Genomic DNA, 72,089 nt, shown 5'->3' on the forward strand with positions numbered 1-72,089 from the left:
GTCTTCTTCCCAATCGGTTTGGTGAGAACCGCCCCGACGGTGGTGGTGGGGCGTAGTCATACGGAGCCAGTGTTCGGGAATAGTTACGTGCACTCTTACTTCCTCCCTCTTCTATTTTAAGGACTCACTTCCAGTTACAATAAGATGCCAAGCTAATTTACTGTATAAGTGCAAAATTTTCTTTTACCCTTATATTTTTATATTTATATAAAATCATCTTTAAAAAATCATTTTAAGACAATACAAAATATCTCTCCTACTCAAGGCAGCCCTACACACACACAGACACACAGAGCCCTTTCCAAAATAAATCTTTTGTTCTAATTTCTTTTTTTTAAGATTTATTTATTTGAGAGAGAGAGGAGAGAGAGAGAAAGAGAGAGAGAGACAGCAGTGGGGAGGGGCAGAGGGGAAAGAATCTCAAGCAGACTCCCCACTAAGCCCAGAGCCCAAAGCAGGGCTCGATCTCACAACCCTGAGATCATGACCCGAGCAAAATCAAGAGTAGCTGCTCAAATTACTGAACCACCCAGGTGCCCCATCACTCTAATTTCTCTAAGGAAATTATTTACAGTAGAGTGATAAGCTTATAGCTTTGGTTAGGGTTTTCTTAGATCAGTAGAATCAGGCCATAGTCAACATTCCCTACTTTTTTTTTTTAGAAGTTTAGAAAATAGAGAATTAAAAATACAAAGCAAAAACTGAGTAATGCCTAAAGACAGAGAGTTGAAGCCTTTATGAGAATAACTCAATCAAAACTATCTCTTGCGAGAGATGGTCCTGCTCTTGTGAAGGCTGCAGCAGAATGCCCTGTAGTTCTGCTAAATTCACCCGAGAGAGATCTTAAAGAAACAGATTGCTAACTTACTACCATCGCCAATTCCGATTCAAAGGGAACTGAATTTAAGAATAAAATTCTCTAATGACTCTGGTGATTGGACAAGCCTGACAGCCAGTGAACTGGACAAGCTTCTGAGGAGGCCATGAGACCATGTCCACACTCATGGAGGGCTTGCCATTTTGTTTCTGATAAAGTAGAATGCAAGTCTGAATTATGAAATGTTGGGTATTTCTGAATCTGAGATACCTTAGAGACCATAAACACCAACAGACCAATGGTTTTCAAACCACACCTAACTCCAGAGAACAGGACCCAGGGTAAGGTGAGTGGAGGTGAGAGAAGCCACCAAGAAAGATTGTCCACAAGCCACAGAAAAAGAGCACCCCCCCCAGTGACTTATTTAATAGCATCCTTTCACCCGGATTTCCTCTAAATAAAAGGTTTCCCTACTTTAAAAGATGTTGGGGAGCAATGATAGTCTAGACCAGTGTTTCTCAAATCATGTTAAAATGCAGATTCTGATTCAGTGGGTCTCAGGTTAGCTGGATATCCTGAATTTCTCACATGCTCTCAGGTAAGGTTGTTGCCTCTAAGCAAGTATCACATTTCTGAAGAGCTAGGGTCTAGACCAGCGGTCCGTTGGATTTTACAGACCAGTGCTGTATAACGTAGGCCTTGTGTGTGGTTTTAAATACGTTAGTAGTCCCAATTAAAAAAAAAAAAAAAAAGTGAAATTATTTTAATGGACTTCATGCAATCCAATAGAGCTAGCATATTATCAATTAAGTATGCAATCATTATAAAAATATACCAATTAGATATTTTGCTTTCTTTTTGTGTATGTCGAGTCTCCGGAATTTGGCAGGTATTTCACAGCTGGGGCGCACCTCGGTTCGGACTGGCCCCATCCCCAGTGTTTGGTGCCACAGCTTCTACCATGTTGGAAAACACAGATCTAGATGAAGGACCGAGCCAGTGATGAAATGATTTTCAAGAACCTTCCAGCAAGGGAGCCTCAGCAATTCCCAAACATTTCACATACCAGGAAGCCGCTGCCTTTGAAAGTTGTCAACTTATCTTCAGTCAGTTCTATTCATTTTTTCCCTGTCTAGGCCAAAATTGCTCTGCGTGGCGCCCAGTGGTGGCCTCTGGCACTAACTCTTGGCACGGCCCAGAACCAAGCTGATCTATTTTTGACACAACCTGTTTCAGATATGGGGGTCATTTTCTGTGTTTTGTTTTTCCAGAGTTTTACCAAATCTTTCCCTCTCTGAAGACACACAGGCCTGATTTCTTCTGACCTGTTTTTGAGTTCTTTTACCCATTCTTCTCTTCCCTGGATAGGATTCATCTTTGCTCCTCTTAAAGTCAGAGCATGGGACCCAGCACAGCCTTGCAGCTCTGACCTGGGCAGTGAGCCCTGGCTTTAGCACGTACTCAGTTCATGAAGTCTGGGGCAGCTCAGCTTTCTCAGAGCAGTGACCTTGGGAAGGACCTTCATCCCAGGCCCAGGAGCTGTCTGAGCACTGCTAACCTATGGGCCACTGGGATCCTATGGGCTGCATCTACTCCTGGCAGTTGCCATTGTGTTCAATGTAGCTCATTGTCTAAGCTGTAGAGATGTTTTGGATATTCTACCATGCAGCAAAATTATTATTACTTCAAGATTTATGCCATGCAGAAAATTTGGGTGGCTTGACCTCAGTGTCCACAGCATCATGATGGGAAATGGTAGCATGGCCTAGAACCAATAAACCACATCTTGGGAAATTGTCTTTGAACTAGTGAGCAATCTAAAGTGCATTAACATGCTATCTATTTTTCTCCCTGTGTCCAGAAGAAAAGAACATAATACTTTCAATTGTTTTGCTGATGTCTACACTCAGCTATGTCTATGTTACGTTCCTCATCTAGAAATCCATTACTTTTGTCCCCAAAGAAGATGAAGTTTACCTGACTTACACCTTGGTGAGCCTGGGTTGACTCTAGGGACTCCCTGTCCTCGTGCTCCCGGGCCGTCCCCAGGTCCACCTCTGACCCAGCACAGATGTCCTGCTCTCTGAACTACAGCTAACAAGTCTGCTTTCCTCTCGTGTAGAATTGAGAATGTGCCTCCTCCTCTGAAGTCTCCCCCTGCCTTCTGCCACCCTGTGGCTGCTCAAGATCTTTTGCACTACACAAATTATGCCCTTCCTACCTTCTTTCAGTATCCCAGGATGAAATGAGTCTGGGCCCAAAGGTGAGATCTCATTTACAGTTGGGAAGGCATCTTCTTTCAATCTATTTATCTAATTTGGACTTTAATTTCTGTTCCGATACTTACTTGATTTATGTCTTCCAACCCCAAATATCGTTGGCCTCAACAAAGAGTGGCAGCGGAAGAGCAGCTGGGAATTGGGGGCTCCCCCTCAGTTATAGGAAGAATGCCATCAGCTCCAAGCAACCAGTGGAAGCTGGTTCCTTCCTTCCTTCTTCCAGCTCCATGGAGTCATTTGATAGCCATCTTACCGGGTGGCTCCTGTGTGTGAGGAGGGCTGTCCCAGGCATGGGGGACCGTCTCTGGCCTCCAGAACTTAGATCCCAGGGAATTGTCAGCCACGTGGAAGCTGAAGCCGGGCTCCTGGGGGTGTCAGCGTCGGGTCAAAGACTTGGCATGATGGGTAATTACTACAGAAGCCAGGGGCTTTGTATATTCCTGGGAGGCATGCACGGAAGGAAAACATTGCTACTCATTTGTCGTTTTATTTCTCTTGGTTTATGAGATCCTAGGCTCCTTTAGATCTAGGACATAGACTGTAATTCTGTGTAGTCTATGTCAGAATCTCAGAATTACGAGTTTCATGATTTTAGCCTTTAACCCTGGCATCCAGTATAAGCACCTTGGTCGAGTTTTAAATTTGGTATTTAAAGATGGTTATTGTGTTATTTTTCAGACAATACATGTAATGAAATCATATTTTATGCATTTGTTTCCAAGTCACATTTGAGATCCTCAGCAAAATGGGATATAAGGTCAAAGAATGATGCAGTAGCTAACAGTATCCCTTGTGACCATCGGTACTCCTTCCTGATGGTATTTTAGCATTTATACAATAAGCATTCTTTTAATAGGGTTGAAAGCATAGAATTTTTATATTCTCAACATAGCTAATTTTGCTGGTTTGCTTTTTCATTAAAACATTAATATTTCCTGAAAACTTTGTGACTGCATAACTTCAAGTTATGTACCAGTGTGTAGTTTTATTATTCAATGTCAAAGAACGAAAATCTTGCTCTGTCTCATAATTTAATGAAACATAATGTTATATGATTCAAGAGATCAGAAAATCCCTCGATCAATAATTAATAGGCTGCTATTAATCCCACAATAATAGTACCCATGTGCCTTTGTCCCTCATGTTACAGTTGAGACAAGCATGCGGTATGCTAATATTACCCCATAGGGTATTAGGAAATGTGAAATAAATGTAAGAGAAGAGAAAGGCCAATGATTACCCTTAAAAATAATTCTCTTGCATCTGAAATGCTTGAAATGTTTTACTTTTTTAAAAAGTTGGGTATTCCAAAAAATGCAGAGTGTTTTCTATCACGGTTATCACACAAGAGAAGAAATGTTACATGGCTCTACATAAATATTTTAATATTCAGTTTCTATGTAGTGTTGTGATCCTAAACTGAACTCAATCTCCTTGTTCATTCACTGGGGGCTGCATAGGGGCCCAAGGAGGAGCAGGGGGCCCCTGACCCTGCCAGAGAGCCCCAGCAACCCCAACCCCGGGGCCAGACGACCACACAGACTGAGGTGTATACTAAGGATCTGGCCACTGTTCTGTCTTTTGTGACGAGAGCCCAGCAGCAAGCCCTCCTTTTGGCTGCAGATGATGTTGGGGATAACATGGAGAAAATGTAAGGAAAAAATACCCAAATTTAGAATGTAAGCAAATTTAAAAGAAGTCCATAGTTCCAGACTTAACTAACATAAATGAGATCCCATGTAACCATGATGTCTGTACAATTTGTAAATTCTTTAAACTACAAGCACGGGGGTGTGTAGATTGGAGATGCGGATGCACTCCTCATTGCCTGATGTCCAGTATATGCTCTAACATGCTTGTTTGCTATGAGACCTTGATGGAAACCATGCCGTTCCTTCCAGAACATAGGGTTTCTGTGGTCTCTGCAGAAAACAGCTCTACTGTTGGTCTGTGGGACTGGCTATTCTTCAAGTGTCTCTTGCCTTCCTGTGAAAATGTGCCAGCTCGGGGCGACCAGGGAGAGGGAGGGAGAGAGGGAGGGAGAGGAAAGAGAGAGTGGGGGGCTGGTTAACTTCACCTTCAGGGTGTTTATAGCATATTTATTCAACTCCAATATTAGCTGATGTCGTTAAGGGTAAGAATCTAAGTACACGGCACATACTGCTGTCACCAATTGTGTGAAATCCAGTTTGGGTGGAGTCTTCTCGGCCAGGTGTGGGGAGCAGCGGGGCAGTGAGGGGCGGTGTGCAGTGGGCAGGGCTGGCTGCCCGCAGCTCCATCTTCACCGGATGAATCCAGCTGTTGTTCTCAGCGAGGCCCGAGGAGTGTGTGTTCCTGAGCACGGTTTATAAATACTCTTTCAAATTTGTGGAACACGTTCAAAGGCATTTTTAGTACTGTTTTCATTTAATTTTGGCACGGAGAAATGTGTCTGCAAAATAGTTTCTCCTAAATCCATGTTAGTAGCTTCTTACGCACAAGGGGCAGAGACAGGAAAATGTCAGTTATACCTTTCCTATCCCAGCATGAGAGCAGGTAGAGATTTGGAGCAATGGTAAAGAGGTGTGGACAAAGACCCACATACCACATGCATTAGGGATCAGAGGTACACCATTCGATGCACAATTCAATCCAACATGCCAAAAAATTAATGACTTATTTTGTTGTTCCTGCTACTTGATGAACCAGAATCAACTAAACAGCCGTTCGTGAATAAAGGTCAGGCTGATTTGATGACGACACCAATCCCCTCTCTCCACTGGTCTGGCCCTGGGGACCCTCCCACCTGCTTCTTGCCATCAGACCAGACGACTTGGTGCAGTGGGTAGACTGTATCCCTGGGTCAGTGGGGAAAGTCAGCGTCCTGGGGAATGAGAATCCCACCCCCTGGTCCCTGCTCAGCTCTTGTCCCCTGGCACCTGCTTGCCTTGGGCTGATGTCATTCCTGATTGGGTCTCTGTAGCTCCCACATGGGCAGAGCCCAGGGCACTTCCTCCTTGGCCATGCCCCTCTGAGGGACCCTCCACAGGCTGCAGTGACATCTAGGACCTAGGTGGGGGCGGCAGTCTGCCCTCTTCTTCCTCACCCTGTGCCAGCAAACTTCTGTCCTGCTCCCAGCAAGCTCAGTGACTTTGGTCCCTGTCTACACCTGGCAGAGCCCAGGAAGGTGCAGGAGACATCGACTGAGGGCCTCCCCAGTTCCTTGAAGTTGCAGTGCCAGGTGGCTGGGGTGGCCTGGGATAGTCCCCTCACAGAGTCGCAAGAGGAACAAGAGGGACTCCATGCTCCGTTCTGCCTTTGGAATCCTCTTCAATTAAGGCTTAGATTCCCCTCCAGGCTGAGGTCCTAAGAGAGGGACCTGAGGGGCCCATCACCTTCGAGTTCATGCCACAGTGTCCCTCTAGCTAGGGGATGGGCTTGTCACCCGCTCCCTGCCAGGGACCCTGTCTTGAGGCTCCTTCAGGCCTGGAGAGTGGAGGAGGCTGGATGAATGGCTCGGGACACCTCAAGGCAAAAGCTGGGCTTGCTGAGCTAACTTTGGCCACAAGAACCCCTTTGGATCACCAACAGGTGCCTATCACCAGGAACTTGTTCTCTGTGTTCCTCTGTGACAAACACAAGCCTCTCCCCGGGGATGCCCACAGTGTAGGGGAAGGTGCATGAAGGCCTGTCTCACAAAGACCAAAAACAAAAGACATTTGTAATTTGACAGGTGAGTATGGGTGCAACCCCATCATTCAGTGGGGGTTTGCAGAGTAACTCCCAGGGGAGAAGCCTGTTGGGTACTTTGTAAAAGACAAGGTTGGGAAGAGTAGCAAACTCTGTTGAGTTGAAGGATAACATCCATGGGGAGGCAGATAAACCCCTCCCCCAGTATAAGCTAATGAGTGATCTGTAGAGACAGGTGTCACAAATATTAATCGGAAATGTCCTAAACTTCAAAGCCATTCAAAAATATCCCTCCAGAAGTTAGCCTGCGGTGGTCCAGTACATCACAAGGGCAGATACTGAGACAAAGGAACAAGTACCTCATCTGTGGACATTGGTCAAGTACATCACAAGGGTGGGTACTGAGACAAAGGAACAAGTACCTCATCTGTGGACATTGGTCAAGTACATCACAAGGGCGGGTACTGAGACAAAGGAACAAGTACCTCATCTGTGGACATTGGTCAAGTACATCACAAGGGTGGGTACTGAGACAAAGGAACAAGTACCTCATCTGTGGACATTGGTCGAGTACATCACAAGGGTGGGTACTGAGACAAAGGAACAAGTACCTCATCTGTGGACATTGGTCGAGTACATCACAAGGGCGGGTACTGAGAAAAAGGAACAAGTACCTCATCTGTACACATTGGTCAAGTACATCACAAGGGTGGGTACTGAGGAAAAGGAACAAGTACCTCATCTGTGGACATTGGTCAAGTACATCACAAGGGCGGGTACTGAGACGAAGGAACAAGTACCTCATCTGTGGACATTGGTCAAGTACATCACAAGGGCGGGTACTGAGATGAAGGAACAAGTACCTCATCTGTACACATTGGTCAAGTACATCACAAGGGCGGGTACTGAGAAAAAGGAACAAGTACCTCATCTGTGGACATTCTCAATTTAATCTGAAATAGGAAGTATAACTTAAGGTCATCCTTTTTGGGGGAAAATCATGGCTGTGGGTCCAGGAACAGTCCAAAATACGACTGCCTGCATGGATCTGTGCCTCTTGGTTTTTGGTGACTTGACCTTGAAAGTCTATCCCCTTTCCCCACAGAGCATCAGAGGTTGGGCCCTCTGACATGACCTCTAAGCCGTTGCCCGGACATAAGAGTGTGTGCGTGTGTGCTTTGGGGGTCATTCCGTGCATCCTAACTCATTCCAGCCAGCTGGGATTTAGATATGCCCACCGGCCCAGCCTGCTTTTTGCTCACACTCAATCTACCGTCCTTACGAAATTACGTATTACCAGCAGCTCTGCCGAGCTTGCTGTCTGCAGAGAACACTGGCCCCCTGGAGCCTCGTGATCCATCCCGAGCAGGGCAGGCCATGGCTCTAGACAGCCCAGGACCTCCTGCCGCTCCCACTGGCAGAGATACACCTCGGAGAAACGAAGGTTGTGGTGAGCAATAGGACGGAAAAATACTTTGAGTCAGGAGGCAGGACTCTGGCTATCAAGTTCATAATTAAGCAATAATCCCAAGAAACGCGGTCATTACCAGCAGTTAATGACGACTTTGTTGGTTAACAGCTCGACCTGAAGCTGAGGATTGTTAACACTCCATCAAACTCCTTGTTAAGAGCACTGAGTTTTTATGGAAACACACTTGGGTCGCAGCTGGAGAGTGGTGAGGGCATCGGGCATCCCCCAGTGGCTAGTGACCGGGTGTTTTCCATCAGTCAGAACACCGGGCGCATTCCATTCTGTTTATATAATAGTTGTTAACTGCCGAGGACTGGTGCCACCGCGTTTGGTGACTTGCAGTGACACCAGGTTCACCTCCTCCCCCCACTCTTCTCGTCAAAGGCGTGTTTTTTGGTAGTGATTGTTACTGTCCTTTGTCATCGGCCTGGCCAACATTTCAACCTCTGCGATTCCCCTAAGCCTTATTCCAGCCTAGAATGGGCGAGATGGCAATGCAGAGGCGACAGTGTCCGCTGGACTGGGCCAGGCCGTCCGCGTGTCCACTTGCTGAGTGGGTCGCTCACATTCCCTACTTGGGAATTCCGCATGTCGGCACCTCCCGGAGCTTCCGGCCTCCCCCGGGGGGGCGCTGACCATCTCTGCCATTGTGACCAGAGACACAGTTTGTAGTTCATGCCAAGGAGGAAACTGCCAAGAAGGATGCTGGCTTTGGGGGCCTTCTCCTCCCGAGCCCACCGGGATGCTCTCTCTCCTCCTCTGACGGAATCGGGAGGTGTGTGCTTGAGCAGCGAGGCCCGCCGGTAGCCGCCCCAGCTGCGTGGGGAGCACAGGGCGTGACTCTGCTGCCCAGAAGGGCATCTTGACCTCCGTGGTGAGCAGCTATGCGCCGAGCAGCCTCGCGGTGAGCACGGGACTTCTCTCCCGACCCAGAACCACAGGAACTCTGACTTCCTCACCCTTCCTGGAAGGAAAGAGTCAAGCCAGGGGAGCCCGCCTGGGCCCTCGGTGGGTCCAGACTGTCCACACGGAGCCCACACAACGCTGTGTCCCCAGATCTGCTAAGTTACCTTCCGGAGCACCCGGCCCTTTGTTGTGTCTGTCAGAGGCATCCAGAATTCATTACCATACTAATGTCAGGGCCAGGCTCCTCCGGACCTGGGAGTTTTGTCTGCGCGGGGCTCCCCGGGGCGCGGGGGGAGGAGCTGAGCCTCTGGAACAGGAGGCACGCGGAGCGCCGGTGCAGATGGGCCGGGGCCCTTTGTTCCGCTCGCCCGGGAGGCTGTTATGGGAAGCAGCCAACCTGCGTCTGTCACGGTGAACATGGTCGCGCCATTGTGTGCTTTTAATTGTTACTATGTACATGGAATCCGAGAGGTCGCTCTGGATATTGAGTACAAGTGCAGGGAGCCCTTGGCCAGACCAGACAGATGTCCTGTGGCGCTCCCACCGCCAGCCACAGTCACCTCTTGCTCAAAGAAGGACCCTTCTGACAGAGCAATTAAAAAGTATGATTTATTTACAAAACCGTCTCTAACGAAGCCCCGGAATGATCTGTCTCTGCACTTTCCCATGTGGCTGCCTTAGCAGGTCCCTCCACAATGAAGCAATTACGTCTGCCCCTGTGATAGGAAGGCGGTGGACCACTAATTAAAAAGCTGACCACCGCACCACGCGGAGCGAGAGAACAAGCGGCAAAGCTGTGTTTCCGATGTGTGGAGCGTCAGTCTGGGCCCCGGCCTCAAGAGTGAGCCTGGGCTCCCCAGCGGGTGCTGCCGGTGCCCGCCACGCCCTCGGAAGGCAGGGACCCTGCATGCACTCCTTTATTTTCATGACTTCAGTAACAAGGGGGATGAGCAGAAGGTAAATTTTTACTTTGCTTCATGGTTTATAATTATTTTTTTTTTAAAGAAGAGCGAGTTTAAAGTTTGTTTGTTTGTTTTTAAGTCAACCAACGTCAAGACCTGGTGGTCTTAGGCCCAAGGTCAAGACAAGGCGCACCCCACCCTCCGGTCACCCTTCAGACCCACCTCCACCTCCCTTCCTCTGTCCAGTTCTGTCAGTGCTGCTCATAGGGCGTGACTTGCCTGGAGTCCCAGAAAGTCCCTCAGCCATCTTCCCTGGTTCTTCTCCATGGCCTCATTCTAGTCCTGCTGTGTGTCCGTCCTTGCGAAGGAGCCTGCCTGACTCCGCGCATGGCCTCCCCACCAGTCCCTTCATATAGGAGCTTTCCAGGCTTGGTGGTCAGGTGGATCACTGCGCTAAGAATCTGCCTCGCTTCCCGTGTTGATTCCTGGAAACTGACTTCCCATCCCTTCAGGAAAGGACTCAGAGGCAAGAAGAGCAACTCCCCTCTCCACTGTGGTCACCGGACCCTGTGAGCCCGCATGCGGCAGACGTCTGCACACTGGCCACGCATGAGTGCCACCACACGGTTCCCTCAGCCAGGCTGGGCGTTAGCTGGGACTGTCTTACCTCTGAAACCCTCATCACCTGAAATTCTGCTCTCTGGACACAACCTTGCACTTTCCCATTTTCTTTGCAAAACACCATAAACAAAAGATGTGGACATAAAATATCCTTCTCACATTCCAGAGGGGTCCATTGACCGTCAGATAAGCAGATGGACCTGCAATGCCCTTAGACTCCAGGTTGGTCTAGAGATTCCTGTTTTTTACTTCATTCTACATTGTTGGAAATCTCAGATTACTCACAGTCCCGGGAGAGAAACCCGAAGGGCACAACCATAGTCCCTGGTTTTTTGGAGGGATGTGGGATCCTGCTCCAGGTAGAGCCGGCCCACACATGCATGTGCTTAGCGACCCTCCCTCTCACCCTCTGAGCCCTCCCCTGACTCCAGCTCAGTCTCCGCCACCCTGCCTACGCTTCACTCCATGTGCAAGCTGCCTCCTCTCGGCTTGTACCTCAGGGAGGGGGAGATCCTTTTCTCAGCGTCCCTTGGTGGCCAGGCATCTAAATGTGCCCCCAGTGGTCCCCCTGATGTTCACTTCTGCCCTCCCTCCTCCCTAAGTCCTTTGCCAGAGTGTCCCCAAGGTCCAGATGCATGGTCCTCCTCATCTTCTAGCCCGAGGTTTTGAAATGGACTGACCAGGACTGCCCAGCTTCCTGCCAGGTTTTCAAATCAGGCGTGTTCACCAGAAGGCATTTTCCCTTCCTTTCCAGGTGGCCGTTGACAGCAGGACACCCCACCTCCCCCGAGAGAGGACCCTTCCACCTCCTACCCACCCCTGCTGGCCCTCCTGTCAACCCTGTCTCTGACTCTTCCTCTCTCCCTGCCCTGTGTCCCCAGGGGTGTCGTCCGCCCCACCTCCCGCCAGCATCTCTGTGGCAGGACCTGCAAGTGATGGATTCTGATGTTAAACGCGTGGATCCCACGTGCCCATCGGACCTCTGAGTCTCACAACCTCAAGGGAATGCATCAAAAACTTCCTGATAACTCCTCTTCAGGACTCTGCTCTTTCTTCTGACTCTTCATTTCTGTTAACGATGCTTCTTCATTCCTCACTTGACTGAAAGCAAAATCTTGGTGTCACCTTTGGTTTTCCCTCCTTTCTTCAGAGAGCTGCTGAGTCACCAGGCTAATTCTGCTGCCATGACTTTTTTCCCCACACTCTTCTGCTTCTGCTCTTTCTCATAGAATTCACCATCTCTCGCCTGGACAAGAGCAATGACCTCCCACAGGGCTGCCCCCACTGCCTCACATCTGTCTCATGCATCTGCACCTGCATTCCACTGTCAACACTTCCGCACCTGCTGACGGGGGTGTGGTGGTGCGGAGCGGGGGGGTGGTGGGGCAGTGGGTTCCCGCTCTGCTCTCCCCCTCCTGCCTACTGTCATTTATTTGTTCAACAATTTCCACCAGTCGGTGCCATTTGCCAGGGACATAAGAAAATCAGAAGAGAAACAGGCCCTACCCTCATGGAGCTTGGGCTCCAGTTTGGGAAGCCAACACAAAAGGCAAATAATCAGAAGTGAGGACATATTCAGAATAAGTCATACCTCCCACGATGAAGAAGCGTGTAGTGTTGTGAAAACATATCAGGAGCAGTGTGATGTGGTTTGGGACAATGACATGTCAGGAAAACCATTCCTGAGGAAGGAGTTTTGAATTGAGGTCTGAAGGATGATCATTTGTTAGCCAAAGAAGGAAGTGGGTGGCTGGATTCCCAAAATGTGTGTGAACAAGTCCTGGAAGGGGGGCGTGGCTTCGCCCACACCTGCCAAGGCAGGTGGAGCCCGGGCAGGAGAATGGAGAGCCCCTGAGAAGGGCTGAAATCAGCCTGGGCAGCAATCCTGCAGGAACCTGGTCGATCTGGTTAGGCTTTTGGTCTTTATCCCAACCGCCCTCATCCTATTGACCTCGCTGTGCTTTATCCTCCAGGATGAGGGGTTTGTGCAGAGAATAGTAAGATCACACTTGCAGCCTTGGAAGACCACTGGCTAGGAGGGGAAGATGAGTCCTGGCAGGGTGGGACTGGAGGGGGAAGAGACGATGCTGGGTGGTGATTTAGGGGGCTGCGCTCTCAAGCTGGAGCAGATAAGCAAAATCTCCTCTGCTCTATCAAATTTATGTAACACCAATCATGCAGTTATAAGGATGAATCAGACCTAGGTTACCTCTAGTACTGAGAATATCCACGCAAAAGTTTACAGAATAATTGTACCATTTCTCTCCAGGAAGTTAAAATAGTTTCTTCACCCTGTTACCATGTTCCCCTCCCTAAGACAGTAAAAAAGATAATGGCAGGTTTAGAGACCCTTGGACTGGCAGGGTTGGTGCGTGAGTGGATGTGCTGTGCACACAACAGGGGCTCTGGGAATGAGGAGCAGGGCCACGTGCGCTGCTGGATCTTTGTCTGATACCCTAGGACTGGCCTTCTCTTCTTAGGGGACACCGAGCCCTCCACACTAGAGACTAATATGTAAGTGGGCAACTTCATTCTCCCCAGAAACCAAATTACAATACATAGTTTCCACCAAGAGCACTAATTCCATTCGTGAGGCTCCACCCTCATGACCTAAACTCCTCCCAGAGCCCATCTCCAAACACCATCCCTCGGGGGTTAGGATTTCAGTATTTGAATTCTGAGGATATGAGAACGTTTAGTCTATAGTGCCATATTTTTTTCCTGATATTTAGTTACACAATTGAGTTTGTAGCTCACTACTAAATATTTCTAGTGTAATCCTCATTATGAACCAGATGGCTAGAACAAGGGTAAACCTGGATAGAAACTGGAAAACCATGGGGTAGATATGATGAGGTAATCTGGTTATGTGATTATCCTGGAGGAATCTCAACGTTCAACCATGGAGGATGGTTATCACCATGGACTTACTCGATCAGTCATGTGAAATCTTTTACCAGGGATAATTTGTTTCCTTATGCTACCAGAACATTTTTATTTTAAATACATCTCAAAGATATTTTAAAAGTTTTAAAAATGTGCTTGAGGGGCACCTGGGTGGCTCAGTTGGTTAAGAGTCCGACTCTTAGTTTTGGCTCAGGTCCTGATCTCAGGGTTTTGAGATCAAGCCCCACATGGGGCTCTAAGATCAGCAAGGAGTCTGCTAAAGTTTCTCTCTCCCTCTCCCTCTGCTCCTCCCTGTGCTCCCTCCCTCCCTCTATCTCTCTCAAATAAATAAATAAATATTTAAAATATAAAATAAAATAAAAATATGCATGATACTTTAATACTTGTATGGCTTAGTGTAATAATCCTTTATCTCATTGACTGATAAGATTCTGAACCATCTCAGTAAGATAGATAAAAAAGCTTGACACTAAACAAGAAAATTCACGTGAAAATACACAAAGTTCAAATGAGTGACTCTTGGTTCTCTCATTATGAAAACTGCAGTTTTACTAGTTAAGTGACTCATTACTTAACTGGGAATTAGAACTCCTGTCCTACACTAATTCTTTCTTGTAGAGGGATATAAACCAGTCTCAGACACAAGTTCACTTTTTAAAAAATAATTCAACACTAGGAAAAGATCATTTTTTTAAAAGAAAATTGCTTTCCTTACTAGTTTTACGGTCCATTCCAAGCCTTTTGTTTGGAATGCCAGGTTGTCTTGTTTGTTTTGTTTTCAGGGTAAATAAGCAGAGCTGGAACTACAAGGAAGTGACCTCCTTGCATCCATCCCTCACCATGCAGGAAGGACCTGAGCACCTGTCAGGGCACTGGGGATGGGAACCCTGGGCTGCTCCCCCCGCTGCTGCCCCCAGACTGGCCGTCCTGCCCTGGTTTCTCTCTTCTCTCAACCGTGTCCCCTGATATGTCTTGGAATATAAGCTACCCAACTATGTGTTGATGTAAACACTCTGTCCACTTCTAGACCAGGGAATTGAAAAGTGAATGTCTTACTATTTTTCTTAAGATAGATGCTGGCAGAGTAAATTAAATGTAATCAACATAGGAAAACGAAGGAGCCCAACTCCTCAACCCAAATGTGGGGCTTCCTTTGTTCAGCAATGATACACAGTTCCTATGAGACAAAAATGTCTAAGAAAAAGAAATCTAAGTAGTCAACTCTGTTATTAGCATTTAATTCCAAATCAGATTTCTAGGGGAAAGAATCAGTGATTCAAAGTGCAAATGTCTTCCAGCTAGAATTTAATAATCTCTGAATTATGCATTAATATTACAGACACAGAAATTATTGTCATGCTGGTCTCATTATTAACCACACCAACTTCTTCCTGTGTTTTCAGCGTGCAGGTGATCTCTGCTCCCATCTACCCACCCTTCCAGTCAGACAGGAACCTATCACCACCCTACCATCTTACCCAAGTCCTCTTGGTTTTGTGCTCACTTATGCAGCCTTCATGGATTGTCTCTCTGGGCATAACCAACACATTCTATCAAAAACAGAGGACGTCTGCAGTGGGCAGAATGTATCAGTTAAAAGAGAGAGTTGTAGAAAAGGCTTTCATGTGCCTGCGTGTCCCTGAGCCAGGTTAGCGTAGCTGGGAGCAGGCTGGTCCGCTGAGCTCGCGGCCCGGGGAAGTCCGTAGGCAACGGGCGTGCACAACCAGCACACGGAGACACTCCAGCCGGGGCTGCGTTCACGGCCACAACACACCTGCTGGAAGCTGACTGAATGCCAAGCTGGCCGGAGTTCAAAGGAACAGGGTGAGGATCCCACGGCGTGGATCAAGGACACAGCCACCGGGTGGCGGCCGCCTTTAGTCCAGGGCTGCCTCGTGGGGACAGCGCCTGGCCCGGCTCCAGTGCGGGGGTTCCTCATGGCGTGTTGCCCTTTTCTGTAGAATCAGGACCAAATAGTAGCAGGTTGAAAAGATATGTCAGGTCCAATTCAGACATACTGAACAGCAGAGTCAGAGCCAGAACACGGGAAGGGCATCATTGCCTCAGGACAATCCAATGGCCCTATTTTCGTGGTCTCCCCTCCTTTCTGCCCTGCCTGGAGGCACCTAGACAGCCCATTCCATAGCGGGTCCGTGAAAGAGAGACATGCCCCCAGGGGCCTGCTCAGAGTGCCGCTGGGCACTGTGATGAAGGAGTTCTTTTTGCAAGATTTGCGTGAAGGGACAGAATTAAACTTCTATTGCACTTTATAGCACCGCCTGGCCCACCGTGGCAGCATCACGAAATCTCTATGATCAAGTCTTGACAGTGTTCATGGAGAGAGTAGACATATACCTTGCAACGAAAGGAGAAACTTTATTTAAATTTCCATTTAAGGGGCGCCTGGATGGCTCAGTCGGTGAAGCGTCTGCCTTTGGCTCAGGTCGTGATCTCAGGGTCCTGGGATCGAGCCCCACATCGGGTTCCCTGATCAGCGAGGAGCCTGCTTCTCCCTCTGCCTCTGCTGCTCCCCCTGCTTGTGCTCTCTCTCGCTGATAAATAAATGAATAAAATCTTTATAAATAAGTAAGTAAATAAGTAAATAAATAAATTTCCATTTAAATGCTGGAGAGGTGGCACCAGGAAGCAAGGAAAGGTGAAGGGGTGGGTAAAAGTCCCAACAAGACAGCAAAGAAGGAAGGCCCCCACAGGGAGACTGGGCTGATTTTGCAATTTTGCCCAGTATTGGCCCTGGCCTCTTTCCTTTCCCTGTGGAGATAGGTCTCGGCTCCTGAACTGGCCTCTGGAGGGAAATAGATGTGGGGGGTGGTGGGCAGGGAGCTCAGTCTCCTCACTGCACCCCCCAGGAGACCTGGATGGGGTGTGTTCACATTCTCCAGAGAAACAAAACCCAAAGGAGGTATTTATACATACAGATTCACATGATTCATGATAAGGAACAGGCTTATGTGATTCTGGAACTAGCAAGTCCCGAGGTCCGCAGGGAGACTGGGGGGACCCAGAGGAGCCGGGGCTGGAGCTCCCGCCCCCCTCAGCAAAAGAACCACCAGGCTCCTAGTCAGGCAGGCGGACAGTCCTTCAGTGGATTGGATGGCACCCACCCACATGGGCTAGGTCAATCTGTTTGACTCCATCTACCAAGTCAAATGCCAGTCTCATCCAGAAGCAACCTCACAGACCCACCCAGGCTCGTGTTTGTCCAGGTGTTTGGGCACCCCTTGTCTCAGCCAAGGTGACATATACTACTAACCATCACAGGGGGTAAACAAGACATGAGAGGGGTCACGCCTGCACATGGTGCTGCCAGAGCGTCCCTCCGCAAGGGCACACAGGTCCTCACCAGAGTGGGTTTCTTGAGCCAGCAGGGCAGGACCACTCCCAAAGGGAGATGCAGTAGGAAGAAGGGGATCCTCCCTGCACTTGAGGCGGGAGCTCCTCACAGTCCCTGGATGAAGACATTGGCCAGTATGCGGCTTAGGCCCCAGTCTAAGGAATCAAGCAACAATTTTCTTTCTTTTTTTTTTTTTTTTTAAAGATTTTATTTATTTATTTGAGAGACAGAGAATGAGAGACAGAGAGCACAAGAGGGAAGAGGGTCAGAGGGAGAAACAGACCCCCCGCTGAGCAGGGAGCCCGATGTGGGACTCGATCCAGGGACTCCAGAATCACGACCTGAGCCGAAGGCAGTCGCTTAACCAACTGAGCCACCTACGCACCCTCAAGCAACAATTTTCTTTTGGAATTAAAGTAAAACAAATCAAAACAGAAACTCCCTTGAAGAACAGGCATGTTGCCCTCTATCGGACAATGGGAAATAATGACGTATATCCTTCTTTGCCGTGATGGCCAAGAAAAGTAAAATTAAATGCACTGTAACTAAATTACAACAGATGTTTTTGATATTTTCTTCTCTTTTTGTATTTTAAAGTATTTTTTAATTTGCACTTAAAGATCTTTCTTTGCATGTGTGTGCACATGCGTGTTTCTCTCTCTCTTGCAAACATTATCACATCCTTGAAGAAAATGAGGATATGAATTATACAAACTCTTAATATTTTCATGTATGTCTGCACCCAAAACTTGTGCTCTCGTTGAAAGGTCCGTGTGTCTTCATAAGGTAAGTTGGAAGGGCAAGCATCAGAGTGGGTCTCTGTGCTCACATTCTTCCCACCTGAGCTACGGTTTCTTTGTGTAAGATCATGAATGTAAAGTTATCAGGACATGGTGGGCTCTTTATAAAGGGACCTTTAAAAGGACTTAATAAAGGACTCTTGAAAATAAACATCTAGCATCCCTCCCACCTCCAACCTCATTCTTTATTAAACATAAATGTATTTTTCATGATTTCCATATATTCTGGTTAAACCTTCTGAGCTCTTCATTTGACTTCCTCAGAACAATCCAACAATGTTATGTCCCTGTTTCTTCAGAACAAAGGCACTGATGAAGTCTGCAGGGTTCAGATCATTCTCAACACTGCCTAGACGGCTGGAGGTCCCTGGTGCCAGTTCCAGTGACAGGGGACTGCATGCGCAGGGAAGCCTGGATGCTCAGGCTGTTCTGCATGGCCCGGCATCCTGTGAACTTGGACAAGTCTGCTGACTTTGCGACTTCTGTGTCCTCTTCTGTAAAGTGAGGGGTCTGGAGTAAATACTCCTATGTGCTCTTCGCACCTTTCACAGAATTTAGAATTCAATGCCATTTGAGCAAAAAAGAGAGAAACTTAAAAATCAGGAACCTTGATAGCAAAAAGAATATGCAGAGATTCTGATTTGAGAAATCCAGTCAATTTTGGTGGTCAAAACTATAAAACAAGCATCATTTTTGTCAAGCAAAGCCATCTGCCCAGCCTGGCAGAGGAAGCCCTGTGCCGCTCAATGCCAGGATGCCCACGGATCAGAATGCCCACTCCTACACCGCTTGGTCTTGGCCTGTCATCCAAACATCATGTCTTTGCTTAAAATTCTGACAGCTCTCAAAATGCAAATATCCCTGGGGTAAGATTGTGGCATCTTAGCAAAAATGAGCAATCTATTAAGTTTAATAAAGACTGGCTTGAAGGTGAAGGTAGAGGGGGAACGTGGGCATGAGCGCCCTATCTCCTGACAGCGGAGTGGGGAGAGGGCGAGGTTGGGCGCACAGAGGAAGGGATCCGGACACCCATCTGCTTAGCAGTGTGCGTGGGAGGAACCCTACCACCTCTAGACAGACCTTCCTAGGTCTCTAGTTTAACAAGTACAATTCAACAATTTCAAAATAAATTATTCTTTTCCTCAACGAATGCATGATCCTTGCATGCCTAAATATTTTGTCAACTCATCTGGCAAAAGATGGCTGCATATTAAGCCAATTTGTCCCTCTCACTTGAAAATAAATTCTGGATTCAGACCATTAGAGCTGCTCTTGGGAGAATATGATAATAAAGGATTTTCTGCTCATGGAAAAAATTCTCTCCCGCTATAACATCGAGACATGGATTGTGGAAAACAGTCCTTTATTTTCATACTGGATGCCTTGTGATCCATATTAATGTTTTTCTGTGTGAGCCTTTTTTTTTTTTAAAGGTGATAAAACAAGGGCTTCAGCATTCATGTCTTCCCTGGGTGTGAGGAACCAGGCACGCAAAGTGAAAATTGAGAACAAGTAAATCGCATGATTATTCCAACTTACAGACTTTTAAAGGTGAAATTCCAATTTGCTTTTCCCAGCTTTCTGAGAATGGGGATTAATTTTCTTTCTTAAAACACATTTGTTTTTTTTTTTGAAAATCTTATATTTCTTCTTAAAAAAGTTTTATTTTGAAATTTCTAAAGACAGTACACCCACAGGATGCATACAAATCCAAACAGATAATTTTAGCTGAAAAATAAGCAGGAGATGATCTTGCCCAGTCTAAGGCCTCTGTGTGTACAAGTGTGTGAGTGTGTTTGCATGTGCACAGTGTGTGCTGTGTGTGTGTATGTGTGTGCAGTTCATGTGCCTGTGTGTGTCCGTGTGCGTGTGCATGTGTGTATCCATGTGTGTGTGCATGTGTGTGTACAGTGTGTATGTGTGTGTGCTGTGTGTGTCCATGTGCATGTGTGCGTCCATGTGCATGTGTGTGCAGTGTGTATGTGTGTGTGCAGTGTGTGCCTGTGTGTGTCCATGTGCATGTGTGTGTGCATGTGTATGTGTGTGTGCAGTGTGTGCCTGTGTGTGTCCATGTGCATGTGTGTGTGCATGTGTATGTGTGTGTGCAGTGTGTGCCTGTGTGTGCCCATGTGCATGTGTGTGTGCAGTGTGTCCATGTGCATGTGTGTGTGCACAGTATGTGTGTGCAGTGTGTGCCTGTGTGTGTCCATGTGCATGTGTGTGCACAGTGTGTATGTGTGTGTGCAGTGTGTGCCTGTGTGTGCCCATGTGCATGTGTGTGTGCAGTGTGTCCATGTGCATGTGTGTGTGTACAGTGCATATATGTGTGCAGTGTGTGTGCCTGTGTGTGTCCATGTACATGCGTGTGTACAGTGTGTATGTGTGTGTGCAGTGTGTGCCTGTGTGTGCCCATGTGCATGTGTGTGTGCAGTGTGTCCATGTGCATGCATGTGTGCACAGTGTGTATGTGTGTGCAGTGTGTGCCTGTGTGTGTCCATGTGCATGTGTGTGTGCAGTGTATGCCTGTGTGTGTCCATGTGCATGTGTGTGCACAGTGTGTATGTGTGTGTGCAGTGTGTGCCTGTGTGTGCCCATGTGCATGTGTGTGTGCAGTGTGTCCATGTGCATGTATGTGTGTACAGTGTGTATATGTGTGCAGTGTGTGTGCCTGTGTGTGTCCATGTACATGTGTGTGTGTGCAGTGTGTGTCCATGTGTGTGTGCATGTGTGTACAGTGTGTATGTGTGTGTGCCTGTGTGTGTGTCCATGTGCATGTGCGTGTGTGGATGTGTGTGTGTACTGTGCATCACCATTATGTGATACCCTGCACTGATGTCAAGGACAGACACCTGCCATATCCTCTTTGGGAAGTACACAAAGAGACACCTACTCCAAATTTTCCTTCAAAAAAATCCCTGATGTGACGAAAACTGGTGTGGCTGGGAAGCTGGAGCAGCGGGTCCTCGTGTCAGAGCAGTGACTCATGAGCTACGGAAATCCTGCAGTGATGTTACCTCTCCTACGCCCACTGTCTTCACCTGCAAAATGGTGGAGCTGAACTAGATGGCCCTAGCAGAGGACGTGGAGAGGTCAGTGATTCCATGCCATGTGGAAAGATTAAGGAACGATCACAACAACCTGAGTCACAGTGGCCAGCTCATCTGCAGGGCTCTGGGGGAAGCCTCTCAGCTTCTGGCTAGATGTTTGCATCGACCAGCTCCAGCTGGGAGGAGAAGGAAGAGGAGAGCAGCCTGGAAGCCATGAGGGGAAGAAGCAGTAAAGACTCCCCCACGCTCTGTTGGCTAGCCTGCTTTGGAGGGAGGGGAGATAGATGCCACCTTCCAATAAGAGGCTGGCAACATCACGTGGCCAAAAGGATGGGCAGGGAGGGGTGGGCTGAGCCAGTTAGAGGTCAACACGCCCATCTGTGATCCCAACGTTCCACGTTGCTGGTCAGTCATGATGGCAGGTGTGGGTGGTAAGTACATACCCCTGGGTGGTGCTTGTGGAGAGTGGTTCCCAAATTGTGGTTCTCTCTCTAGAAAACATGCCCTCTCCCACTTTTGGATAGTACACCGAGGTAGTGCGACAATCACAGCATTTGCAACCTTGGGACTGATGCTCTACTGGAGGACTTCAGTGCAAAGGTTCATGGTACTGAAAAACATGTCAGACGAAACACGGAGATCTTCCCATAAATGTCACTCTGCCACGGACCATACATACATACAAATCTGCTGATGTGTTTGTAAATATTGTATTACTACTTTTCTGCCATTTAATGTGGCTCTTTTGAAAGGAGGAGAAAAGTTGCAGTAGAGTATTTACCGTGACTTAGGTCTGAGTTGTAGCTTCTTCAAGATTGTTATGTAATACAGTGTTATTAAATTTTCTGCATTTTAGTTTAGTAAAAGGTCAAATAAGCCTTAGAAGCCATCCCACAATCCATGCTGATAGGAGGGGGGCAGAGGAATCCACGGGACAGGTGCTCCTGCCTCTGCAGGGGTGTGGACATCATGCAGTCTGCCCCCCACGCGGGGAGGAGAGTGCGGATGCTGTGGATGCTGCGGATGCTGCGGGGCCACGGTGGGCGCCCCAGCCTGTGCTCCCTTCTGGGCCTCTGGTGCCCTCTCCCAGCTCACCCCCAGCTTCCAGCCTGGCCTGAACCACTTTCACATTTTAAAACTGGGGCTCTGCTTTGTTTTTAGGCCCTTAAAAATAGGGAGACAACATTTCGAAGAGGTGTTGGGAGACAGAATTCTAAATCTTCAGAGCCTGCAGACAATGGAGCAAACACAGGTGTCTCAAATATCTTCAGAAATAAGTTAACTCTCTTGTCAGTGCGGACTGACAGCTCTAATAAATTCCTACATTTTCAGCAAACTTACATTTCATATGCACTTGCTCTCCTCTTCTGAGCAGAGTGGGGCATCTATTGTCAAATGCATAAAATAACATTAGAAATGCAAACCTGATGTAGCCAATGGTAATGTGTTATTTAAAACTTATGAACCCAAATGAGGGCTTATTTTCTCCAAATTGAAATTTATAGTTTCATTTTAGAGTGCTAACCTGCATATTGATGGGGCCGAAGTGTGCGATTATATATAAAATGGGAAAGGAAAACAAAGCAGGTAAGCACCAGGCGCTGGGGGGCGATTATGGAAATGCATGGACTTTAGGTGAAAAATTGGATCCTGTTACTTGTACTGATGGCTACAAACTTAGAGCAGATTTTGTGTAGACCCGGGCTTGCTAGCATTTTATTTGCTTTTATGCCATGTGATTTAAATGAAAAACAACTTCAAGGAAATCGTCACTGTCCTTCACATCTTCCAGGTCATTAAACAGATCATAAGAACCGGGAGCATAAGCTCTTCGATCTGATGGCCCCTCCATTAGATCCGCGTGTGACTGAGAGCACCGTCACCCTGGCAAAGTTATTACAATATTTTACTTTATTCCCACTGAAAGTCAAGTCAATTTACCAATGAAACATTAAAGGTCAGAGATTCAAATCAAGCAGGATAACCTGTCTTCAGGACGCCTGTAATCCAAGCAAGGATTCAGCTTTCTGCATACTTTCAAGTGTCACAGTGAAGCCCACATGACATTTTAAAAATATATATAAAAAAATAAAATAATAAACACAGTAAACAACAAAAAGTAAAATACATGATAAACAAATAAAAGAAATGAGAATGCAAGATAAATTCAATAAAATAAAACTATGTAGTAATGGCAATCTGAAAGACAGGGGGAATAGAAAGGATGATTACATTAAATTTGGCAAAATAATAATGTAAGAATTCCTGAGTATTTAAAATATCCTAACTCCTATTACCTAGAGAAGTCTCCCAGGCCTTGCCATGGACACAGAGAGCCACCCTCCAAGGTCCCTGTGTGAGCAAGACACCATTTGTGGTCTGCATTCTGCTTCTGAGACTGTTCTGGAGGCGCGGGGACCCCCGGGTCCATATTCCTCTGTCTAGTTCCAGGTGCTTCTCTGACTAACTGGGATCCCAGCCTGCTCGTGGCCTTGGTAGAGGCAGCAGTCCTAGAGATGTGGGAATAAAGTGCTTCCCAGCTTTCTTTGGGATCAGTGGCCTCCCACGCCCCCTCGCCGTGGAAGGTGAGGCTACAGACGCAGAGCGTGGCTCAGAGCAAACTGCCCTGTGAATCCATTCCAGAAGGGGTGATGGCATGGGAACTGGGAAGAGGAGAGGAAGGAAACGGGGGGCTGCAGAGCTGGCGATGGGCTGCTCTCCCCATGCAACATGCACACACACACCCCAGCATGAAGAAGAACAGCCATATCAGAATCAGAAGGAAAAGAGCAAGCCCAGCCTCAGGATTGTCATCGGAACAGGACGGGGTGAGACACAGCCCGTCAGTGCCAGGGAGTGCCTGCACCGGCCACTGTGGGCTCTGACCCGTGGTGGCTCCTGAATCCCTCCTGAGCAAAGTGACTGTCTTCAGGAGTCAGGAAAACCATGCCAGTGTAGGCCGGTAGGGTGATTGTCACCCCTGGGACAGCTCTAATAAGCCTGATGCCAGGCTTATGATAACATGTAAACACAATAATTAATGGCCTTTGCTTAAGACTACGGCCAAATTGTCAAAAAGACAGAAGAGAGTTGACAGGAGCTTGTTGAAAAATCAAGACGCTTGTCCATCCTGGTGGGGAGACGCCACGGGGGCCCTGGTGATGTGTTGACCAGCTGGGATAGTTCTCCATTCACGCGCTCCTTCCTGGGGAGCCGGGTGGCCAGACCGGTCCTTCACCCCCCCGGATCCTTTCTTCTGCCATCAGTTCGTGTTCTTTGCTCTTCTCCGCTGAACCAAGAAGCACTGGGTAGCGCCTTAGAGTGTGACCATGTCAATTCATCATTCCCTTATGTGGGGGAGTCAGAGTAGCTCAGGGTGTGGCTGAGTTCCAGCCAGCAAATGTCAGCACTGGGACGTGCTCAATGACAGGTGGGGTCCAAAGGCCGGGAACATCCTGGACACAGTCACTCTGTCCATGGCCTGCCCCTCTGCCTTGGTGTGGGGAGCTCAGGGCAGAGGCACCGGATTTCTTCTTCCTCCTGTCTTTTCTTTATGCAGAAGGTCACAGGCAAGAATGTTTTCAACTGCTTCCTTCTTCTCTACCTTCTTACAGTATGTTTTTTCTTTAAGCTCTTTAATGCTTCTCTGTGTGTTAAGATAACCTTGGGAATCTACAAATGTGACACAAAGTAGGACCCTCTGGACACAGCATAGCAAAATAAACACTATTTTGACGTGCCTACAGTTACACACGCATACCCACAAATACCCAAGTTTAATTCCGAAGTTTGCCATGATAGAGCGCTAGACAGCCGTGTGGTTTTGGAAACTTCCTTACCTTCCATGTGCCATTTTTTTCCTGCTATCTGGTGATAATAATGGTATTTTTTGCATTGACTGTGCTGCTTGGTAAGTGCATACTCAGGACGTTGGCATATATCTTGTTTTGTACTTAAAGACTATTGGCCATAATTACTAGTATAAATATTTGTATTACTGGCTTTGTGAACTTTCCAAAACAAGTCACTAAACAACCATAAAATTCATACACATCTTTAGTGCAATAAACTTACTTCAGTCAGCATTTCAGCATATTTTGAAAGTGGGAATCATATAATTCCTTGCTCTTATAGTCCTTACAGGTGGAAATATAATGCTTTCCTGGGGTCACTATGCTCTTGTAGTCTCTGTCTGTTAAAAAGTATAATATCAACATCAAATGCATAAAATTTCATTAAGACAGAAGATCTCAGGTGGATTCCAATAAATTATGTGTTCTTATTTGTTCCATTAAAACTCTAAGCTCTGTTACAAATTCCTTTTGATCACTTTTATACATGTGTCCCAAGAATAGCATGTAGGTTGAACGATAAGAAACTGCCTTCTTATATGTCAAAAATGGTCAAATATTGGCAAATTCATATGGCTTAACCTGATATCTAATTTGTGAAATAAACACAGGTAGATCTGTTTGTTAATTTTATCATCTAAATATCCAAATTAATATTTTGCAGACAGTTTAAAAGTTTGTATGTTCTAAATGAAGTGCAAACAATCCCACCATATATACATCATCATTGTGAATTGAGTAGCTGCCTCGTTTAGGGCTGAATAAAATATTTATGGTAGACCAAATAAAGAAGCCATGTAATGGCAAATTCCTATATCTGGGGACATCGCTGTCACTGTGGGCACCAGTGAAATCGCTGTGGCCTAATTTCATCTGACTTTGGATGTGTGCAAATCACAGGGAAATGTGAATTGACTACAGACTGAGAAAATCAGCAAAGACAGAAAATCATTGCAAATCAGAACCTTATCAATATTTCACTAAGCTAAGACTAAACTTCTTACTCCTCCAGAAACGGAAAGCTATTTTCTTAAAACCTTAACACTAGGACATAAAAGTTCATCACAATACTGTTAAATGCCAAGAATTTAGGTTAGACCTCAGAATCCATTGTTTGTCTCTATCTACATTGCATGAAAGGGAAATTTACAAGTCTGAGGTCAGAATCCATGGATAATTGGGATTCTTATAGTTTATTCTAATTGGTAAACCATTAATTAGTCTGTGCTCTAATAATAATAATAATAATATATTATTAGAGAGTTGCCTCAGAGTCTGTTGGAATCCATTTGCATCCATTTCAACCACGGTGACCTGACCTAGAGCCCACCCAACAATGCCATGATACCTTCTCCATCCTTCCTGAGACCAGAAGGAAAAGTGTGTTTCTTCATGGCCTTCTTCAATGTTCTTCCTAGCATCCCCACTGTGACAGCTTAAAAATATAAAAACACATAGGGACCTCCAAACTAGACCCTAATCAGACTGGATTCTCAATTTGATCAGCCTGGGGCTTTTACCAAGGAATATCCTCAACTGCGTAAAGCTTTTGAGATATAAGTCTTTGCTCTGTGATAAATTCCCCTTGGATGGAGGCAAATAAACTAAGAAAAATAAACAAAACATACCAATTAAGGTTCAAGTTAATACTTCACTAAACTGAGAGAACATTGATAAATTTAGCCACTCACTGCATTTGGAAGGCTTATATTTTGCCTTGTCATTTGAGTTTTTGCCTTGAGGAAGAACAACAACAACAAAATGCTGCCAGTGTTTATAAAAGGAGGAGCTCTGCAGAGGGAAATGTCTTAGAAACATCAGAAGTTTTGCTAAAATTAAAATGTTCTAGGCAGAAAAGAATGGTCAATTGAGGGAACTTAAAAATGCAAAAAAATAAATAAAATTACCCATGACACTGGATCTTCTCTCTCTCTCTCACACACACACACACACACACACACACACACAGTTGGCTTCCTTCCCTCCAGCCTCAGAGCACACCAATATGACTCAGATTCTACTCGTTCCCTCCTCATCCTTTCTTATTCAAGCCTCCCCAGATGCATCCAGATTTCCCACCCCGCCCCCAGCTCCCATGCATCCCTGACCTCCACCGAGCCCACCAGGCAACGAGAATGGATCCAGTGAAGGATACCACCTCTTCTTCCTTAGATTGAAAGGTCACATTTTACCCCTTATCTCACCAAACACCTTCTTCCGAATTTCATGCCCTTTTGCATCCTCTCTTTTGTGACATGCTCTGACATGCTCAACCCCCATGGCGTCCTGGCACCCACCTCCAGGCACACCGAGTCTCTGGTCCCCTTTCCTGTCTCCACCTGCCATGAGTGTCTTCACTCCCCCAGTGTTGGTCTTCTGTTTTCCCCACTGCACACTGGCCATGGGAGCAGAACCCACACCCACGGTGTTTCCCATCATCGACAAGCTCATGATTCACCAATAGCTACTTTTAACCCCATCTTTTCTCTGTGATTTTTGAGTTGTATACTTAGATACCTGATAATATGGTAGACATTAATTCTGCAAGCTAAGCGATTCCAAGAAGTTGCAGTCATCTATATTCCCAGGACCTCTTTTAACTTGCAGACCCCAAAATGAAAATGCATGATTCCTTGTTAAAAATATTAAGAATTTCAAGGTGACAATGGTAGAGCAAACTCAACCACTGGGTCCCGAGCCCAAGATCCTTTACAGAGCCAAAGCCTCTGTTCTTTAGTTGTGGTCAGTGTTGTTGCTTGCTGGTGACTCAGCGGATTCCCTCTCCAGGAACTGCACTCTGTCAAGGGACACTGCCTAGCAACGAGTTCTGAGCCTTCCCCTGAACAGCATAAGATGGCAAGTCCATGAGGAAGTACAAAAGCTTGGTGCTCTGCCCCAACTGGGACAACTTTGAAGAACCATACCAGCATAAGGAACCCCCTAGAATGAATAGAGACCTCTTCGGGGTTTATTTTGTGTTTGCCTTCCATCGTTACTCAGTCCTGCTCCCCTCACCCCCACACCTGTTGTTCCTAACAGTGCTTCCCAATTCACTGCCTGAATCCACAGCTCAGCCTCAGAAACTCTCCCTAGGAGCCTGACCTTTGACACCTCCCGTCATTTCTTCCAGACCAAGAACTATATTCGTGTCAGCACAGGTGATCAGAGAATTATGTTTCCTGCTCTGGAAGAAGATAAGCTACTAACCAGAAGAATTGTAGGTTTCTTCTAGAGTGTTTGAGGCAGACCTGAGAGAACACGCAGGAATGGACCTCAAAGGTTTTGGATGAGGGAGGTCAGAATGTCAGTCTGGATGTGGAGTTCACTGGCACAGGAAATGTTCTTGTTACTTGGGCTTTACAACTGTGATAAGGCCAGAATGAAGAATCTTAGTACGCTCCCACCTGGCTTCTTTAGTCTTGGGCCTGTCGGTGGGTTGGAATAAATAGTGTAGAGAAGCTGCATCTGTCCTACCAGGCAAGGGACAGGAGGCTCAGATACATGGGGCTGGCAGGTAGGGTTACTACATGAGACCAAACACAGGCCATCTGATGGGGGGGCTCTCCTTACCTATACGATGAGGATCTTTGGGAAGCTCGATGGTGGCTCTTGTCCACGGGACGGCTTGCCCATAGGAGATGCTGACATGGAATGGGAATCTCAAGCACCTATGGGAATGATAGAATTTTCCAAAACAGAGCTTAACCATCAGTGGTATTCTGCAGTAGACAACAAGGCACAGTGGCAAGCAGAGTGCCTTGACCTGGAAGGGTCAGGAAAGATGCTAATAGACCATGGCACTCCTAGGGCTGAGACATATGGGCAGTCAACCAGAGTATTATCTGATTTGTAGAATCAAAAATGAAAAAAAGTAACAGAGAGAGACAGACAGGCAGATAGAGGGAGGGAACTGTGAGCAGAAGGCCAGGGTCAGCTCTGCATCGTGCCCATTTTAGAGTCGGTCAATAGGTCCAGGTGCCCACCTTGCTTTCTTTATCTGGTCCCAATGGACTTGTCCAGAGCTCCATTATTTTCCTGGATCCTGTTCTCCTCACCCTAACTGGACAGCCATGATGGCATATGGTTACCCTGCAAGTAGTGAGAACCTACTCTGTCATGAGTTCTTGGACTGTGTTATGTCACATAATAAAATCCTCACCACAACCTTCTGCAGAGGACATCATTATAACTGTTCACCAGTGAGAGGTGCCCACGGTCAGGCATCCTCCAATGGCTGACATGACATCTACGCTCTTCTTGTATATGACTCTGAATGATTTTCAGTCAATGCTGCTTATATTGAACTTAAATTCATTTTTTTCAGACTAGGATTTGCCTATTTGTTTTAGATTTGTGGTTTTATTTGCAATGACTTAAACACTGCAGCATCTCTCTGATCCTTTGGCAACTGTAATGGTCGGTTTGTCTCATCCTCTGCCCTGCCGTACGTGCGTTGTTACATCACATTTCCTCCTTGTAGAGGTGAACCGTAGTGTTTTCCACCTATATTTAAATTGTGCCAAAAACATGCGGTTACATATATTTGCTTCAAAGCTATAGTTAATATTTCTTTTGTGTTGTTTTATTTGCTGTTCACTGCTGGGATTATTAACGGCAGCTCTGTGAGTGAAACGTTGCAGCTGAAACCCTGGCGGAGTGACGACTTCCAAAAGAGAACCCTCATGCAAGGCCTTCCCACAATTTGTCTGCCTTACTCTTCTCAATTGCCCCACACCAGAGTGCAGCACCCACTGCTAGAAATGGCCTCTTTGGAAAAAAAAAAAAAAAAGCGCACGTCCACAAGTGATAGGAAGCAACTACGTCCACTTTGCCTCAGCAACTCATTCTCTTTTTTTCCTAAATCGCTACTCCCCTTGGCAGCCTGCCCATGTTCCATGTTGATGTGTTCAGCTTATTCTGTCTGCACTGCCTAATAAAGACAGCACACAGATGAGCGCCCCCAGTAACACCCTTTACAGCTACCTGGCCCATGCTGGTGAGAAGTGGACCTACCTCTGGGTCACAACTTTGGGGCGTCACATACTGAGCTTTAGGGAGCTGAATGCGATGATTCTTTCTGGGTTAACCTTTCAAAGCTTTCTTTTTATGAAGTGAATATATAAATACAAAGGGCAAAAAATACACCAGCAAACAGGAAAGGGGGAGAGGGTTCTGTGACCGCAATGGAGCTGCCCCGTCCGTGGCTAATGGAAAGGTTATGGGATACTGTAATCCCTTCACTGAGCTCCTTTACTGCAGTCATGATGACTAAATTTCTTGTGTCTTATCACACTGTCACAGGCTGGAAGCAGGAGAAGGGGCTCTGAAGAAAACACAGCATGAAAACGAGAGAGACGGTGATCAGATTACCAGCCCCGGATCTGTGAGCTCGTCCCAATCTGACCAGAGCAGGCTCCATTCCAGACCCACGGGGGACTGAAGCCCCCAACCTCGCCTCCATCGGCCCATGCTCATCCCTCTTTTTCCAATCATCATGATGTTGTTTTCCTTTCCCCCTTGTCTCTCCATTATAAATCTTCTAGTGAGAGAGAGCAACACTTCTGGAACATTAGGGGTGGAAAATCAGATGCACTGATGGATTTCAGGTTAGAAATCCTCCCCAGAAGACTGAATATCCAAAGAGCCGGAGAGGTGGAAATGAAAGCACTTTGCCCCTTCAAGAAGTATGTGTGTCTCACGCAGGCTTTTCCACAGCAGACACAGGTGGGTTCTTCAAGACACACAACATGCCCTCACGGCTTCCAAGAGCCTGAACCATCACCATAGCTCTGGAGGGAGACACCAGACTCAGCTATATGCTCAGTATCTCTGTTTCGTAGAGGGTTGCCTGTATTGCATTTGGAAGGAAAAAGACTTATTTTGCTGATCGAGGTAGTAAAAAAATTGCCTGATGCCTGATTCTCGTTGTGCTTATACCAACCATGGTAGCATTTGTTTTCAATAATATGAATATATCTGCATTACTTTTATGATCTAGGGCTGTGTCAGGAATGGGGTGGAGGTAGCCCATTGGGTGTAATCTCTACCTCAAGTGTCACAAGGAGCCATTTTCAGCATCATGAAGAACCAAGATAACACACCTCCTACCTGCCATGTTCCTCACCCAGGTACTATCAATCACTTTGAGGCAATCTTTCATAAGCTTGGGGAAGATGCTAGATGCATCCAGGTGAGGAACCCCTGTTCCTTGGTCATCAGGCTTTTATAATGGACCACAAGATCAATGCACCTAAAACAGGTTACTTTAAAAAAAAAAAAAAAGTTATGGAAAGATAACCATGTACAAGGGCTAGAAAAAGAAGATGCTGAGGAAGAAATCATGCACTGGGCAAGCAAGCCAGCTGAGCTGTAGAAAGAGATACAGATTGAGATGTGGCAGAGAACCTTGAAGAAGCAGCAAGGATGCTGAGAAGTCCTTTTAAAAATGGCTACCCAGGAGCCTGTTCAAGAAAAAGATGAATGATGCCAGTGGCACACACGCTGGAGGCAGTGTTGGGAGGACAGGGGCTCGCACAGGAAGCCAGGAGAAGTCTCAGCTTTGTGGAAAACAAGATGAAGGGCATCACTGAGAAGAACAAGAGGGCTTTCATTCTGTGAGGCATGTGGCAGGGAAAAAGACCTGCAAGGGCAAGAGCACAAACATGAACTGGGACCACTGTTTGCTTCTCAAGCATCACTTTTACCCTGTTGTGTTTTCAAGGTGAGAGGAGAAAACCATCGAGGACGGAACAACTTACTGAAATCCACAGGAAAAGCTGCAAGAGCGAAATAATGGGATGGGTGTTTCACAAATGGGAATGAGGGATGGGAAAATGTAACAAAATACTTATTTTAGCATTTTAGGGCCCAGATCTTACAGATTCTGATGAATTATGTACATTCTAGTTGTCATAAAAGAACTAGAACTTACTGTATACCTAGGAAAGCTATTGTCCTTCAAGGGAAATTTTACTCATTGGTGAAATGATAATGAATTTAATTAATATGATACAACATAATATATATTAAACATTACATTCAGTTTTGGGGGACTGATATTGTTTACCCTATTAACAAACATTGTCCTTGAAATAATACATAGATCAGCCCTGTGTAAAGAATAGTTTACATGTTCCAGTATACAGCATTAGTACTTGGGAAAATACCAAACATAGTTTACTTGGTGGTTGCCAAACAGACCTAGAGAGACTTTGGAACTTGCCATGTTTTGTAACACTTTTTAAAAATATTATCTTGACATAGAACTAAAAAAAAAAATTGTCAGATTTGCAAACCTAGGGAAAAGTCATTAGAGTTAGGGGAAGGAAAAGAAAAGAACATATATGCATATGGACAATGTTGGTAAATGAATGCCAAATTCTTTTGCAAAATATAAAGTTAAATAAGGTAAATATATTTTAGATTAATAATACAATACAAAATGTTGAGCTTTTAAAGCTTTTCTTATGAAATTAAATAATATCTATTGCAGGTAATACATTTTATATATGCTGAGGGCAGGCAGGCAGATTGGAAAGGCACTAACTCTGTCATCAATGCCCCAGCTTAAAGCTCAGCTCGCGTGCTCCCAGCTGAGGTATTGGCATGAGTGGTTTGCTGAATGTCTCCATTGCTGCATTTCATCATCTGTAGAAGGGGAGTTATATTGCTTTTCAAAGGATTGGTTGAAAAACAAACAAACAAACAACAACAATGAAAAACATGGAAAAGAGTAAAATATCCATGAATATTGGCTACCATTACTAATGATGGATTGTGTGTGTGTGTGGGGGGGGGATATTAAAGAAAACCTTATTGTAGACACATAGATAATTGAATAATTGCTCTTTCTCTATAGATGTGTTTCCTTGGAGCCACAGATTCAAAGTGTTGTGTGAGAGAATGTGCATGCTATTGGTTTGTCAAGACAAAAACGGTTCTTCCAGCAGGTTTGCATTTATATAGACCTCGGTTTCTCAGTCTCAGTGCTATTGATGTTTTGGACCAGATACTTCTTTGTTGTGGGGCATGTTCTGTACATTGTGAGGTGTTTAGCAGCATCCCTGGCCTCTATCTTTAGGTGTCAGTAGCAGACTGCACCCCAGTTGTGACTATCAAAACTGCCTCCAGACATTGCCAAGTATCCCCAGCAAGGCAAGATGGCTCACAGTTGAGAACCGCTGATACAGATCCTCAGACAAGCTGCAAGAGGTTGAGAGCAAGGCGTTGCCAGGCTTCAGTGTCCAGTCCTTAGCCATTAAGCATGCAAGCAGATTGGCTCAGAGAACAGCTCTGGCTAGCAATGTGTCCTGAATAGAAAGGGTCCTCTGGTGCAGTTGCAGCATGCTGCACAGTTTAGACCTTACCTGTCTTCACATGCCACAGGTAGATGGGGACTACACAGTGGCATCCAGTAGGCTGGCTTCAGGGGCCAGCCTTCTGTTTTAAGGTAGAACAAAAACATAACTGGTCTATTTTCATGGCTTCAAAAACATTGCTTCCACCTTTTTTTTTTCTTTTAGACAACTCTGAGTCTGTGAAATAGTGTTTCTAAAAGGAGAATATGGTGTGCTCTCGTAACGAAGGGTAGGGCAATATGGATGTGAAGCCTCTAAATCTCCAGGAGAAAGCAGAAGAGGAAGGACATCCTGGTGGAGGTGCAGTGACATCGGTCTGCATGTGAGTCCCTTTGCTCGTCTCTGGAGGTTCTGGGCTGCAAGAGGCACAGCTCCAGTCTTCAAGAAAATCACGTGGGATCATTTAGTTGTCCAGATACTTAAGAACCAAACACATGCTTTGAAAGAGTGAATAAAACTTAGATCGATTTGGTACCTGCCTTCTATAAGCAAACTTTCTTTAAATTCTTTCATTCCCATTGACAAACCCAGCTTCACTGCACAGACTGCTAGAACATGACCCAGCCAACCTGTAAGATGGTTGGAATCTTGGAGTTGAACTGGCCCAGAAATTTTAAAAATATTTTTAAAGGTTAGATTTTATGCATAATGCAATTTATTCTATAAATTGATTTAAGATCAAAATATTCTTTAAAAATGAAAGACGATAGTAGCTAAATTGCAAAGAAAAAGATTATCGAACTTGATTTGTGACCATTTTCTAATGAGCTAGTCTTGTGTGTATGCTAATATTTTAAATCTGGTCATAGCAAAGATGAAAATGTAAACCTATCAGGGCACCTGGGTGGCTCAGTCGTTAAGCGTCTGCCTTCGGCTCAGGTCATGATCCCAGGGTCCTGGGATGGAGCCCCACATTGGGCTCCCTGCTCCCTGCTTCTCCCTCTCCCGCTCCCCCTGCTTGTGTTCCCTCTCTCGCTGTGTGTCTCTCTCTCTGTCAAATAAATAAATAAAATCTTAAAAAAAGAAAAGAAAAGAAAATGTAAACCTGTTACATATTATTTGTTTGACAAGAGAAATAAATGGGGAAACTGCAATTTAGAAGATTTAAAGTATTGGTGGATTTAGTTTGTAATGAAGCCTCCAAGAAAGTCAAGGAAACAATTCAGGGGGAAAAGTTTATTCTTCTCAATTATCTCAGAATATGGAAAAACAGAAGCAAATGTTTTGGATAAAAATATAATCTTTCACACAATGTTGTACATTCAGAGAAATATGTTTTTCATTTAAACAATTTGATACCCTTATTTCTAAGTAATATCTGTGAAAAAACAATTTTTTAAAGGATGAAACTTGCTGGAAGCTCTATGCTTTTGCTAATGAATACAGTGAAAATATTTTATGTTGCTTTTATGTTAATAGGATTCCACTGTAATGCATAATCTTGTTTATAGTTTTACCTTAAAACTAATTTTTTAATTGATTTAAAAATGACTTATTTTGTAAAAAAATCTTGAAAGAAGACTTTAGTTGTATGGTTCTGTTTATGATAGTTAATGCATTTTTATTATTTGTTTTCTTTAATAATGAAAAGAGGTAACATTTAAAGAGTGCTTGGAGTATCTTGTGGATTAAATTCTTTGCACATATCATCTCATTTAACATATACAATGATTCTCTGAGGTAGGAAATATCAGTAAAATATCATATGAATGTATGTTTCTACATATTTACTGAAATTCTCATCAAAATGTATAAATGAATTCATACCTTGTATTTTAAACTTAGTGTGTGATGTTGACTCTTAAATATATTTTATTTATTTTATATTATTTGACTTATAAATTTATCTATTTTATATTACTTTACTATTTGAATGGACTTTCTTTAGCTAATCTCTACTACTGGACATTATTAACAGTTTTCCTCAATATGTAATTCTATAAGAGTTTCCAGCATAAATCTTCTTTGGTTATTTCAACCTAGAATTCTATCTCATACAAAAAATAGCCTATTGGGGCATCTGGGTGGCTCAGTCGTTGGGCGTCTGCCTTCGGCTCGGGTCATGATCCCGGGGTCCCGGAATCGAGCCCCGCATCGGGCTCCCTGCTCCGTGGGAGGCCTGCTTCTCCCTCTCCCACTCCCCCTGCTTGTGTTCCCTCTCTAGCTGTGTCTCTCTCTGTCAAATAAATAAATAAAATCTTTAAAAAAATAGCCTATTAATGTTTGTATCAGCCGTATTCATAATTACCAAAAACTGATAGCAATTAAGATGTCTTTCAATAAAATGGATCAACAAATTTGTGGTATTTCCATTTAGTAAAATACTCAGTTATAAAAAGAAATGAGCTAACAATCCTCACAAAGAATGGATAAGTCTTAAATGTGTATTGCTAGGTGAAAGATACCAATCAGAAAAGCCTAAAAACTGTATGATTATATTTGTAGAACATTCTAGAAGAGGCATAGCTATAGAGATGGTATAGAGATTAAGAGGGTTTAGAAGTTCCAGGGGTTGAATAAGTAAAGCGAAGGGGATATTTTAGGGATGTGAAATCATTCTGTATGAAATTGTAAGGGTGGATACATTACACTATTCGTTTGTCAAAATCCATAGAACTCTACATCACAGCAAGTAAACATTAATGTATGCAAAATTTAAAAGTTCACTTAGGAGGTTGAGAAATCTTTTGTTTGAATGCACAATGTTACCAGAATCTGACTGTATTATCAATGTACGAACCTCACTGGGGAGGGATAGTGGAAAGATGCTGACCTGTGTCTCTCTGGAAATGAGTGGGGTTTGTAAAGCAAAACACAAAAAGGAACGTTGTGTCAGCACTATACTGTGGTCGATAAAGTTCTTTTCCACAGTGATGTATGTTAACAATTCTGAAAAAATATACATGTACACTGGTATGGAACAGTTACCTAAATGGGTGGTAGACAGTGGGGACCAGGTTTCTCAGTGTTGGGGTGGGAAACAAGCAAGGGGAGGAGGCTAAAATTATCTATATGGTAATGGATGAGGATTGAAGATGTCAGTAGAAACCCACAAATAACAGTATGTAGATAGGGTCACATACAGAAATACATATAAATAAGTCTACATACATGGGTTGGTATATGTTCATACATTTCTTAGCTGAGAGGGACTAGAAGCAATGACACTGAAGTAGCCACAAGAACGACTGACACCTGAATTTTTTTTTCTAAGACCATTCTCCAGTACAAAGAATCAGACACATTTGTTAAATAGTTGGTTCTGGGACTAGGGCAGGAATAGACAAGATGAGCCTAGATTATCTTACATCTTGTTGTGCCAGAAAAATTAGGAAGTGCTCAAAGGAAAAAAAAAAATAGGAATCTACACTGATAGACGTTTGTCAAAGGGACCCAGAACCCACTGCTAACACCAATAATTAAAGCTGGAGCAGCTTGAGTAATCAAATAAATAAAGTGGTAGTGGATCGTAATCCAAAGTATAAAATAAATAGCCATGTGTTCAAACTGATATAAATGAATAAATACATAAATAAATGAATAACCAAATTAATAAATAAATGAGAAATAATAGAAAAATCTTCTGTGCAGAAAAATTCCAAATAATGTATGTAAATATTTTATCTTAAAGAAGGTGGAGCATAACTTTTCACATGTTAAGTAGGAGATGCACATGATGATATTCCAAAGAGTATGATTAAAAAATGGAGAGGGAAAAAAGTCACTTTACAATGGAGAAATCTGAGAAATACTAGTTCATCAAGATGAGCAAGGTTAACAATAACAATTTTAAGTCATGTTGATACTATTCACCCTTGATATGATGCCAATTCACCTCTATTGTATTCCTCCCTAGAACCTATAGCCCGTCTAACCCTGAGAAGAGTCAGACAAATACCAGTTGAATATTATTCCACAATATACCTGACCAGTGCTTTTCCAAAACTCTCAAGGTCATCAAAAACAAGGGAAGTCTGGGAAATCGTCACTACTGTAGGAGACGCAGCAACTAAATGTAAAGTGACATCTTGAATGGGATGCTGGAGCAGGACAAACAAAGCCATCTGATAAAAACTGAGGAAATTTGAATAAAATATGGTCTTTAATTAATAATAACACATTAATATTGATTTGTTAATTGTAGTAAATTAATGTAAGAGGTTACTAATAGGGGGCCTGGGTGTGAGGTATAAGGGGATTCTCTGTTATTTTTCAGTAAAAGTAAAGCTGTTATAAAACTTAACATTTGTTTAAATAACTCACTGGATGGACTTAACCGAATATTGGAGTCTACATTTGAAAGTGTCATAAATTTAAATATAGACCAATAGAAATTTTCTCACATGAAGAGCAGAAGGAAGAAATACTGAAAAGAAATAAACAGATCCTCAGTGACTTGTGGAGAAAATATTTTTCTAAAATATGTGTAATTTTAGACCCAGAGAGAGAAGAAAGAAATTGGAACAAAAACAAATAAAAACATAATGATTAAATATTCCCCAAATTTGGTGGAAAATATCAAACCAGGCAACCAAGAAATATATGAACCCCAAGAAGAAGGATAAATACAAATAAAACTAAACTGAGGTATAAAATACTCAAACTACTCCGTACCAAAGATAAAGTGACCAGCTGAAACACAGCCAGAGAAAAGAAAAGACACATTATCTTCAGGGGCATAATAAAACAAGTGATGGCTGACTTGTCACCAAAAACAACAGACATCAGATTTATACAATAAATTTTAAAAGTGATGAAAAAAATTCCATCAAAACCTCATCATAAATAGAGGTAAAAGTTTTTCACGCAAGCAATAGCTGAGCGATTATGTCGACAGCAGATCTGCTTTGTTTTAAAGGAAATTCTTCATGCTAAAGGATAATGAAAACAGAATAGAGCACAATAAATGATCATTTTGTGGACAAACATAAAAAACTATCTTTTTAAAAATATTTAAAGAAAAAATTTAATACAAAAATAACATTTTTAGTGGATACATATAAAACAGCATGAGCACAAAGGACAAGAATAAAATTTATATTACACTTGCAAATTTTTTATATTGTACTTGAATTGGTACATATCATCTTTATGTAGAATGTGGTTAATTCAGAACATATACGGTAATTTTAAAAGTAATCAGACAATGTGGGGTTCTATAGCGGCGTATCCAATAGAGAAATTAAAATAGAATACTTATAAATATTACAATAATCCAAGAGAATCCTGAAATGAGGGGAAAAAAGAAAACATATGAGACAACTAGAAAGTCAATAGCAAGATAATCAACATAAAATGAATCATATTGATAATTACATTAATTATAAAAAGAATACATATTGCTATTAATGACAGAGATTATCAAATATGGCTAAAAAATAGCAGAATCCAATAGTTTGGTGCCTAAAAGAGATGTACTTTAAATGCAATGGCTGAAATGCCTTTAAAATATTAGGATTAAATATTTTAAAAAACATACCTTGCAAGTTGTGAGCATAAGGATGCCATGGTAGATATATTTAATACCAGGAAAATTGGACTTGAGGACAAGATGTATTACCAGAAGTAAAGAGGGGAATTCTACAATAAATGCATGGATTTATTATACTGTCATAACAATTGTAAATATGGTGTGTACCCAATAGCAACATGTCCGTGTACATGAAGCAAACAGTAACAGAACTAAAAGGGACTATAGTTAATTCACAATCATAGTTGGATATTAATTCAGCATTTCATAGAACCACTAGACAAACTCTCTGTAAGCATATAGATACTGAACAACACTGTCAGCTACCTATCCTTCAGTGACAGACTTAAGACATTATACCCAACAATGGCAGAATGCACATTCTTCTCAAATATACATGAAATGTCATTAAGACAAACCATATATTGGGCCATAACAATTCATTTTCAAGTAACTTTAATGTCCATTCCTTAAGATTTTTTATAATTTCCACAATCATATTTTCTACTTATAGAGTCTTATTTTTTTTCTATTTAATCTGTATTGGTAACAACCCTTTTAGTTCCATGCCAAAAAAAGAAAAAAAAGAAAAAGTAATATTTGTGTTATATCTAGATATTAATAAAATATCTAAAATATTCTCCATAACACATTAGACAAAGAAGAAATCACAGAAGAAATCAAGAAATATTTCAATCTAAATCATAATGAAAATACAACTTATCAAAATTTGTGGGGTTTAGCTAGAGTAGTGCTTAGAGAAGAATCCATATATTAAAATGCCTGTGTTAGAGAAGAAGAAATGTTTGTTATGCTTATTTTTGAAAAGATGAAAAAGTAAATCAAAAAGTGAATTAAAAAGAGCAAAAATTCATTAAAATAAACATTTAAAAAAGGAAAACAATTTCAAAGGCAAAAATTGTTTTTTTTGAAATCATCCCTGGGCGTCTGGGTGGCTCAGTTGGTTAAGCGACTGCCTTCGGCTCAGGTCATGATCCTGGAGTCCCTGGATCGAGTCCCGCATCGGGCTCCCTGCCGAGCAGGGAGCCTGCTTCTCCCTCTGACCCTCCCCCCTCCCACGTGCTCTCTCTCTCTCATTCTCTCTGTCTCAAATAAATAAATAAAATCTTTAAAAAAAAAAAAAAAAGAAATCATCCCTAAAATAATACACATTTAGCAAAACATATATATGGAGAGAGAACATGAATTAAAGCACTATAAATGAAAAGAGAGATACACTGCAGGCCCTATAATTGTTCAAAAAGTAGTATAATAAATAATTGTAAGCCAATGAATTTTACAACTTAGAAAATATGGACACATTTCTTTTACAACAAAATTTACCTAAACAGATTCAAGAAGAAATGGATAATCTAAATAGCCATATATATATATGAAATTTACCTACATAAACAAGCAAAAAATCCCATTATATATATAATGTATACATATAATATCTAGAATAGTCTCAACAACACAGTAGACAAAGAAGAAACCACAGAAGAAATAAAGAAATATTTCTTTATTTCTAAATCATAACATCATCTAAATCAAATAATTTATCACTAAATCATAATGAAAATACAACATATCAAAATTTCTTATATTTATGAATACAAAACCAAGCAAAAAATCCCACAAATAAAATCTAAAATTTTAGATCCAAATGCCTTTCCCAGTGAATTCTTTCAATTGGCTTAAGAAAGATATAACACAAATATTATTTTTTTCTTTTTTTTCTTTTTTTGGCATGGAACTAAAAGGGTTGTTACCAATACAGATTAAATAGAAAAAAATAAGACTCTATAAGTAGAAAATATGATTATGAAAATTATAAAAAAATCTTAAGGAATGGACATAAATTTACTTGAAAATGAATAAAATTAAGTAATACACTAGAATACAAGGTCACCACACAAAATCACTTGTTTGTCTATGTACCAGCAGTGAGCATTTAGAAATAAAATTAACAAAGCAATATCATTTATAGAAACATCAAAATATACTACACTTAGAAATAAATTTAACTACATGTGTTCAACGTCCGTACACTGAAATTTTAAAGTATTGTTCAGAGAAATTAAAGAAGATCTAAATAAATGGATAGATATACTATGTTCAAGGATCAGAAAACTCAATATTTTAAAGATACCAATGTTCCCCCAAATTTACCAACCATTTCCGTGTAGTTTGAACAAAAATCTCAGCAGACTCTTGCGGAAATTAGACTGATTTGAAAAAATTATAAGAAAATGAAAATGACTAGCATTATGAAACAAAACAACAAAAAATGGTGTCATGAATATCAACAGCATTGTCAAATAAATTAGTTGAAGGTGGTTGTTTTTGGTACTGTGTCTTCAAATTTAATGAATTAATGTGTTGTATATATGAAAAGAAAGCATCTAAAAATAATAATAAAACATTTAAAAATGAAAACTGTAATTGAAGGACTGAGACTATTTAATTTCATGACTAAGATAAAACAATTTCAATTAAATCTTATTGGTGAGAGAAGAGTTGTTTAGTTTAATGGAACAGATAAAACAGACTGGAAACCAATATGCATACATATAGTCAATGCGTTTTGGCAAATGTGCCAAGGTATTTCAATGAGGAAAGAATAATCTTTCAACAAACAGTGTTGGAGAAATTGTATATTCTATTCACACACACATGCACACTGAATATTAATTCTTATTTCACATAACCACAGGGTCTTACCTCAAAATATAGACTCAAATGTATAATCTAAATCTATTAATTTTCTGGTAGAAAACACAAGAAAACTGGATAACTATACATTAAAAGTAAAATCGTCCCCTATCTTATAGCATGCACAAAAATTAATTCAACATGAGTCATCTACCTAAACATAAAATCCCAAACTATAAACCTTTTTTTTTTCTTTTTTATTTTAAAGATTTTATTTATTTATTTGACAGAGAGAGACACAGCGAGAGGGGGAATACAAGCGGGGGGAGTGGGAGAGGGAGAAGCAGGCTTCCCGCTGAGCAGGGAGCCCGATGCGGGGCTCGATCCCAGGACCCCGGGACCATGACCTGAGCCGAAGGCAGACGCTTAACGACTGAGCCACCCAGGTGCCCCTAAACCTTTTTTAGAATAAAATATAGAAAGATATTTTCATGATCTTGGGGTAGGCAAATATTAAGTAGAAAGGAAACAGAATAACCATAAAATAAAAATAAATTGATCAATCAAACATTACCAGATTTAAAAACTTGTTCTCATCAAAATATATTTCTGAGGAAATGAAACAACCAGCCACAGAGAAGGAGAAAATATTCACAATACATATATCCATATTATATAAAGATGCTTTATAAACCAATTATAAAAAAAAAAACAATAAAAAACAAGCATATGACTTGAACATTCCCTTAACAAAAGAAGATAGATAAAATGGCCAGTAAGTTCATGAAAATATGCTCATCATCATACTTTGCTTATGGGAATACACCAACTATTACAATCTCTTTGGCATAATGTTTGGCAATTGGCAATAACATGAAGATTTCAGCTATTCTATAATCCAGCAATTCCACTCCTATATATTTACCCAACAGAAAGGAAAACATATATCCACCAAAGAACTTGCTCAAACAGGTTTATTTTGGCTTTATATATAGTAATCAAATACTGGAAGCAACTCAAATAACTATCAAGAGGAGAATGGATAAACAGATTTGCTATATTTATGCAATACTTATACTACTTTGTAATAAAAAACAAACTTCTAGTACATATTTCAACACGGATAAATCTCAGAAACTTTATGTTTACTAAACGAAGTCAAATATAAAAGAGTATGCACTGTATGATTCCATTCATATAAAACTTAAGATCATGCAAAGCAAACCCATGTTGACAGAAATCAGAAGGGTGGTTGTCTATGGGGTGTGGTGGGCATAGGGAAATTTCTGAGGACAAGGGGGATCTTCTACCTTTTGACAAGGGTGTAAGCTACACAGACTCATGCTCTTATAAAACTCATTTAAATGTACACTTACCAATATTCACTGTACTCTGTGCAGATTTCATCTCAGTAGATACATGAATTTAATTACTTCTCCATTCTTTCTGCAATCTGGAGCTGTCTATACGTTATGTCACATTACCTGTTTCTGAAAAGATAAAAAGTGATACAAATAATGTAGCTTTCTTAGATTAAAAATGTTTCTTCTCCACGTGTTTTAATATTATTAGATTGTACATTTTGGTGAGAATTTGATCACCACATTACATGTGTATTTTATCAATACAAATTATTATCTCTGTACCATTTAATTTTTTATTTTATTTTGAAATCTTCTTCATTTGGCATTAATGTTGCTACTCTGTTGATGTACTTAGTAAGTCTTTTAGTTGTAACCCTTCTATATTCTTTATAGAATATATTCTATATTCTATAAACCAAATTTGGTTTATAAAGCAAAGGTTTAGCTTGTCTCTTATAAATATGTTTTAGTTGAGCTTAATTCATTTTTTTTAAATGTGGTTGTTTAATTCTTTTGTATTTATTTTGATAAATAAATACATCTGATAATTTGGGTTATTACCTTCTCCTATGCTTTGTTTTTCTTAGACTCTATTTGCTGTATTGGCCTCTAATGATTTCAAAGGTAAAATCTTAACTATTAAAGTCAGGTTTTTTCTCCTATCAACATAAAGAGTAAAGCAGTATCTACTGTTACAGGAACACATTAAGGTGAGAAATTCAGGGACTCTCATTGACCCCACCTTCTCCCTACTCCACTTTTTAATTTTCATTGCTGTTATATTAAAGAGTTATTTTAATCAAGATACTACATTTATATCCTCATTATTTTTTATCAAGCCTATATTCGGTGTCTTTGGATTATAGTTTGGCTAGGATACCCTCTGCTGTTGGAGAGCTTGGGACCTAGGCCTGTGTTTTTAAAAAGTGATTAAATTAATCATATAGATGCTGTAAATCATGCAGATTAAACATCTAGGGCATTGAATCCATATCTTAAATTGTATTAAGTTACTTTTGAAGAGTGGACAAGCAATTCAAATTGCATGTAGATTTTAGTTTAGGAGAAAAAGTGTACGGCATAAGTCACTTATTTCCAAAAATATGAATGACATCCAGAAGTTTAGGCCATATACATGCTTCTGCAGCCAAGTAAAGGCACAGAGAAAGCAAATCGCACGCAATCTCAGACACAGCAAACCACTGCAGTGGCAGTGTTCACTGCACCATCTATGACGACTACGTCTGCATTGCAGGAAGAAGCATTGTATGCCAACAGCTAGATGTCATAAGACATCAAATGGTACATCCATGTGGGAAAAGAGAGGTGGAGTCTACTAAAATCTTAAATAAAATGTATTTCATAAAAATTAGTAGTTTAAGAAAAATCCCTTCAATTTACAGTATTTAAAAGTTGAGTGTTGAAGATGAACATCTATCTGCTCTTCTCATTTGCTGCTCCCAGCTTCTCCGGGGTTAAAAATAGGAAAGCAGTGTTTTCATTTGAAATCTTGATGCTTTTGGTTTTCATCCCATGTGGATGTGCTAGCTGTTGGGTGGTTGATTACACCAGAAATTGTTTCTCGTATTTCTAGTATAGAGAAGAAATATGGCCACTGCATGTGGTCTTCTCACTCCATCTTTTCCTCTGATAGAAGAGAGAGAGGCACGAGAGGTGGTGCTAGATTTTCTAGAAAAGGAATTACACATAAATTGCATGTTTGCTAACAGAGCTGATATATTAAATGTATTCTTGCTATGAATAAAATAAATCACTAAGTATATATCATTAATAAAGACATATGAGACCTTTCACATTGTGTCAAATTATTACGTTAAAAAGCTTGACAGAGAAAGGGCAAGCCAATAAAACTTGAATATGCTAAGTGATCATTAGAGCTGGGTGTGATAATTGAAATTTGCTTTGCAGTAATTTCATTAAAAATTCATAAGTATCCTGGCTCCTTCCCTTCTCTGCCTGTGTTAGTGAGGAGTCAGTAAAGGGTGCTTACGCTGTACACACATTGTTGACCACAGTGCTGGGCACAGGACCCAGGTGACCAAGGTAAGGAAAGATGTAATACACATTAGCTCAATGCTTTCTTTGGATCTTGAGTTTCAGTCTGTTTCCTAGGGGAGGTATGTCTCTACCATTCAGTTTTTAAACTCCTGAAGAAGACATTTTTAATTTATAATCTCATAATGCCTTATCCAGTGTTTTGTGAAATGTTGAATACTTGGCAGTTATCCTAGACTGATTAATGTTACAAACTATTTCACCTCTTAGGATGATATATTTTATTATCTATTCAGTTATTGGTTTTTTTTTTTTAATTACATGTGGGAGAAAAATAATTGTCATTAATGTCTTCTCCCTGGTGTCTTCCTGAGAAATTTGAGTACCTGGAATGGAGTATATAAACACCCAAGATATATCATTTGATATAAGAGGTTGGAAGGATATTCTTTCAGAAAGGTGTCTTTTATCATCTCATGGTCATTATCAATACATGAATTTGTTTTCCAAAGCTGTGGGTATTGAATCTGAGAAATCAGTTATAGTTGGAATTCCTCAAAATCCCTTACTTTGTGTTAGGAGGAATCTCGACAAATTTAAAATGCATTTTGCTGAAAAGATTTTCTTTAAAAAAAAATAACTCCTGTGTGTTTTAAGGACAACTGACCATGTGTTTTAGTCCACTTAAGGTTAGATAACTAAAACATCTTGTTGGTAAGAGTTTTTAGAAACCCAAAAAGCCTTAAGAATTTAACCTACCAGTGATTTGAAGCTTTAGCTCAAAAAAGGATAACTCTATCCGCTAAGAGCAAACCAATTAGAATCTCTCGTGACTGGGCTTTCCATAAATCTTGAATTTAAAAATGTTTTGATATATTCTATAAATGTAATATCCATGGTCATTTTTATCTTAAGGCTCTAGATCCTAGATTTCATAATTGTATGGTATATACAAATGCCAATCTATTTAAATCAACCAAAATATGTGTCCTAAAAAGAGTGATGTATTCAAGGAACAGGCTTATAATTGTACATCATGGAAGACAAAGTTGCATCCATTCATAAATTTCTCAAATGGGATTTGAAATGTTAAGGTCAAGCATTTGACAGATTGATGCTATTCATGAAATATCAGTTCATATCCCCTATTACTCTATTTAGCAAAGACTAAACAATAATTTATTTGGCCAAAACTTAGGTTTTACTAATTTGCTTTTGGCTTGATGATATCTACTGGTGCAAAGGGTTTCTAGAGCAGTTGACATATAAGGCGCATATTAAATAAAGGCGGAAAATCATATTAAATTTTGTCACTAATTTTACTTCCTAAACAAGCACTGATATACAGTCATCTTAGAAAGTTTTAATAAGTTGGAGCAATGTATGTGTGTATATATATAATATATACATTTATATATTATATATTTATATATATTATGTACAAATGTATATATATACACATATATATATATTATTATGTATAATCTCCAATATTCACTAAGCAAAAATTTAACATGAATTCCTTATATTGTTTATTTGGGTTACTTTATATTTCAGTCTCCACAAATTTGGGGAAAACATGCAGAATCCTATTGGGAAAGCATCATTCTAAGTGATACCTCCTTCAGGGGTATCATGTAATGAACTGGAAGAAGATCAAATTGCTCTCCAACAACCATGGTTAACGTAATTTTACAGGACCAGTAAAAAAAAAAGTCTTCAATGCAAAAGATGGACTTGGCTGATTGTCGTGCAGTCATCTGCTCTTCTTTCAATCCTCCACATTCATGAAGACTTGCTCAGGCACTTGGATTACACTCGTCTTTATCCATTATCCTCACCTCAGCTTTCATTGACCGCCTCGATCTGGGCACCATCGGTTTTGCTCCTTACTACTCACCCAAGCATACAGAGGACATTCTGGCCGTAGGTGACATCTGTGCTGAGCACACAACTCACTCTGAATTTTCTTTTTGTTCACACAGTGTGTCTAGCTGTGTTGGCAATAGTCCCCTAGCCAACAACACTGCTCCGTCTACACATTTGTGTGGCCAGCTCATGCCATTAGCTCTGATCTGCATTTCAGAGCATCCTTAACTATTTTGTGTCAGTGACTCTTTTCCTCTTGCTCAGCGATATTCCCAAACATTCATAGCATTGTGTTGTTTTTTTTTTAAGACAATTGAGACCACTTTGGAAGAGAGATTTGTCATCCCTGCTCTCTTCCCACCGCCCGTCTACATCTGCCCTTACTTTTCCTTCCAGTGCACACACTACCATCTATATGCTTTTATGCTCATGAAGGTCTTTCTATCTAGATGGTTCTTCTCCCCAGTCCATGCCCTTCCCTTCACCTGCTTAACCTACATCTATCATTTAAACTTCCCTTCAGGAGGACTCCTTCATCCTCTTGTCTGGAGAATATGCACATCTGCATGTCTCTTTTTTAAAAATTTTATTTTAATATGTTATGTTAGTCTATTATAGAACTGATACCTGGGCTACAGTTATCAATATATACATCTCTCCTCCATGCATAACCCTCTAAAAAAGGTCTTCTTACTCATCTTTGTATTCCCTCACTGCCAAACAATGATGGTCCCAATGTTTATTTAATTATGTACTATGAGGACCAAAACTTGGTGTTGTTTAGTGAATGAATGCAGCGTAGTGCCTTCTTGAGGTTAACAAAAAAATGGCACTATTTTAAGGGCTCATTTCACCTGACATAGTTCTTAACATTTGAAACAGGTTATTGAACATTAATCACTGCATTTCCAGTGGCATTAAGAATGACGTTATTTTAACCAACCTGTACTTATTTATTGACACGTAGGTCACCTTTCCCCAGGTCACCTTGCTCCATGACTGATTGCTAGCTCTCAAAGTCCCACACGGGTTTCCCTTTTGCCTCCTCAAAAGAGGTCTTCCTCAACTTCCCATGATTTTTTTTCTCTAAGAGTTTCTTTCTGGGCTATCTGATCCAACCTCTTGGTCAATTCTCTGCAGTTACCTCAATTTCACACCCTTGCCTTTACTTCCTTCCCTGATTGTCTGCTAAATACTACTGGATGAACAGAAAATCTCTAACTCAATCCACCTAAAACACAGAAAAGTCTACAAGAGGAGCTGTGCACCTGCTGGCCAAGGGCGCAGAACGTGGGTTCATTCAGACTTGGGCATGAGCCCTGGGATCTGAATGAACTCCAAAATGTCTCTAAATTTGTTGTGTCATATAAAAGTGTGAGTACCAATGGCAGCCCCATGAAAGGGTGCTGCAAGTCCCCAAGCTAATAACTGCACAGGGTGCCTGGCGGGACCCCTGACCCCAAGTAGGTCTGCAAGGGGCTGCTCTTTTTTTTTTTTTTATTTTTTATTGTTATGTTAAACACCATACATTACATCATTAATTTTTGATGTAGTGTTCTATGATTCATTGTGCATAACACCCAGTGCTCCATGAAGAATGTGCCCTCTTTAATACCCATCACCAGGCTAACCCAACCTCCCACCCCCCTCCCCTCTAGAACCCTCAGCTTGTTTTTCAGAGTCCATCGTCTCTCATGGTTCATCTCCCCCTCTGATTTCCCCCCCTTCATTCTTCCCCTCCTGCTATCTTCTTCTTCTTTTTCTTTTTTTTTTTTTCTTAACATATATTGCATTATTTGTTTCAGAGGTACAGATCTGTGATGCAACAGTCTTGCACAAGTCACAGCGCTCACCATAGCACATACCCTCCCGAATGTCTATCACCCAGCCACCCCATCCCTCCCAATCCCCACCACTCCAGCAACCCTCAGTTTGTTTCCTGAGATTAAGAATTCCTCATATCAGTGAGGTCATATGATACATGTCTTTCTCTGATTGACTTATCTCGCTCAGCATAACACCCTCCAGTTCCATCCACATCATTGCAAATGGCAAGATCTCATTCCTTTTGATGGCTGCATAATATTCCATTGTATATATAGACCACATCTTCTTTATCCATTCATCTGTCGATGGACATCTTGGCTCTTTCCACAGTTTGACTATTGTGGACATTGCTGCTATAAACATCAGGGTGCATGTACCCCTTTGGATCCCTACATTTGTATCTTTGGGGTAAATACCCAATAGTGCAATTGCTGGATTGTATGGTAGCTCTATTTTCAACTTTTTGAGGAACCTCCATACTGTTTTCCAGAGTGGTTGCACAAGCTTGCATTCCCACCAACAGGGTAGGAGGGTTCCCCTTTCTCTGCATCCCTGCCAACATCTATCGTTTCCGGACTTGTTAATTTTAGCCATTCTGACTGGTGTGCGGTGGTATCTCATTGAGGTTTTGATTTGGATTTCCCTGATGCCGAGCGACGTTGAGCACTTTTTCATGTGTCTGTTGGCCATTTGGATGTCTTCTTTGGAAAAATGTCTGTTCATGTCTTCTGCCCATTTCTTGATTGGATTCTTTGTTCTTTTGGTGTTGAGTTTGATGAGTTCTTTATAGATTTTGGATACTAGCCCTTTATCTGATATGTCATTTGCAAATATCTTCTCCCATTCTGTCAGTTGTCTTTTGGTTTTGTTGACTGTTTCCTTTGCTTTGCAAAAGCTTTTTATCTTGATGAAGTCCCAATAGTTCATTTTTGCCCTTGCTTCCCTTGCCTTTGGCGATGTTTCTAGGAAGAAGTTGCTGCGGCTGAGGTCGAAGAGGTTGCTGCCTGTGTTCTCCTTTAGGATTTTGATGGACTCCTGTCTCACACTGAGGTCTTTCAACCATTTGGAGTCTATTTTTGTGTGTGGTGTAAGGAAATGGTCCAGTTTCATTCTTCTGCATGTGGCTGTCCAATTTTCCCAATACCATTTGTTGAAGAGACTGTCTTTTTTCCATTGGATATTCTTTCCTGCTTTGTCAAAGATTAGTTGACCATATAGTTGAGGGTCCATTTCTGGGCTCTCTATTCTGTTCCATTGATCTATGTGTCTGTTTTTGTGCCAGTACCATATTGTCTTGATGATGACAGCTTTGTAAAAGACCTGGAAGTCCGGAATTGTGATGCCGCCAGCTTTGCTTTTCTTTTTCAACATTCCTCTGGCTATTCAGGGTCTTTTCTGGTTCCATACAAATTTGAGGATTATTTGTTCCATTTCTTTGAAAAAAGTGGATGGTATTTTGATGGGGATTGCATTGAATGTGTAGATTGCTCTAGGTAGCATTGACATCTTCACAATATTTGTTCTTCCAATCCATGAGCATGGAACATTTTTCCATTTCTTTGTGTCTTCCTCAATTTCTTTCATGAGTATTTTATAGTTTTCTGAGTACAGATCCTTTGCCTCTTTGGTTAGATTTATTCCTAGGTATCTTATGGTTTTGGGTGCAATTGTAAATGGGATCAACTCCTTAATTTCTCTTTCTTCTGTCTTGTTGTTGGTGTATAGGAATGCCACTGATTTCTGTGCATTGATTTTATATCCTGCCACTTTACTGAATTCCTGTATGAGTTCTAGCAGTTTTGGGGTGGAGTCTTTTGGGTTTTCCACATAAAGTATCATATCATCTGCAAAGAGTGAGAGTTTGACTTCTTCTTTGCCTATTTGGATGCCTTTTATTTCTTTTTGTTGTCTCATTGCTGTGGCTAGGACCTCTAATATTATGTTGAATACCAGTGGTGATAGTGGACATCCCTGCCACGTTCCTGACCTTAGGGGGAAAGCTCTCAGTTTTTCCCCATTGAGAATGATATTTGCTGTGGGTTTTTCATAGATGGCTTTTATGATATTGAGGTATATACCTTCTATCCCTATACTCTGAAGAGTTTTGATCAAGAAAGGATGCTGTACTTTGTCAAATGCTTTTTCTGCATCTATTGAGAGGATTGTATGATTCTTGTTCTTTCTTTTGTTAATGTATTGTATCAAGTTGATTGATTTGCGGATGTTGAACCAACCTTGCAGCCCAGGGATAAATCCCACTTGGTCGTGGTGAATAATCCTTTTAATGTACTGTTGGATCCTATTGGCTAGTATTAAGGTGAGAATTTTTGCATCCATGTTCATCAAGGATATTGGTCTGTAATTCTCCTTTTTGATGGGGTCTTTGTCTGGTTTTGAGATCAAGGTAATGGTGGCCTCATAAAACGAGTTTGGAAGTTTTCCTTCCATTTCTATTTTTTGGAACAGTTTCAGAAGAATAGGTATTAATTCTTCTTTAAATATTTGGTAGAATTCCCCTGGGAAGCCATCTGGCCCTGGGCTTTTGTTTGTTGGGAGATTTTTGATGACTGCTTCAATTTCCTTAATGGTTATAGGTCTGTTCAGGTTTTCTATTTCTTCCTGGTTCAGTTTTGGTAGTTGATATATCTCTAGGAATACATCCATTTCTTCCAGGTTATCTAATTTGTTGGCATATATTTGCTCATAATATGTTCTTATAGTTATTTGTATTTCTTTCGTGTTGGTTGTGATCTCTCCTCTTTCATTCATGATTTTGTTGATTTGGGTCATTTCTCTTTTCTTTTTGATAAGACTGGCCAGGGATTTATCAATCTTGTTAATTCTTTCAAAGAACCAGCTCCTAGTTTCGTTGATCTGTTCTACTGTTCTTTTGGTTTCTATTTCATTGATTTCTGCTCTGATCTTTATTATTTCTCTTCTCCTGCTGGGTTTAGGCTTTATTTGCTGTTTTTTATCTAGCTCCTTTAGGTGTAGGATTAGGTTGTGTATTTGAGACCTTTCTTGTTTCTTGAGAAAGGCTTGTATTGCTATATACTTTCCTCTTAGGACTGCCTTTGCTGCATCCCAAAGATTTTGAACAGTTGTGTTTTCATTTTCATTGGTTTCCATGAATTTTCTTAATTCTTCTTTAATTTCCTGGTTGACCCATTCATTCTTTAGTAGGATGCTCTTTAGCCTCCATGTATTTGAGTTCTTTCCGACTTTCCTCTTGTGATTGAGTTCTAGTTTCAAAGCACTGTGGTCTGAAAATGGGCAGGGAATGATCCCAATCTTTTGGTACCAGTTGAGACCTGCTTTGTGACCTAGGATGTGATCTATTCTGGAGAATGTTCCATGGGCACTAGAGAAGAATGTGTATTCCATTGCTTTGGGATGGAATGTTCTGAATATGTCTGTGAAGTCCATTTGGTCCAGTGTGTCATTTAAAGTCTTTATTTCCTTGTTGATCTTTTGCTTAGACGATCTGTCCATTTCAGTGAGGGGGCGTTAAAGTCCCCCACTGTTATTGTATTGTTGTCAATGTGTTTCTTTGCTTTTGTTATTAATTGCCTTATATAACATGTAAATACCTATGCTTGGGGCGTAGATATTTACAATTATTAGATCTTCTTGTTGGATAGACCCTTTAAGTAGGATATAGTGTCCTTCCTCATCTCTTATTACAGTCTTTGGTTTAAAATCTAATTTGTCTGATATAAGGATTGCCACTCCAGCTTTCTTTTGGTGTCCATTAGCATGGTAAATGGTTTTCCATCCCCTCACTTTCAGGGGGTGTCTTTGGGTCTAAAATGAGTCTCTTGCAGACAGCATATCGATGGGTCTTGTTTTTTAATCCAATCTGATAGCCTGTGTCTTTTGATTGGGGCATTTAGCCCATTTACATTCAGGGTAACTATTGAAAGATAGGGATTTAGTGCCATTGTATTGTCTGTAAGGTGACTGTTACTGTATATTGTCTGTGTTCCTTTCTGGTCTACGTTACTTATAGGCTCTCTCTTTGCTTAGAGGACCCCTTTCAATATTTCTTGTAGGGCCCATTTTGTGTTTGCAAATTCCTTTAGTTTTTGTTTGTCCTGGAAGCTTTTTATCTCTCCTTCTATTTTCAATGACAGTCTAGCTGGATATAGTATTCTTCCCTGCATATTTTTCTCGTTTAGTGCTCTGAATATATCATGCCAGTCCTTTCTGGCCTGCCAGGTCTCTGTGGATAGGTCTGTTGCCAATCTAATGTTTCTACCATTGTAGGTTACATATCTCTTCTCCCGAGCTGCTTTCAGGATTTTCTCTTTGTCTCTGAGACTCATAAGTTTTAATATTAGATGTCAGGGTGTTGACCTATTTTTATTGATTTTGAGATGGGTTCTCTGTGCCTCCTGGATTTTGATGCCTGTTTCCTTCCCCAAATTAGGGAAGTTCTCTGCTATAATTTGCTCCAATATACCTTCTGCCCCTCTGTCTTTCTTCTTCTTCTGGGATTCCATTTATTCTAATGTTGTTTCGTCTTATGGTATCGCTTATCTCTCAAATTCTGCCCTTGTGATCCAGTAGTTGTTTATCTCTCTTTTTCTCAGCTTCTTTATTTTCCATCATTTGGTCTTTTATCTCATTGATTCTTTCTTCTGCCTCATTTATCCTAGCAGTTAGCACCACCATTTTTGATTGCACCTCATTAATAGCCTTTTTGATTTTGACTTGGTTAGATTTTAGTTTTTTTATTTCTCCAGAAAGCGTTTCTCTAATAACTTCCATGCTTTTTTCAAGCCCAGCTAGTATCTTTAGAGTGATGATTCTGAACTCTAGATCCGACATCGTACTAATGTCCATATTGAGTAGGTCCCTGGCAGTCAGTACTACCTGTTTTTCTTTTTTGTTGAGGTGATTTTTTTCCATCTTGTCATTTTGTCCAGAGGAGAATAGATGAATGAGAGAACAAAATGCTAACAGGGTAACAACGTCCCCAGAAAATATACTCGAAACAAATCAGAAAAGACCTGAAGCCGGGGGAAAAGAAAGGGAAAGAAAGAAAAAAGAAAAAGAAAAAAAAAGAAAAAGAAAAAGATAAAAACAAACAAAAACAGAACAAAACATAAAAAACAGAATATGATCAAATATGATCAGGCTGGTGCATAGATCAGTGTCACACACTAGATTTTGGGTGTATTTTGGTCTGTTAGAAGAAAGAGCCTCCCAAAACTTTAAAGAAAGAAAAACATATATATGTATAAAAATAAGGGTTGATATGATGAAGGGATGGAATATGACTGTAACGATGAAAATCATAAAAATTTTATAAAAGGAATTGATAAGTGGTTTGAAAAAAGAAATAAGAGGATTAAAAAATAAAGGGGAGAGAATGTGATCAGGCAGAAGACTAGAACAAAGCCATACACTAGAGATTTAGGGTATATTTTGTTCTGTTAGAAGAAACTGTATCTCAAAATTTTAAAGAGAGAACAACTTATATATATATGCCAAAAATACGGGTAACTACTATGAAGGGATAGAATATGACTCTAAAAATGAAAAATAAAAATGTTTTTTAAAAAAGGGATTGATAAGATGTTGGTTGAAAAAGGGAAAAAGAAAAATTCAAAAAAAAAAAAAGACAGTTAAAAAAAATTAACTTTGAAAGACTAAAGAATCACGGTAAAAAAGCCATGGAGTCTATGTGCAGTGTTCCCCTAGCGCTGGAGTTCTGCCGTTCTCATTGATCGGTGAACTTGGTCTTGGCTGGCTGTTCTCGCTGATCTTCTGGGGGAGGGGCCTGTTGCCGTGGTTCCCAAATGTCTCTGCCGGAGGCAAAATTGCCCCGCCCTTGCCGGTCCGGGCTGAGTAATCTGCTCGGGTTTGCTCTCCGGAGCTTTTGTTCCCTGCAAGCTTTCCGTACAGCTTTGGAGGCGGAGAGTGAAAATGGCGGCCTCCCAGTCTCCGCCCCGGCGGAGCCGAGAACTCGGGGTCCCGCTCCTCAGTGCGCCCCCAGAGAAAAGCCGTCAGTCACTCCCGTCTCCCCGGTCTCCGGCCACACTCCGCGCTCACCCGGCCTGTGACCGCGCCTTTCTATCTGGCACCCGACCCCGGGTGGAGTCTCCAAACCCAGCAGATCCCCGCGGTGCGCTCCCGCACCTCTCCTCCCGGGGGAAGAAGGTGAGTCTCCCCGGATCTGCCGCTTGTTGGGTCCCTGCTGGAGGAGCAGTGGCCCGACTGTGCCGCGGATCACGGTCTATGTCAACCCCGAGCTGAGAGCCCGCGCCTGGGCTCCGTCTCTGCAGCCGGCTTCCCTGCTCCGATCCCTGGGAGCTCTGCCGCACTCAGGCACCCCCGGTCTTTCTGTGACCCCGAGGGTCCTGAGACCACACTGTCCCGCGAGGGTTCCACCCCCCACTTCGCCACCAGAGTGACGTCCCTCAGCGGAGCAGACTTCTAAAAGTTCCGATTTTGTGCTCCGTGGCTCTATCACTTGCCAGAAGCGGCCGACGGAGGCCCCTCCCCCGCCGTCTATCCTCCCGAATATCGCCTCGGATTCACTTCTCCGCACGTCCTACCTTCCAGAAAGTGGTCGCTTTTCTGTTCAGAGAGTTGTTGCTCTTCTTTTCTTCGATCTCCTGTTGAGTTTGTAGGTGTTCAGAATGGTTTGATCCCTATCCAGCTGAATTCCTGAGAGGAGACGAAATCCAGGTCTCCTGCTCCTCCGCCGTCTTGCTCCGCCCCCTGCAAGGGGCAGCTCTTCTTGACAAGCGTTCCAGTGTCTGTCGTCTGATTTCCCTGAGACCTGGAGGGTGTAAAAGTCCTAGAAGGAGTTACTTGAATGTGTCCATTACAAAATATTATACATTTGCATTGCTTTTCAGTCTGAATAAATTGTAGCTGCAATCTTTAACGTTATATTCATTAAGAGCACCATATCTATGTATTACCCACTCTACTAGAATTGAACAATAATTTTCAAATCATTCACCTCTCTTTTAGTTTTTAATGTTATTTAAATTCATATATCTTATTTTTATTTACTTAAATGTTATAATAAAAATGTATATATGTAAGATATATTACACTGAGATTTGATATACGTATGCATAGCAATCACATAGTTTTAGAAAATCCTAGTCCAGTCAATAATTAACATCTTAAACCCCAACAGTTCTCCCTACAATAGTAATACAGTATGTTCTCTATAACCAAGGCCCAAAATGACTGAAGGTGATTTCAGAAGTCAGACTCTGAGAAGGCACCTGGGTTCTGCTCCTGACATGTTGATCCTTGGTCTGTAGGTTTTAGCTGGTTGAATGTAAAGGCTCCTATGAGAAGCACAGGACAGGTCACGCCTGCAAACACTTAGAAGGTAGATACGGGGAGGATGGTCCCAGTGGGGAAAGAATGGAGGTGGATCCATGGGGCACCCTGAACTTCTCACTGAAGGATTTGAGCTGTAATGATAACACTTACCTGGAAAAGTTATTGTGAGGATTAATTTAGACCATACAAATTAAGAAATAGTTCAGGGACTGGCACAAAATCAACTCTTAAGTGCTGCTAACTATTGCTCTTTTCTTTATCTTGCCTAATTTTCTGACCTCCAAATGCACGGTTAAAATTATTGCCACTAACCCAGTCCCGGGACAATGGCATCAGCCATGGTCATATTTATATATGAGTTCAATAAGCAACTGCTTTTCTTCTAAAATCTATCCAAAAGCTGCTATTTCATGCTAAGTGTCCCCTTAGGAGATTAAAAAAAAATTGTTCCTACTTTAAAAAATAATATGTTTTCATTGTGGGAAATTTTTTGGAACTGATTCTTGCTGTTTTTCACTACTGGAAAACCCAAGTTTTTCACTAATTCTGCCTGGTTATTAAATTTTGAGGGAAAATATCATTTAGTGGCCACTATTTCAACTGTACCATGTTGATGTAACTATTTCCTTATTTTTGTATTTTTATGTTTATTAAACATTTTCTATCAAAAGTAATACTACAATAAAATGGTCAAATAGAATCATTTCTTCATTATTTCCATTGAATATATTTCTATCAGGGACTTACTGATTCTACTTAGATACATGTAAATTTATAATATGTATATATTTTCTGGATACAGTGCTAAACTGATTTTATGAAATGTACCAATTTTTATTCACACCAACAGTCTCCAAAAGGGGCTCTACTCCTGAGCCCTTTCAGTGTCCAGTAGTATAATATTCATGCTTTATTAATTTGATGTGTCAAAAGATCTTTTATTTTTGTTTTGAATTATTTTTTGCTAGAGATGTGAAACTATTTTTATGGTTATTTCTATTTTTCACTTTCTCCTCAGTAATATTCTGTAAAATGTATATTCATTTTATTTTCCCCATTTTATACTGGGGGTTTTAGTGACAATCATATAGGTACCTAACTGCTTTCGTATATTGGGAAATTTTCTATTTCCACATTTATTACAGAGATGGTTTCATAGTGTTTCCCTTTTAATTTTAGTGTTGCCATAAATATAGCCTTTCTAGTCACTAAGACACATTACTGGTTTCTTTCCTTAGAAAATGTTTCCCCCGGGGCATCTGGGTGGCTCAGTCGGTTAATCGTCTGCCTTCAGTTCAGGTTATGATCTCAGGGTCCTGGGATCGAGCCCCGCATCGGGCTCCCTGCTCTGCGGGGAGCCTGCTTCTCCCTCTCCCACTCCCTCTGCTTGTGTTCCCTCTTTCGCTGTGTCTCTGTCAAATAAATAAATAAAATCTTTAAAAAAAAATTATAAAATAATGTTTCCTCATCAAGAGATCAGATAATTACTGGACCCTATGCTTATTTAACGTGTGGTTTAATTTTTACATGTCTTTATAATGTAATTAAAATTTGCTTGGGTTTTCATAGGAGGTGAAGGTCTTTAAAGTTTACAAAGCATGGGAGAGTCCTGTGTATTGTTGATGCCTCAGCTGAGCGTCCACACTGCTGAGGGTCCACACTGCTGAGCGCCCACACTGCTGAGGGTCCACACTGCTGAGGGTCCACACTGCTGTGCGTCCACACTGCTGAGCGTCCACACTGCTGAGGGTCCACACTGCTGAGGGTCCACACTGTTGAGCGTCCACACTGCTGAGGGTCCACACTGCTGAGCGTCCACACTGCTGAGGGTCCACACTGCTGAGGGTCCACACTGCTGAGCGCCCACACTGCTGAGGGTCCACACTGCTGTGCGTCCACACTGCTGAGGGTCCACACTGCTGTGCGTCCACACTGCTGAGGGTCCACACTGCTGAGGGTCCACACTGCTGAGCGTCCACACTGCTGAGGGTCCACACTGCTGAGGGTCCACACTGCTGAGCGCCCACACTGCTGAGGGTCCACACTGCTGTGCGTCCACACTGCTGAGGGTCCACACTGCTGAGGGTCCACACTGCTGAGCGCCCACACTGCTGAGGGTCCACACTGCTGTGCGTCCACACTGCTGAGGGTCCACACTGCTGAGCGTCCACACTGCTGAGGGTCCACACTGCTGAGCGTCCACACTGCTGTGCGTCCACACTGCTGAGGGTCCACACTGCTGAGGGTCCACACTGTTGAGCGTCCACACTGCTGTGCGTCCACACTGCTGAGGGTCCACACTGCTGAGGGTCCACACTGTTGAGCGTCCACACTGCTGTGCGTCCACACTGCTGAGGGTCCACCATGCTCTTTTGTAGTGGTTGCTGCTTCTCCGTGGGGCTCTGGGCTCTGGTTAGCGATTAAGTAGGTTTTATGTTTGTTGTTCTGCTGAGGCCTCAGTAACCACCTGAACACCAACGGGACTGTTTCCTTGGGGTTCCGAAGCGTTCACCATGTAAGTGCCCCTAAATTAAAATCCATGAATTACGTTGTGGACCCAGAGGGTCTCTCCCACCCAGGTCTTCCGAAGCCTGGTTTCCTGGAATCCACGAATGTGCAGTCAGAAGTGGCTTCTCAACAAAACACACCTTCTCAGCACAAGCAAACTAGTCAATAAGTTAATGGCATGAATCGATGGGAAAGATTTGAAAGAGATCTTAATTAAAGAAACAGCTGCTGATATAAATTATGTTTTCGATGGATCGACAGAGCGGGGGCTTGTCGGGGGCCGGGGCTGAGAGCAGTGGCCAGGCCAGCCGAGGCTTCCCCAGGAACTGAGACTCTCCCACAATTCCTGGCATTTGTCCCCGGACTGATAGGGGGCTATTTAATTGACCAGGGTGAGCCCAGACATGTATTCATATGATGATGGAGTCCCCAGTAAATTTATAATCATCTTCCCCGTGTTTTTCCTGTTAAACTTTGGGTCAATGACTAGAATTCTCTCTCCTTTCGTTTTATTTTATTTTATTTTTTTTTTTAAAGATTTTATTTATTTATTTGAGAGAGAGAGCACATGAGAGGGGGGAGGGTCAGAGGGAGAAGCAGACTCCCCGCTGAGCAGGGAGCCCGATGCGGGACTCGATCCTGGGACTCCAGGATCATGACCTGAGCCGAAGGCAGTCGCTTAACCAACTGAGCCACCCAGGCGCCCTCTCCTTTCGTTTTAAAACACATATTCCGTATACTTTCTATTGAAGTATCCAAATAATAAAGTAAGTCTATAGTATGGCTCGGAAAAGATCATTTTACTTCTCTTATTATTCTGTGATAATGGTTTTCTTAATGAGCCAAACAAATGTGTCATTGAGAAGAAGCTTCATAAACCTTTGCTAGTCATACAAGAGGCGGCTCAAAGGCAAACCCACACATCTGAGGGAGAATAATTCCCTTGTCTTAGAGAAAAGAAGATGGAAAGATTGCTCGGGTGAAAAAGAAATGTAAAGGATGTGAGGAGCGGGATGCTGGGTGAGGAGAGGGTGTGGAGGGAAAGGGGGTGGGGAAGGAAGAGCCCTGTCCTCTAACAGGACACGACTGCCACCTCAACTCAGTGGCCAGAGTCCCCGAGCGGGCTCCTCCGAGAGGCGGTTTACAGAGGCATCCATCTGGGATGTCAGCAGTACTCAGCCCAGAGCTAATGGACCTTCACGGATCAATATGCGAACTTGCCCACCGTAATGTCTGCAAACCCACGGCTCCAGCAGCCTCTGCGGACCCCAAGAAGCAGTGGACGGGAAACCACCCACTTCCAGCCGCCGCTCAGAACGGCGCAGATGCTGTTTCTCCTCCCCTCGGCTCTTTAACTGTGGGAAAGGAGCCAGAGAGGTCTCAGAAGTGCAGCCCACTGGGGGCCGTGCCCCCTGGTCTGTCTTATTTCCACGTCAGGGCTTTATCGAAGTCACGAGCATCCCGGCCGGCGACATTGTCATTTGGGGCTGGGCAGGGGCGACAGCTGGGAATGCAGGTCTGAGCTGAGACTTCTCCAACCACCGGGGAACATCACTAGCGCATGGGCAAGGGAGTTAGGAACCTTCCAAATATAGCTAGAGTTTAGAGTACATGAATGTTGTAGTGGCTTGTAGGGAAGTGTCGATGACTTAGAAGATGTCAGTGATGATAATCTCTGATTATTAATTAAATCTTTATGGGGCACCTGGATGTTTCAGTCGGTGAAGCATCTGCCTTCGGCTCAGGTCATGATCCCGGGGTCCTGGGATCAAGCACCACATCGGACTCCCTGCTTAGCAGGAAGCCTGCTTCTCCCTCTGCCTGCCAACCTCCCTCCCCCCCGCCAGCTTGTGCTCTCTCTCTCTCTGACAAATAAATAAATGCAATCTTTAAAAAAATTAAAAAATTAAATCTTTTTGACCATAGTACCAGAAATTTAGGATTTATTCATGTAATATTAGGCTGATAATAAATGTGCACAGTTAGGTATGTTATCACTGGTTATTCTGGAATGCCTAACTGGCCCTTACTGTGAGCATGTCATGAGAGGGGGGCCTGATTTCCATGTCCATCCACAGAGTGGGAAGGGGGTGGTGAGGACCTGACTCTATTCAAGTCATATTTTGCCCTCTCTGCTTCCCTGGGGGAATTAGAGGAAAATGAATCTGAAGTTAGGAGTATAGAATTCTTTTTTTTTTTTTTTTTTGCTGTTAATTCAAAGATGGACTGAAGTTCATTTCTTTATTTGGTAGCAAAAGAGAAGGGCCACTGAGCATTCTCCCCATGGCTTCTGTTATTGGTTTACATCACAGATGAGAGACTGAGAGACGCCACTTCTCCATCACTCTTCGTAAATCCAGGTGCAGCCCAGAGCACATCTCCACACAGACTGACAGGCGGAGGATCAACTTGACCAGTGTGCTCTACGGGAAGGAGGAAATTCTGTCCTGAAGGAAAAGCACATAGTTTATCCACATGTCGAATATGTGTTGTGCATTGGGGAATCTAATATGCTCAATGGGTCTCTTCTTCAGAGCATCAGGGCTTGGATCCAAGCCCTGCGTGAAGCTGAAGAGCACCCAGCTGCGCAGGACCTACCGGCGGCGGCAGCCCCATCACACAGCACACACGGACCCCTGAGGGCTCACGCTGGATTCAAAACCATCGCCGGGACGTCCCCGCATACTGGGGAGTGGCACGCGTGCCCCAACACACTTCTGTCTGAAATCCCACAGCAGGAGGAATCAGTGGAATATTTGAGAAGGCAGGTTTGGGGCCCATTCGCTCAACCCAAATCTCCGTATTCCCCCATCACTACCCCCATATGACATACTCTGGCTCCCAAACGACATTTGAATACACGGGTAACAAAGTCCTAATGTGAATGTATAAATTCTGATCTGTTAGGCTCAGAAGTGAGGCAGGGAGATGAGCTTGATAAATACGTTATGTCTCCATGATGGTTCCCTATGTGATATTACTCCAATAAATCACAGCTTGAAGGTCACAACATCCGTTCTACTGAACCTCTCCCTGTTTAACTCGGCTCCAAACCATGTGAGAAGTGGATGAAATGTCTTGACATGGGGACATGCTCACAACAGGGCAGGTGATGGATGCAGATTCATGCGGCACCCCCACGGGGGATGCCTCCCACCCTCTCTCCCTTTACTCACAGACCCCCAATTCAAGACTCAGAGGGACAGGGTGGCAAAGACCACATGGTATTTGGGGGTTACCTTGCTTAAAAGGAACAACCACTCTCTAATCACATGTAAGCCTCACACCCAGATTTTACATTTAAAAATCGCATTTCATAGGTAAATGTTGCCAGCTAGAGGAGTCGGCTTTCAGTAATATTAGCATTGCTCTTATTGCTTTGAAAATTCAGTTTGAATAAGTATCTCAAAAGTGGGAAGAGTAGCAAAAGAGATAAATCCTCATCGACCCTTAAAGACAAGTCCTCTCTGAGCATTTCAGCCCATGAAGAAGGAGTGGGGTGCTCTTATACATGAGGGGTCCACACTCCTGGGAGGTTCAGGAAGATACATGTGTTTTTTTTGTTTTGTTTTTTTTCCAAATCTGCAGGAACTGAGGGGTAAACACTGTTGCTAGCATGTGAGTCAGTGAGCCAAACTCACCCAATAAGGGATGTTTCTAGAGTCCAAAGCAAGGAAGGCTCTGGGCATTGAAAACCGACCCGTTTTCATTTCCAGCTCTGCCATGGTCATGGAACGTGGATTTGGGTAAATCATTTCATTCCTCAGAGCCCAAGAATCCCACCATTTAAAAGGTGGCAAACGGTAATAATCACCATCAAATTGTTCCATAAAGAAAATGTATTTACTCTTATATTAGTGTAGAATTAATAGCTATAATTTATATGTGTCTATACATCAACACACACACATTATGTTGAACTCTTCATAAGAAACATATCATCTAAATGCATATTGCTATTACAGTTTTGTAAATAATTCGAGGATGAATAATGGCTGCCATAATGAAAAAAATATATCTTCCCATACATTTTGTAACTTGCGATAATTAAGGTGTGTATATAATTTGCGTTTACATTGGATGGTTCTTTTCCTTATGATTTCTATTATTAAATACTAACTGTTATTTGAAATGGTTTAATTGGATAATTTATTTCAGACCACTTGAGTCCTAAAAGTGCTGCTGAGGACATGAGCGGCAGGATCCGCATGGAACCGAGCAAGAAGTGAGGTTGCAGACACCAGCCGGGAGCTGTGATCACAGGCTGCGTGAAACTTATCTCCCATGTGGGAGGTCCGTTTGTTGGGAAGAGTAATAGGCACATTTTCCAAAATTCTGCTCTTTGAGGCTATCCTGCCTGGGGTGATTTATCGATGGCTTGGTGTTCAAAGCAGAGGGCATTCAGGTTTGGGAGTCTGAGATCCGACTCCACTCTCACAGGGCAGGAACACACATCAGGATTAGAGGTGATCAATCAGTCAATCATAGATCAATAAAAAAATACACACAAGAGAAACTCACCATCAGTTTCATTTATGTAAAGCCATATAGCTGGCTTGACTGCTCACCGTGGCAGAAATAAATAAATGGAATCCATGGTAAAATGGCTGTATTGACAAGGGAGCTTAACGCTCATGAAGACTGAGCTGAAAACCTACACGGACGGGTGACAGAACTGGTCCTTATTCATCAAAATTTTCTTGCAATGACAGCTTGATGGGCCATGTTCCGCTCCGTCTTCATAGATCAGATTGGAGGCCATCATCGTGTCTTCTGCACAGTGACAGCTACCGTGAACTCCTCTACCCCCTTCCCTGAGATGACGACCCAGGTGGGCAGAGTTCTCAGGAACGGAGTAAGCTCATTCTTAGGGAGAATATGTGCATCTCGGGAGGATGAAAGAGCTGTCCCTCCGATGACTCGCGCACTCTCACACACACCTTACAGATGCAGACGTGCCCTCAGGACACGCCCCACCATCCCTGGAGCCATTGCCCCTCCTGCACTCAGATCCTACAGGGGTCATCATGTGCCTCGCGGGCTTGGGATGCAAAACTAATGAGCAGCAACACCTGAGAACCAGGCTCCCGGGACTGAAGCCAGACCGACCTCTGCCAGAGATTCAGCCGGTGCAGAAGGCCCAGCCACAACGCTCCGGCTGCAGGCGACAACTGGGTGGGTGCGGCCGGCCCTGCTGGCTGTGTTCCGTGAGCCCCGCACGGGGGACTGGTGATTATCAGCTCCGCTTCAGGTGAGGACACCAGGGCTGAGGGTAGGGGACAGGATCAAGGTCACTGAGGGCATCCCACAGCTGGTCCTGGACCACACAACCATTTTTAATAAGGAGTGCTCAATTCCATTAACGGGTTCAGTGAATTCATCAGAGTTTTTAAGAAACCTGCAGAAACACTAAATCCCAGTATAGGGTGTGGATTCAGTTAAAATGCACACAAATACACACAGACATACACATATACAAAATGCCCCCAGTAAAACAGTAAATTGGGTTTCATTGATTTATTCAGTCTTTATTTCCTCTCCATTTCAATCCACAAAAGTAAACACTCATGTCTGTCAATGTTTGAAAGTGTATTTCTGCCCTTCGCCTGTCTTTCAAGCCCCTGAAGAGACAGTTCAAGTGGGTTTTTAATGTTTTTATTATGTAAATAAAATACTGAATTGAATGCTATGAATGAGGGTTTTTAAAGCACGAGTGTATTATCTACCAACGGCCAATGAAAGGTGCAGAAAGTGAGAGAGCTTCCAGCTTCCCAGAGAAAACGCCCTCCAACCCCACTGCCAAGGGGTCCACACATCACAAGCAGGTGGATGAGGCCCTGGAACATGGGTCTCATGGGACACGAGACAGTGGTCCACGCTATGGATGTTGTGGATGTGGTCTGAGAGGGGAGAGGTTTCCAAGCCGGTGAGCCTCAAGTACCAGCTCACAGCGCCTGCAGCCTGTGTAGGTCCAAAGCCAGCCCAGCTTCCAGCAGGAGGACATGCGCCTGCCTGGCAGCGTCTAAACAGCACAGGGAAGCCTCTGGTTTGTGCAACAGGCACGTGCAGGTGGCTGGGATTTTATCTTTTAAAAATGTGTTCTGTAAGAACATTGTTCTTTTCCTCCTGCATGAGGTTTATTGGCCTCTGCCTGACAGCAAGACAATTCTCTCCAAGGTTCCCTGCAGGGGTCATGATCAGCCTTTTGGTCCCCGCTCTTTGACCTTGGCACACTTCTGGCCAGGTGGCCACCATAGGGTTTCTCTGGCAGAGTGTGAGCAACATGGAAGAGCAAGGGCGGGGCCAGGCCAACTCTGTGCTCCAATCTGGAGGCAGATACCTAGGTGCTCTATTCTCGCATCTCCTGTGTCCAGCAAGTCAGCAACACAGGACGAATGGCTTCCACTCAGGGTCTGCTTCTCCTTCTAGGGACACCCCACAGGTGCTGATGCAGGTGACATCCCCACGTTCCTGGCCACTGTGGCATCTGGCTTCTGCAACGGGTTAGATGCCAGGAAGGGTTTAGATGCACGTGCGGTCATGTTCTCTCCGCTGCCATCCCATCGCATCCCATTCCATCCTATTCTATTCTGATACTTGCCTTTGAAGCCACGAATAAAACACCTCAACCAAGGGCAGCAGAGATGAGGAGTATTTGAATGAATCGACTCCTGGCTGTCCCCGAGGGTGCCCTGAGTCTGTCTGGGGACACGACAGATTCCTGCATTCTCCTGCTCCAGTCTGCATGGACACCTGTTGCTCGGGCCCTCAGGTGACTGTCCAGAAGCGTCCTGCAGTTAACGATCACCTGATGGTCTTTACGGTCTAACATTCTGCACTTCTGAGCACCCAACACCCTCAGATCTCTAATAGTTCACAGCTACGTTTCTGAAGCCTTATCTCCAGGGTGCGTTTCTATACCTCGCGTGCTGGACCGGGGTGGAGTGCCGAATAAGGTGAGTGTCTCAATAAAGAAGTCACCCTTTCTGAATGACACATACGGTGGTTTCACCCAATGAAAAGTAGTCCCCTTTGGCATACATCTGACCACTGGGCCAGTTTTGGACCAAATAAGTACAGAGAAGGGAGAAATCGAGTCAGTGTGGAAAGTGTGCTACACCCAAATGACTTCTCATGAATTGGTGGCTCCGTTTACTGATCGTACAAGTGAATTTCAAGAAGAGGAGAGTGACGTGTTTCTTATATCAATGCTCAGACTGAGAAGTGGCAAACAGATTGTTCATATCTTGACTAAGATGATGTCCTTAAGTCTGTTTAAATGGATATGTTAAACTCATGTGTTAAAAGGATAGCAGAATGTGACAAATTATAAAAGCAATGCATCTGTTTTAAACGAAATGTCCTTTGAAATAAAGCATTTAGATATTTATTGATATCTGTGATCAATACTTTTCCAGCTCTGTTTCAAATACGTGTTCTATCCGTCTGAAGACTCTAATCTCCTTGTAGGCAAGGCTCCTCAGGGTTTGGCCCATCCTGGTGCCTGGAGAATAATAGCATTGGGGTGATGAGCAATTGAAGGGAAATGAAGAGGGGCCTTCACCACTTCATCCCAGGAAAGGTCACGCATTTCACGTGATGGTTCCTTTCCAATGTTTGTTAGTCGTCATTTAACATTTGACCCTCCATCCGTGTGGTTGTGGTGCTTGTCAGCAGACAGGTGTAAGATGCAGACATCTGAACTGGTCAGCAGAACCTATCTCATCTCAGAAAGACTGAAGATAAGGGGGGAGACACTTTTGTACCTTTGAATTAACATTCTATGGAGGGGAGAAAAAAAACAACCCACCAAATATGGCCCCCAACATCTAATCAGAAACTAGTAACTTTTTCAACAACTCAAATATTAAGTCCAGGCTTTCTTTATTCACCAAAGCCGCTAGAAACTTCCTCAGGAAATAGTTCCCATAGATGCCTCATTGTACAGTAAGAGACGGGGAAATCCTCAATATTGCAAGCGGAGAGTCCTTGACGTTTTCTGGGAGCAAAGGTGAGGTCTTTCTCAGGGATGAAACCCGCAGAAGAAAATCTGGAGCAATCACTGCTCACGCAGAGCATTGTAACCCGTGTGGACGTCTCTCCTTCGGACACCAGTGAGTTCCAGCAGCCAAACTGGGTCGCCACGGGCTACACATGTCCAGTGATGGCATTTCCACACTGACGGCTCCAGCTCGATGCTCAGGTCGACTTGTGCACGGTGACCCCGCCGAGAGCTCTGGGTCCACCAGGCTTCGGCGGCACCCGACAGCTGGCTCTGAGGATGGGCTTTCAATCTGCCCTCTGCGTCCGAGCTCCTAGTTCACTTGGGGATGCTCAGCAAAGGCGGGGGGGTGGGGCTCTTGAATTTCGGTTCACCCTTTGATTTTCCTCCTGTTCTTCAGAGGCAGGTTCTGGAGGGAAGGGGCCTGGCTGGCAGAACACATGCTGGGATGAGGGAGCAGCTAGTCCTGGACCCAGCGGATTGTGTCAGCGGCGGCCGGGACTCGGCAAGCCGTTCTCAATGCAGGACGGCAAAAAGACAGATCTTGTGCAGGACAGGACCAGCCGAGGGCCCTGGGCCACACGCACCGGTCCGCAGTGTACACGTGCAGGGGGTCCGCCTGGCCACACGTTTTATCCCCCGGATCCGCACAGCGAGTAGCACCTGCGCGTTCATAAATAACTTCCATGAGACCCAGTGCTCTGGAAGAGCTTCCCGGAGGCCGCCGGCCTGGCTTCCCACATGAGGAAAGGATTTTCCAAAGTTACTAGTTCTTAGAGTGATGGCGTACACAAACGACAAGTGTCCCTTCCAGGAAGTCCCGCCACCCCCTCGCTCCTGCAGCTACCTCTGACAAATTGAGGTAACCAAATGCCTGATATCATCCTGGTAAAACTCCAGGGAGAGAACTCTGGGCAAGGTCTGGAGAGAATTTTTTTAATTTTTTTTTTCAGACAGCCAGATTATTCAAAATTATGGCAATCAGACGCGGGTGATGAAGAAAAATGATGATATGCTTTACAGAAACCACTTAAATGCCACATGTCTCGATAATGTAATGTCTCCACAACTGTTTCTGTTTAAAGCTAATAAAAGTAAACATAAGACATCCCCGTGCTTTCCTATCAAATTTATTACTTTGAGCGACAAAATGACAAAATGATTAGCAGTTAATAAGGCCTTGGCTTAAAAGATTGACTGACATTGCATTACTCATTTAATTTCCGCTTCTCTGAGCTTTTTTTCCTCTTCCTTCCAGCACGGAGGGAATTAATATTATCACATCAAAGGCTTTCCTTTAAATGGGGAGAAAAATCATTTAAAAGGACACAGGCTGTGATTATTCAGAGTAGGTTATTTGCACCTTGCATATATAACAATATCATGGAACAACTTCATTTCACTCCAATCGCTGCCAGTCACTAATAGAAGAAATTTGCTTCCCTTCTATCAGCACCATTGTGCAGCGCCGGGTGGGGGAGGGGCATCAGACGCAAGATCTGATAAGAAGCATATGAACCAGAGCCAGGGCTGGGCCTCATGACAGAAGACGGATTTCTGGACTAATGCTCAGTATGTAAATTCTTCTTTTCCCGTCTTCCTCCTTCTGCTTCTTTCCACTCTGTGCCTATTCCATTCCCCACTTTTTTCTTACAGAACCAAACGCCCAGAGAGATAAGTGCCAACCTTCGTGGGCTTCAGGATTGAATTATATGACACAGCTTTGGTATTTTGCTTCCTCCCTTGCTGAGCCTTAGCAGACAAATTATACCAGGGCTGGTTTAATACCTAAAGAAGTATGTCATATTCTCACAGCATCGTCGTTTCCATGGGTGAAATTGTGGGTGACCCAACGCTTGGCCCAAGGACCAGCCAATGATCTATTAACATTTAGGTCTTGACAGAGGGAATTATTGCCCTCTCTAACTGCAACTGTGTTAGAGCAGGGCATGACAAACAGCTTGCTTGTCAAATGTTATTCTTTCTTCCAGAAAAATGAGGGGGGTGTGTGCTGACCAGTGGGCGGAGGGGCGCGTTGAGAGGGCAGGGAAGCGGTGACCACAGCACAGAAGATGTCGCATCCATCACCAAGGTCAGGAGGCAGAACTTGGTTACCAAGGCTCCAGGTGGATCGAATCCCGGGCGTCCTGGGGGAGGATGGGGAGGCCAGCAATCAAGTGAGATTGGAACAGAGTGCCCCCATGTCGAAAGGCTGGAAGACAAGCCTTGTTAATTCAGGAAACCGCAGAGTGGAATTAGTCCAGGCCCTGGTGGAGAGCAGCGCCGTCGTATTGTGCCGGCGAGATAAATTTCCCCTCGCTGGCCGACATGCTGGCCACTGACAGGACACCGCTGTGCGTGGTTCATTAAAATGTCCAGCTCACAGGAAATTTTAAAAATTTATAACGCTTCCTATGGATGGTGGGGTCAAATTCAATGGGCAGGAAAGAGCAGTAAAATAGCTTGGGGAATTATTCACAGATTACTATTTCAACAAGTTAGCGTTTTAAATAAAAATTAAGACCACTGTAATGTTTTCTGAATTATAATCCTAAATCACAGAGATAGACCAAATTTCTTCCCTTCTTGCTACAGATCTCTGTGCTTGATATGAGCACATTGATAAGATGGCCCGTTTTGTGCCCGTAGTGTGCTTTTAACCAGATTTTATTCAAATAACACTTGAGAATGCAACGTAATGTCTGGTCATTCCTGGGATGGCAGAGTAAGCCCTCTGAGTGGTTCTAGAGTCTCAACTTAAAAATAGATGGTTTACAATGGTATGACCAGATTTCCCTAGTGTCTTTGGATTTACTAATACTGCTGTAAGGTCAAATAAATATCGCTTTCCAATGAGAAGATGCAGTTTCCTCAGTGGATTGCCTTACTTAGGTGTGTGAACACTTTTCAGAACGTATAAGCTCTAATTAACGATGGTGGTTTAATCAGTACAACACTTTGTTTAAAGGTTCAACTACCACGCCCGTGTCTTTCTTGCCTCAGTTGTAGTCACTGTTGAACAGAGGTATTAAACAGGAGTTAGTCAATCTCATTGGAGAGTAGAAACACAGCCATCAAGAACCCAGGTGTCACAGAAGAAAGGTAAGTCTCAGCTTATAAACATTCTGTTCCAGAAGACTCTCCTTGGGTTAATATCCAAAGCATATGAGAAACATCTATAAATCAATAGAAAAAATAGTAACCCAATTAAAAAAAAATGGACAAAGGACTTGAATAGACATTTCTCCAAGGAGACATACAAAAATGGCCAAAGATACATGAAAAGTTGCTCATCGTTACTAATCAATACAAATCAAAACCATGGTGAGATATCACTTCACACATGTTGGAATGACTATTATTGAAAAAAAGCAAAAGAGAACAAAAGTTAGCAGGGATGTGGGGAAAAGATACCCTTGTGCACAGTTGGTGGGAATGTAAAATGGCGCAGTCTTATGGAAAACAGCATGGAGGTTCCTCAGAAAATTAACAAGAGAACTACCATATGATCCAGTACGTCCAGTGGTATGTAAGCCATAACAGACTCCAGGATATTTATTCAAAATAATCGGAATCAGGCTCTTGAGGTATCTGCACTGTCAGTTCATTGCAGTATTCTTCAGTAGAGAATAAGCCAGTCACAGAAGGACAAATGCTGTATGGTTCCACTTAAACGAGGAATCCAAACTGACCAAACTGACCGGAGCAGAGGGGAATCATGATTGCAGGGGCTGGGGGTGGGGGCACATGGGCAGTTGTTGTTCAGTGGCTATAAACGTTCAGTTATGCGAGGTGAACAAGTTCAAGTGTCCGTCAATAGATAAATGGATAAAATATATTATATATTACAATATATTGTAGTAGCGTTGTATGGTGATAGATGCTTATCATCGTGAGCACTGAGTAATATACAGAATTGTTGAATCAATACATTGTGTACCTAAAACCAATGTAATATTGTATGTCAGCTATACTTCAATTAAGAATAAAAAAGCTAAGAGAGAGGAGGGGCAAAGAGACATGCTCCCAAATGGTAAATCCTTAAATATACAGGGAATTACTGCCCACTGGCCGGGTGCCTGGTTCCCTGGCCCTGGGTCTGCTCTCAGGTGAGCGGCATGTGGAGACTGCCCTTCTCCCAGGCTGAGAGCACCTACAAGGGGCAGTCTCTGTCACTCCGGCATTGTTTTCTGGGGACACAAGAGTCCAGGCTGAGACCCATGCACTACAGAGGAGCTCATTCCCATCCTCTAGTAAATAGATAAATCTATCTAATTCCAAGGGAAAGCTTTACATCTGGATGTGGTGACATTTCAAATGGCTTAAAATACATGTGTTTTTGGTTTGTTTATGATATGGGGAAGCTTCTTAATTATCCAGTGTACGGTAGTGAAAAAACTGTTGTCTAAAAAGGATGATGTAACGTGGCCGTTTAGAAGCAGTCGTAGAGAAGACCGAAAAGTTCTCTGCAGTCCACTCTGAGCAGGACGGTGTGAACTATAGTTCTGTGTGTCACATTGGCTGTTCTCTTCTGATTAGAACATCGCCTCTAAATGGCCAAATTCAACAATCATGAGGACACAACTGTAGAGTTCACTGCACCCAGGACTGACTTGGAAAATACTTGGAAATTAGGGTTCGGGGAAGAAGGACCAAACCCACAGCGAGTCTGGCTGGGTGTTTTGGAAACCCCTGTATCTGACAGTTGTAGACAGACAGACAGATGGCCAATGTGGATGCCCCTGGGGTGCTGGGTGAGGTGGAAAGGGGCTCTGCAACCAGCTAGGAAGTGTGGAATGTCCTGCGGACTGGCACTGAAGTCCCTGTGAAGCTGTGGGCTGAGCCCCAGACTGGGGTGACTTGAAGTGTCACTCTGGGGAGCAGAGAAAGATGGGCAGGACTGGACCCTGCTAGGGAAAAACAAAAGGGGACGGTGGCTGTAGCCCAGGGAGCAGGAAGTCAGGGGGTTGCTTCGATTGTTTATTTTTAACAGGAGCTACTTAGGGAATCTTGGATTCTTGGTGGAGGCAGCCTAGTAGGGACAGGGAGCCTGAGGGATAATACCCAGGCATGGAGGATGGTCAAAGCAAGGCAGGGATTTGCGGTCCAGCAACCTGCCTGGGCGGTGCCTCCCTCGATCCCTCCCCTGGTGCTCAGCGGGACCCGCGGGGCCCTCTGCATGCCCCAGTCCTTCGTGATGGGGGCTGCTCAGGAGGCCTGGGGGGAGGGGGCCTGCAAGAGCGTGCTGTCACCCCGGGGCCCTGGGGTCCAGCTGATGAGGGAGACAAGTGGAGTGAGGACGAGCCGCGGAGGCAGAGGGAGGGGTCCCAGGAGTGGAGGTGGTCCGGGGCTCCCCGTGAGCATGGGTGCAGTTAATCAAGTCCTCTGTGAGGTAGCCCTGTGCTTGGGGCATGGCGGCTGGGAAATCTGCCCGGGGAAGACTATCATCATGTAACACACTCCACGGCTAACGACACAGTAACAACCCTTTACTTAGTGTTTTAAAACAGTGATAAAATGAATTATGTGTGGGGCTGCCACATCAAATCTTTTTAGAGTGATAGGTGGCAGTAATTTAAAACAACAAAACCCAAAACTTATAAAGAAGGTAGATCATGGGAGAAGGAGTCAAGGCACCAGGGGATGGGGTCTCAAGGTTCTAACCTGGTGACCATAAAGGTCACCATCAATTTACTACTTTTAGTCCTGATCGTGGCACTGGATGCAAGGTGACAGCTGCTGAACAAGTGAAAAATACCTGAAGAAATGCTTTGTGGCCAATTAAACGCACCTGTTATTTTAAGTGTCACCAGCCGGGCTGATGCAAACCTTTGGTATTACGGACATCTTGATATGTTTACCAGTAGTTTCACCAAAGTGTTGATCCAGGATCTTTTTTATTCTAGTAAATTCCACAAGATCCGCTTCCCCCTCTTCCATTAGCTAATTTGTTCTTGCCTGCCTTCCTGGAGCCTTGGAGAACAGGCACATTTCTCCTGCAACCTCCAGTTTTCCCACTGGACCCACCGGGCATTTCTCTGTCTTTTAAGCTGTCATTTGTGGTCCCTGAGTATCCAATCTGTTA

The sequence above is a fragment of the Halichoerus grypus genome, chromosome 2, assembly GCF_964656455.1.
Source record: "Halichoerus grypus chromosome 2, mHalGry1.hap1.1, whole genome shotgun sequence".
In the NCBI taxonomy this organism is placed as follows: Eukaryota; Metazoa; Chordata; class Mammalia; order Carnivora; family Phocidae; genus Halichoerus; species Halichoerus grypus.